General features: G+C 39.9%; 1 protein-coding gene across 1 annotated transcript; it reads right to left on the minus strand.

Annotated features, from left to right (window-relative positions):
- Positions 1 to 1,569: 1,569 nt before the first annotated feature.
- On the minus strand, positions 1,570 to 52,761 carry TMEM87B (transmembrane protein 87B). The gene is made up of 19 exons (XM_061211253.1): positions 52,481 to 52,761; positions 49,523 to 49,583; positions 45,876 to 45,967; positions 43,932 to 44,066; positions 42,912 to 42,965; positions 41,409 to 41,499; positions 39,519 to 39,580; positions 39,096 to 39,279; positions 36,099 to 36,198; positions 32,080 to 32,173; positions 30,094 to 30,167; positions 24,936 to 25,042; positions 24,792 to 24,850; positions 23,426 to 23,529; positions 22,042 to 22,115; positions 13,843 to 13,916; positions 11,680 to 11,732; positions 6,056 to 6,086; positions 1,570 to 4,918 (listed from the first exon to the last, which is right to left on the minus strand). Exons 1-19 carry the CDS (start codon positions 52,637 to 52,639, stop codon positions 4,859 to 4,861), a joined length of 1,668 nt encoding a protein of 555 aa, XP_061067236.1. The 5' UTR covers positions 52,640 to 52,761; the 3' UTR covers positions 1,570 to 4,858.
- Between the last annotated feature and the right edge of the window lie 7,419 nt (positions 52,762 to 60,180).

Below are 60,180 nucleotides of genomic sequence, written 5' to 3' on the forward strand. Positions count from 1 at the left end.
GGGTAAGTTATTTAACCACCCTGTCTCAGTTTCTTATCTATAAACTGGCTACACCTCCCTCATCGTCTACTATGAGACCACAATGGTTAACAAAGCCTGGCACTCTCCAGCACTCCCAACACTCCCTGAATTGTCATCACAGTCACGACAACAGACCCTGCTTTTCCTCTGGGACTACCCATCCTGACCACTCCCCAAGGCTGGGAGAATTCCCATGAAGAAAATCCTCCACGTCCCATCTACTTGGGGCCAGATGGATTTTATTGATTAATGGAGTCAGCTGTGATCTGAGAACACACTTGTTTCTAAAGTTTCTGACATCATACAGCCTAGTTATGGCCCTTTTAACATATTTATTTCTCAATATGTTGACCTTAGAAAATTGGAAAAACATAGAAAGGTTTGGAAGTCTCCCCTAGGCCAGTGCCCCCAAATAACCTGTGGCGGAAGCCTTCATTGTCCACCAAAATCCATCCTCTCCTTTCAGTTAGAATAGCAGGCAGGGATACGGCTCGCATCATTTCCCAGTCCAGTTGGCAGTTTGGTGTGGCCACGTGACTGAGTTTTGCTAATGGAATAGGCTAAGAGGTGATGGGCACCACTTCCAGGTCTAGCCCCGCAAAATCCCCAGGCTGGAGCAACTCTCCCCTTCTGCTGGCTGGATGCAGATGACAGGCCCCAGGAGGCGGTGGGCCCACAAGATGAAAATAAACCTTGGGCCCCTGAGGACTGTGTGAGGAGGGTTGCCCTGCTCACCTCTACACCTATCCTAGCACAGTTTCAAGGTCAAGAAATAAATTTTGTCTTCACCTACTGAAATGTGATTGAATTATTATTTATTATTAATTACAGCCTAGCTGAACCTGAACATTCATCCTGAGTGCCACTGTGATGTGTTTTCACTCAGTCCTTTCCCTACTTTGTGTTTACATAGATGAGTTCACATATGTGACTTTGTATTATATTTCTTACAAGTACGTTTCTATGTTATCATATATTCTTCATAATTTAATGGTTGCAGAGTATTCCATAAAGTAGCTGGTAAACCATAATTCACTTAACCATTCTGTTGATATTTAGTTTGCTTCTTGTTTTTTCTCTACTTTAAATAATGCTATAATAAACATTTTTGTGCAGAAGCCTGATTCTATATTTTGAATCATTTTTAAAAACGTCACCAGAACTGGTATTATTCAAAGGTTATGAACTGGTGTTATTCAAAGGTTATGAAAAGGCTGAACTTCTTTTCACAAAGACTGAATCAGTTACGTTACCATCACTAATGATGTGCTCATTCCATCAGACATTAAAAGCAAAAGGATTTTTACAAATACTTAACAGCATAAACATATCAACTTGATTTTTAAAAATTTCCCCTTTTATTTTGCATTTCTTTGATCACTACTGAGATTGAACACTTCATGTTTGTTAATTAGTTGTACCTCGTCTTTTGAGAATTTTGTTTATGTCCTGCCATCTATTGGAGTCTACATTTCCTGTAGATTTAAATAATCTTAGCACTCATAAATCCTATCAAGAATGGATCATCCAAAATTTCAGAAAGCATTTTATTGTCAGAACAAATATTAAGGCACAAAAATACATCAGTTTTTTCAAACAAAAATCTTTGAAATAGTTTTGTCCTATATTCAGAGCAGCTTCTTCCAAATTATACAATAATTTAACCTTTTAAATAAAAATATATAACTTCTTAAGCCCCTTTCTTCCCAAATACATGTTTTCCTAGTTCTAAAGAAGTTTCTTATTGAGCTCCTGTGTTATAAATGTACATTTCCTTAAATCTAGTTTTGTCACTTATATACATTCGCTATGTAATTTAGTACTGTAACCAACATGTTTACACTTCTTTCTTTTAAGGCATGGTGTTTTGTATTGCTTATCGCATGCTGTTGATCATACAAAGACACAAGTACCAAAACTAGGGACTTATAAATCTAGCATAATACGTCTCATAAACCAGTCCTGTATGGCCTAGTGCAATAGACTCAAATCCCTTTTGAAAAAAGGATATAAAAATCAACCTTTTATACTTTCATGTACACGTATGTCCTTTATACTTTCAGTCTTCACATTACAGTATTTATACTTTCATGTACACGTATGTCCTTTATACTTTCAGTCTTCACATTACAGTATTTATACTTTCATGTACACGTATGTCCTTTATACTTTCAGTCTTCACATTACAGTAGTGCAAATATAATATACTGCAGTAGAGGGGGAAAGTCAGTACTCTCTACAGGATATGTGAAAGATTTTAAATATTATTTTCTTTACAGGAAAAGTAAAAAGTATGGGAGCATCTTATCTCTTGGGCTTAAAAAATTCACATATTCACCTATTTTTCCTTACTTTTTGAAATAAACTAACTTAAAACTCCACTAAAGCAGATACTAATACTAATCTAACTCAAATCATGATAATTCCCTTTTAAGCAGATTTCATACATCACATAAACCTAACATGAATTGCATAATAAAAACACTTAAGCATTTTGCCTAGGAACACATAAAACTGGACTCTTATTTTCAGATCCCTGCATTAATAGGGAAACCCATCTTGATGGCATCCTAAGAATAAAGTGATGTGATAGCCTCAAAGACCCTGATGCCCAGTTTCTGGAAACTTTGTGCAGAAGCGGGGATGACGAGTTGTACGGTGGCTCTGAGTGTGACTTCTCCCTGGGGTCCTTCATCAGAACTACGGCTACAGCCCCAGGGAGCCCCTCCTGCGCACACGAGGGGGCCAAGAAGGCCCTCTGTAGGAATACTCGATTCAGCTCACGAGTCACCAACAAACACAACTGCCACTGAAGGTGACAGACACAGTATACGCCCCTTGAAAAACATTTCTGATGAGGTTATCAGGAGAAAATACTGCTTTCTGTGATGAGGAGAAAAGTCTGCATTTCGGTGTGCACCTGAGCCATACCGGCAGCATCATTTTTCTTGCCAGCTGCAGACAGAAGTGTTTTTATAAACACTATCAAGGTTATATGAGAAGCATTTTCCCTTATTACTACTCAGTTACCATCAACTCCCCACTCGCACTCCACGACATCTGCAGCTGGAAACCCAGGATTCTACATTTCAAAATTCAACTAGAGCCCTATGAGTTGGGGATCAATCTGCTTCAAAATCTGGGGACTGGTATTAGATACAAATGTTAGGAACAAGAAGGCACTGGTCGCCTCCAGCTCTGAAACAACTGGGCTGAGGGTAGAATACACCAAAACCAGAATGGACATAAATGCTGGGAAAGATGGTAGGTGGGAGCCCATTATTGTGGCAGAAACAGAAACAAGGAAGGGAACCCACATTGTTAGATGTTCTTTTCTTGGGAAGGATGTCCCAAACCTTTCTCAGTACAACATGGTCAATATTCACTCTTGAAAATAAATTTGCAAGTATCTTTCAAGAGGCATTACTACTAGAGAGGTTTTTACTAACTCCTATGAAATGAGTAAATGAGAAACCAATTCAAAACGCAGGCTTTTGAAAGAAATAATTTTGTTTTGTGGCTTCACAATGAAAAAAATCAATGAAAGGTTATGATTTAAGTGCTTGTACTGGTTAAGACTTTAATGCTTAATCAAAAACTCTGAAGTCATCCTCAACTCACAAGGTTAGAACTCCTTCAAAGAAAGACATATAGGATTCTAACTTTAATTCCTATTCTAAATGTTCACTAGGCTGTATCTTTGGTCAGGAGAGCAGCAAAACATTCACCATTTCCGTCATACTATATTCAACTGCTTTTCAAGTTTAGAACGTTCTGCATTAAAAAAAAATTTTTTTTTAAATTTTTAAAATTTCAAATTACACATTACATATGTAATGTAACAAAATAATGTATAAAACATGGTTTAAGGTTAAAAAATTAGTTACAAGGTTAATAGTGATGTACTATGCAGTTAAATATATATTTTATTATGAAACCAAATATGCTAGGATTACATAGAAGGTTCTAGTTTCCTCAAGGTTCACTGGTAATGAGCCTCTCAGCTTGCCAGGGAGGAAGTGCTCTGGTGGAGCCATGTGGCCAGGGGACCCCATCTGCCCCAGGCATTCAGCAGCAGCACACAGATATCTGGCCTGAGGGAGGGGACAGTGGCAGAGCAGATCTTTGGAAGTGACCTCTCTCCATGTACTGTGCTCCCCTGAGCTCAGACAGAGAAGACCAATGCTATGATTTGATGTGCGTGGTGATAATTACACACAAGGGCTTTGTGCAGATGTGCATACACACAGGTACACACACACACACACACACACACACACAGCAAACCTAACCATATAAACATCCTTATGTTCCAACGTTAACCAAGTTTTACTTCTTATCAAATTGCTTCAGCATGAAAATCAAAGAGAATTATTACTGCATCTAGTAACTATAAACCCAAGAGATGGAGACACTGCTTTACCACACCTCAGAAGAATCACATCACCTGAATCAAACAAAGGTCAGTGGAAGAACAGTAGGAGTGTTGATGTAAAAAAGTTGTTTTAAATTGTCATATTTCCCAGGAAAAAAAAAGAGAACCCAAATCCACACGCCTGCCACCCATCAGCTAAGGGCATTTGAGCACCTATCTTTATTATAATACTTCTCTCAGGTCATTGCCAAGTCTAGGCAATTTAATGGACATTAAACTGGCATTCAAGAGTCAGCTTAATAAGGGTCGCAGAACCCTCCCACCATCTGAATTCTTAATTTTAGTACATAGATTTCCAAGATCATGCAATAAAAACTTATTGTACTATATCAAAACAAAGTTCTCTTTTAGTCTTGAGGAAGTCCTTCACTGTTATGTAGGCTTCATTTATGTGGGTTCCAATCACATTATTTTTTCTGAAGAGAACATTTTTTCTGCCATTTCAGATCTGGTCATAATTTCCTTAAAAAAAAGGGAAGATATTCATCAAAATTTTGATGCTCCTTCCAGGTCCTAACACAATTCTCTATAGCGTCTCTACGAAGTAGTCACAATTTTGTGGGGTACACGCCACGATATACACAGAAATATTAGATACGGAAAATAAAAACCATATAATCCAGACTTCTAGTAATGGAGTATAATCAATTATCTGTTAAGTTCAGAAAACTTTAACATTTCTAATTCAGAATCACCAATGTGAGGCAGGGACAGAGCTAAAATGGATTTCTTAGGCATAGAGCTCATCTAGGGATTTGCCTGACTTTACCAGTTTAGGTATTTTGGAAATTACAAATCAATTATTTATCAAATGAATACTACAAATGCCCTTTTAAAAGTAATTCCATGGTATATCTTTCCGTAGAGTTATAAATCCTGGAGTTCAACGGTTTTGTAGCAAGGTGCGTACATACGGCAGCCTCCTCAAAACTTCCCATCCCACTACGGCCAAATCCCCACGCTGACGCCAGCCTTCTCCCTGACCTTTCAATGAACACAGCTGTAGCTTCTCTCATATTCTACAGCCACCACATAAATTACTCTTTAGCTACCACTCATTTCCCGCTACTCTTCCTCTGTATAAACTGGTGGACCCCACGTCCATCCTTTAATTCTTACAATTCAGACTTCATCCTGTCCTGGGCCACCCTGCAGCGTCCAGATGATCTATAACTAATCTTTTCCCCCAAAAAACCTTCCTAAATGCACATCATCTATTCATATTTCCCACTTAGTAAATGCAACTCAGTTAGAAACTCTATTTAATACCCCAGGAAAATATCTACAAATATAAGAGACTGATTTAGACAAACTACCATCTTGAAGTCTTCTAAACTCTTACATCTTAAGATGTTAGAAAATCATAGACTCAAAACCTCATAAAATAATTCTTCCCTCCTTTTACACCAATAAGCATTTATCCTGCTCCTGTTTTAAACGAGGATCCAGTTCTTTAAAACTTTACCCACAACTCAATGCAGTCTTTCAATCTGCTCAATTTGTAATCATTTTAAAAAGTAACTTTCAGAGCTTCTTTTGAAATACATTTCTACTTTGTGAAAATAATAGCTCCAAGATATAAGCAAAAATATATTTTACCTCATCTGAATCCACTAATACTGGAAGAGCTCTGAAATAAAAGAAAAAAAAAAGTTGACAATGTTATTAAAAGGCCAGTGTATCTACAAAGCTGAATATAAGCATATCCTATGGTCCACCAAGTCTCACTCCTGGAAGACAAAGTCAACAGAAATGAATACCTAGTGCTGCCAACAGACACGGAGAAGAATATTCATAGCAGTGTTGTTCTTAACAGGCTCAAAATAGGTAAACTGGAATACTATAGAGCCCCCAAAAGAGGTATGAACTATTGAGGGATCAAATTTTTAAAACTGGCACAAGTAATCTACAGTTACAGACATACAGCAGTAGCTTTGGGAGAGTGGGGTCATGATTTGGGAGGAAAACAAGAAGATGGTTTTTAGGGTATTAGTGATGTTCCAGTTTTTGATCTGGGTATCTGGGTGCAGGCTACATGAGTGTGCTTATATTAAAAATTTACTGAGCTGTATACTTATTTAGAATTTGTGCACTTTCCAGAATGGGTGCTATACTTCAAAAATTTCAGTTAAAAAATTAACTGAAATATGGAAATAATTATAACTTCAAAATGGAAGCAACAACAAAAATCAGCAATTCTAGAGGCTAATATGTTGGAAGAACATCAAGGACTAAACCATGATGAATGAATAATTCCAAATACAATGGGCATCCAATTATATCTTTGTTTTTTAAGCCCCTGGTTATTTTTTACTTTGAATAGTTGGACAAATACCTTGACTAGTGATGTGCTATCTAATTTGAAAACCCACATGTCATGTACTTTTGTGAGAACTTAAGAGGGATGAATAGGATTGACTGTAGTCATCATTTCACTACGTACATGTATATCAAATTATCATGTTGTACATCTTAAATAAACACAAATTTAATGAAAAGATACACCTATTTTTAAAAAGATGGATGAGTAAACATATTATGAAAGGTGGTATTTATGGTATCAAGTATTTGTTTAATCCTATGTCATTGTTACCATTGACTGGACATAAACCAGTGAAGGATACTGAAGAGAGAAAAAGTTATGCAACAGAACCTTTGCTCGGGAAAGATTATATGGATGAAAAGACAAATGTAGGGCTTCCCTGGTGGCGCAGTGGTTGAGAATCTGCCTGCCAATGCAGGGGACACGGGTTCAAGCCTTGGTCTGGGAAGATCCCACATGCCGCGGAGCGACTAGGCCCGTGAGCCACAACTACTGAGCCTGCGCATCTGGAGCTTGTGCTCCGCAACAAGAGAGGCCGCGACAGTGAGAGGCCCGCGCACCGCGATGAAGAGTGGCCCCCGCTCGCCGCAACTAGAGAAAGCCCTCGCACAGAAACGAAGACCCAACACAGCCAAAAATAAAAAAAAAAAGACAAATGTAGAGCTTTGATGTGCAATGGAGCACAGAGAGGGAGAGCCCAAAGGAAGGGTCTGCATGCCAAGGTCACAACATGAAAGTCACATCAACGCACAATCCAGAGGATGCTACTAACAGTGCAGCCCACGGTGGAGACAGAAGAAAGAGAAGTCGGGGCCTCGCTAGATGTGAGGAAGGAGCCAACTTATATGGCTTGGAATAATACTATTAAGGGAAATCCAGACTGCTTTAGGGAAAGCTGATCCAGAACCTTGGGGGCCCAGAAGACAGCCCATTGAGTGCTTAGCACCTCTTTTAGAGATAAACACTGCAATCTCCAAAATCGTTCCTTTTGTGAGGTAAATGACTATTTAAAACTTATTAAGATGGACTCAGTGCATTGAAGAGGAAGGAGAACTATGCTAAGCTGATCTTTTTGGTTTATCAGAGATACAGAAAAGCCATAATGAATACCATATGAATATCACATAACACACTAGATCATATGGTTATTCATGATCTGTTTAGATTGTCCTATGACTTGCAAAATTTTTGGTCCATTTCTATTGATGTATAAAAAAGTATTTACCTGTATATGAAGTCCAGTTTCTGAACTTGCCACATAAATTGCACATGAATTTTGGGTAGCATTGTGCTAAACTTCTTGTGTTAAAAGTTTTCAGAATGGACACACAGGTTCCTAAGAACCTAAAATGCTGGAAGCTATCTTGGATTATACAATTCTACTCATTTCACATAAATGGTTCATGAGAACATAAAAGAAGACATTTTGCTCTTTTATATTCCAGAGGAATTTTTGTAATCAGGCAGACATTCTACTTACAGAAAGAAATTGTAGAGAGTAATGACTCTCTAAGACATAAGGAGAACTGCCCAGGAGCCTTATTGCTTTCCACCAAGAAGTGGTGGCAGAGTATGGGGTTAGTCTACTTAGGTGATTTCCTTCTAAAGTACTCAGTAGTGAATTTCCAAATCTGGAAGATAACGGTTGCCACCTAATCTGAATCTCTCCACACACCCTTGCTCAAAATTCCATGAAGTCCCTAAGGATTGCAAACAAAACCACACACAACTCACAGTCTTCAGCATAACCAGGAGAACACAGCAAACCTGAAATTATATGTAAACAGAGAAATAAATGCCAATACCAACAAATTCCCTGTCACTGCAAGCTCATGAGTACTGAGTGTGGAGAAAGAGAGGTTTGAGAGCTTCTGTGAAAGAGTAGAGGGGAAGGAGGATTTAGACAAAGTATAGACAAACCTCTTCAAGAAAAATCAACACTAAGTTCCAAAATACTGACTATAGGCCAGTGACTTGGTAGTTCACAGTATCTGCTACAGGGAAGGGGCTTAAATTGAGTGGAACCAAAAGTAGCAGCCTTGAACAATCATGGTTTTCAGGGGAGAAGCAGATACATGGAGGAGTGGTACCCTCAGAGCTATGGCAGTACCATGAATAAAAAGAAGGAAGTAAAAGGGGAAAATTAAAGATCTTATAGAAATAAAAGAAAAATAAGACACCACCAACCTCCCTCTCTCCATACCTCCATCCCATCGACATTTTCCACACATAAAACTATAATTTATGCAACTGATGGAAGAAAGCACTCAAACTAAGAACTCTCACTACCAAATGCCTAGGAATAGGAAAAACAAACAAAACCAATTCCATATAATGGTGCAGGAAGAAAAAAAGAAGGAAAATGAAAATCAAAATGTTTTACAGTAGAAGAAAGCTACAGCTATAACACAACACTCCAAATTAGATGAAATAAGTTAAAAAGAATATTTGGTGACATTAAAAACTACAATAAGAAATTTTAAAACCAAGAGCAAAAATGGATAAAAACTAAAGAGGAAGAAATTCAAAGAGTCCATTAAACTCTGGAAAAAAAAAAAAAGACAAAATCATCCCAGCAATGAAGAAAAAAATTACAAGGCACCCAAGGCAGAACAAATTTAAATTAAAATTTATTATGTGGCAGGAAAACTACTAAGAAAATGAAAATGATATAAAGAAAGAAGTAAAAAGGATTACAGAGAAACTAGTAAAAAAAATGGAAGACAGCAGGTAAAGGTGGAAAGAAATCAGATGATTCCTCCCACAGAAACATTTATAAACCCTGGACAAAAATATTAAAAATAAGTAGTTAAAGGTACTGGAAAATGACCAAAGGGAGTGGGGATATGAATCCAAGTAGCTCAACAAATTCCAAGAATACTCAAAAAGGAAACCACACCTAGGCACATCATACACACACTGTGGAAAGCCAAATGTAAAGAAAAAAATCTGAGAAGCGGCAAAAAATAAATGACACGGTACACACATGAGAACAATACAACTAAAAACTGACTTCTCTTCAAAACAATAGAAACCAGAAGATATTGGAGGGATGTGTTGGAAGAGCTCAAACAAAAGTCAATCAAGAGGGCTTCCCTGGTGGCGCAGTGGTTGAGAATCTGCCTGCCAATGCAGGGGACACGGGTTCGAGCCCTGGTCTGGGAGGATCCCACATGCCGCGGAGCGACTGGGCCCGTGAGCCACAATTACTGAGCCTACGCATCTGGAGCCTGTGCTCCGCAACAGGAGAGGCCACGATAGTGAGAGGCCCGCGCACCACGATTAAGAGTGGCCCCCACTTGCCGCAACTAGAGAAAGCCCTTGCACAGAAACGAAGACCCAACACAACCATAAGTAAATAAAAAAAAAAAAAAAAAAAGTCAATCAAGATTTTTATATCCAGCAAAACCATCCTTTGAACAGGAGGGCAAACAAATACATTTCACATAAATAAAATTGAAAGAATTAGTTTCTAGCAGACCCATATTGTAAGAAACATTGAAGAAAGACCTACGGGAGAAGGTGATAACTCAGATATAAAGGAAGGAAAAAAGAAATAATAAATGCATGTAAAGGATATTTATACACCTATTTTCCTTTTATGACTATTAAAAGAAAAAAGTATAATAGTATACTATTAGTTTCATAATGTAAAGGCAGTTCTTACCTCACATGAATCTGATATGTGTGAATTTCAGTTACCACAGTTTAATTAAACAACACCAGTCCCTCAACAAGACAGTTCAAATTTCAGTTACTCAAAAGCACAATGAGATACCACTTCACAGCCACTAAGAGATCTAAAGTCAAAAAGGTGAACAACTACAAATGCTGGCAAGGATGTGGAGAAATCGGAAACCTCATACATTATTGATAGGATTATAAAATGGTTCAGCTCTTGGAAAACTGCTTGGCACTTCCTCAAGACGTTCAACATACAGTTACCATATGATCTAGCAATTCTAGGTATATACCCAAGAGAAAAGAAAAACCCAAGAGAAGGAGACAGTACTGAAGGCAGCCAAAAACAAAACAAAACAAAACCCACATAACATATGAAGGAACAGAGAAGAAGTACAGACTTCTTTCTAAAACTATGAAAGCTGGAAAACATTCAAGTGACAATCTTTGAAGTGCTGAAAGAAAAAACAGTCAACTAGGAATTCTATACCCCGCAAAAACAGCTTCCCAAACAGCCAAAACAAAGACTTTTTCAGACAAATAAAACCTGACAGACTTATTACCAACATACTTGCACGACCAGAAACATAAAGGAAATTCTTCAGGCAAATGTAACATCATACTAGACAGAAACTGTCTAAAAAGGAGGTAAATGGGAGCAGGGAAAGGAACAAACAACACATGAAAACATCATATTTGGCTATCCTGTTGTCTACTGTGGAAACAGCTATCTGGAATTCGTGTGTCATATAGGACACTGATAAAGAAGAACCTGAATAGCTCCAAGTTCCCAGAGGGGCTTCCTCTGCACTCTAGTTTTCCTATGCTCATGTTTTTCCTCCAAAAGCTTCCCCACCGTACGTGGCATCGTGGTTACACGTGTTTAAAAAAAAAAAGTTTGAACTCTTCCATATTATAAAGTTAAAACAAAATGATTCTGATCCTGATAAACTTACATAAGAAAATGTTGGAGTTGGTTATAGGGCAGGAGTATTAATAGAGTTGTTGTACAGTGAAAAAGGAAGGAGAAAGACAGACCAAGGCAGGGCTGTGTTTTCTTTGCATTTTGATATGAAGTTAATCAGTCATACACTAGTGATGGGGGCCTATAAAAACATACAGAGGTGAGAGTTTTGAAAAGCACATAACAAAGCATGAAAATTATCCCTTTATACTACAGCCTAAATTTTAGATTCAAACTTTAGCAGAGGATATTTACACATCTGTGAATGAAGAGGGAATATTTTCCTCCACCCACTTCAAATCTTCATCCTGTAGAAATAAATATTTACATATTAGCTTTTGCTTAATAACGCCTGAAAGCAGAATTTTTAAATAGAATGTATATATAATTTAAGCATTTAAATTCAAATGCATGACATTCTTTTAACTTCTACATAGCCTAAGAAGTTGACACTTATGCCACACGAAAATTATGCCAGTATTTTCTTAAACAGTCAAACGAACACTTGGATTTTGGATTTTTGTACTTCTTTGGTTTTGGTTAGATGCACAGGTGTTATTTTTTTGTCTTGAAAAACCACAGTAAAAATACAAAGAGTTGATTTATAAGATAGAAAACAGCATGGATATTGATTTGTATTAAATTTTTGCTTCCAGCATTCAGTATGCCTCCTAATCTGTTCACTTTATATCATGAGTTTATAATTTTTCAACAGAAAAAGATGATGGTACAGATATTTACAAAAGCCTATTTATTTCAGTCACTTGTGTTTAATGCTCATGTTTCTGTAGGAGAAAAGAAAAGCAGGTCAATTGGGGTATCTAAATTTTTTTTTCAACAGAAACTTACTTATAGTTATCTCACTGGGAGTAAGAAAAATAAAAGGTATATTGAATATTTTGGTTTATAATGTAAAATAAATCAAAATGGCTACATGGAATCCTCTGGTTCTAGCATTAATTATATCTTGCTTACTTAAAGAGAGAGAGAAAGCAACTGAGCCAGTACTAATAGGAACCCCAATTCTGAGTGAATCTTGGGTAGAAATGAGTCAATCAAGGAGAGACAAGGTCTCCGACCTCTGATCAAGAGCTGACTACATGGGACTTCCCTGGTGGCGCAGTGGTTAAGAATCTGCCTGCCAATGCAGGGGACACGGGTTCGAGCCCTGGTCCAGGAAGATCCCACATGCCGCAGAGCAACTAAGCCTGTGAGCCACAACTACAGAGCCTGTGCTCTAGGGCCTGTGAGCCACAACTACTGAGCCCACGTGCCACAACTACTGAAGCCCGCGCGCCTAGAGCCCGTGCTCTGCAAAAAGAGAAGCCACTGCAATGAGAAGCCCGTGCACCACAATGAAGAGTAGCCCCCGCTCAGCACAACTAGAGAAAGCCCGTGCGCAGCAACGAAGACCCAATGCAGCCAAAAATAATTTAATTAATTAATTAAAAAATAAAATAATTATCTAAAAAAAAAAGAGCTGACTACACAATTTAGAGAAATGAAAACATTTTCCCTTGCTATATGTGCAAATACTGAGCTTTAAAATAAACTGAAACATATCCCTAAAATAAGAGGAAAATCTCTTAGCAAGCTGAAAGTTTAATAGTTCTAACACCAGATAATTAAAACTGTGGAACTTTTTAAAGTTTAGTTAAATTACCATAAAACTACTCAAAGAACACATTTTAAAGAATTATTAATTACCAAAAATAAGGATTAGAGAATTTACCAAATCCAACAAATGAAACTGTTTCATACACCATCCATCCTGTCAGAACTTAGGTGCGTACATAAATTTTTACACCTTATTAACCACAACATATGTAACTGTAAGAAAGCCAAATATAAAACTGTATGATAGGCATTTCCATTTTGTTTAATTACTTTCATAATTACCACTTTTATGCACAAATAATATGCATAAAATATTTAAAAACTCATCTCTATCCAATATTTTACCGTTTTATTCAAGTTTACATGGTTTAAAAGTCCCTTTCCAACAGACAACAAATGTTATCTGAAATGGCTTCAAAAATCACATAAAAGTGCTGAAAAATTAACACAAACTTTCACTATAATGAAGCTTCTCAATCTTTAATGTGCATGCGAATCATCTATGGAATTCTGTTAAAAAGCAGATTTAGATTCGGTAGATCTGATGTAGGCCTGAAATTCTGTGTTTCTAACAAGTTCCCAGGTGAGGTTTGTGCCGCTGGTCCAATGACAGCACATGAAAAGTGAGGGTTTACAGCAGTACAGTTTTCAGACTTAACTAGCATCACTACTTGGTAACATTTATTTTCATACAGAAAAACCTAGCAAAAAGTGTTCTCCTGAAGGTCAATGAATGTGACACTCATATAGATTTCTAAAGTATTAAAGACTGAGACTCTATTAAATATATACTATACTCACAAAATTATCAGAAGTAGCAGGTTTAGCTGTTCCATTGGAAACCGTTTTTGAGACTCTTAATTTTATTCCTTCAGCTGTAATGAGAAACATTATAGAAATTCATAAAATTATAAAATAATAATATTTTCCTTTGTAGCTTCACATTTAATAACCCTATAAAGAGAGTTAATAGTGGAAGCTTTGGGCTGGGTGCTGGCTTTAATATACCATTTGGGAATGTAGGAGGGACAGAAAAAGTTAAAAATGTCATAACTGATTACAAAAACAACCAGGCTCTCAAGTTGCTAGTCTGAATTCCAGTTTTAGAGGAGTTTAAATAAACAAGCAAACATACATACATGCACACAGTAGATAGTTTCAGTACATTTTAAAGTTCATGGATTTAAAAAGCTACAGGATTTATGATATATTTAAGAATAAAACACACCTGTGGCCATGCTTTCACTTCTCTAATGTATAAATTTTTAGAATGTGTTTATGGTATAAATAAAATAGGGAAGAAAAAGATTTTCTTTGTATTTGACCAAGGCTCTTCTTTATGCCAGCAGGTTTAGCAGAGGAGAGGTTAAGCGCATGAGTCCTGAAACTAGATGGCCTCACTTGGAATTCTGGCTCTATCTATGTAACCTCGGGCTAAGCAATCAACTTTCTGTGACTCAATGTCCCTGCCTATAAAATGGAATAATAATAATGTCTACCTCAGAGAATTCTGATGAGCATTAAACAAATTAGCATATATAAGGTGCCTGAAACATAATGTCTGTGTCCAATAAGTATTCACTTCTGTTACTACAATAATTTGCAAAATGTGCTTCTCCATAAACTAGGACAGTTGGTACAATATGATGAGATCAAGTGCATAAGTGGATATAATGAATGAAAATGAGGTTGCTCAATTGAAAATGTTTCCATGGGGCATCTGAAATCTCAACATTTGGGATCCTTCTCTTAAAGGCGTAATACACTGATTTTTTTTTTAACTGAAGTATAATATATAAAATAAAATACACAAACTTTTAAGTGTACAGTCTGAAGAGATTTTTATCAACTCTTGTGTAACTACCATCCCAATCAAGACATTTAACATTTTTATCATCACAGAGGATTCCTTTTTTTCGTTTAGTATTTTATTTCTTTATTTCTTTATTTGGGTCTTAGTTGTGGTATACAAACTCTTAGCTGTGGCATGCATGTGGGATCTAGTTCCCTGACCAGGGATGGAACCCAGGCCCGCTGCATTGGGAGTGCAAAGTCTTAACCACTGTGCCACCAGGGAAGTCCCCACAGAGGGCCTTTAAATTCCTTTCTGGTCAATCCCCACCCCACCAGAAACAACTATTGCTTTGATTTACATAATCACCACAGTTTACTCCTGCCTGCTCTAGAACTTCATATATAAAACCATAAGGACTCAATATTCTTTTGGATTTGACCTCTTTCACTTAACATAAAGGTTTTGAGATTTATTCATGTTGTATAGTGTTGATTACTTTTGCTTCCCAAACAGTATTCCATTGTATACCACTATTATTTTATCCATCCATCTGTTGACAGACATTTGGGCTATTTCAGTTTTGGACTACTAAGGATCAAGCTGCTATAAAAGTGTACACAGTGTCTTTCTGTGGACATCTGCTTTCATTTTCATTTTTGGATAAATACTTTGGAGTGGAAAGGCTGGGCTATATGGTAGGTGTATGTTTAACTTTTAAAGAAACTGTCAAACTGCTTTCTTAAAACTTCTTAAGACTTCTTCCGTAATGTATGAGCGATCCAGCTGTTCTACATCCTCTTCAGCGTTTCATGCTGCCAGTCTTTTAAATTTTAACCATGCTACTGGATACATGGTAGCATTTCACTCTGGTTTTAATTTGCGTTTCCCTGATGACCAGTATTATCGAGCACCTTTTCACGTGCTTACTGGCCTTTCCTTTGTCTTCTTTGGTGAAGCATCTATTTAAGTATTCCATTTTTTTTTTTTTTTTTTTAACAAATTGAGTTATCTTTTATTGATTTGTAGGAATTCTTATATTCTGGATACAAGTCCTTTGTCAGATATATGTATTGAGAAGGTTTTATCCCAGTCTAGGGCTGGCCTTTTCACTTTCTTGCTTCTCTTGATGAACATAAGTTTTAAATTTTGGTGATGGCTAATTTACCAACCTTTTTATTTTATAGTAACTGCTTTTTGTGTCCTAAGAAACTGCCTAACCCAAGGTCATGAAGATATCTTCCTGTTTTCTGCTAGAAGAGTTATAGTTTAATCTTTTACATCTAGGTCTGTGATCTATCTTGAATTAATTATAGGTGATATACACGGCAGGAGTCTAGGTGATTTTCCCCCCATGTGTCTATCTAGTTGTTCCGCATTCTTTGTTGAAAATACTATCTTTTCCTCATATAAAGCCTTGCTGCGTCTGTCAAAAATCAATTGACAAATGAGGTTTCCAATTTGGAGCTAATTTAAATATTATATCTCTTTTAAAAACAAAAGCTTTAGAAACCTCCTATTACATTGGAATCAATTTGGTGCTACTAAGAGGACATTCTTTAAAGTGTTATTGCATTGATGAAATAATCTGAAGCAACAACAACAAAATCCACTGAACAGTATGTGCAGATTTATTTTTGGACTATTTTTTTTAAGTTGTCTGAAATTTCATTTCATTTTATTTTATTTATTTATTTTGGGGACTCTATTTTGATACACTGATGTATGTATCCTTATGCCAATACCACACTGTCTGGATTAGTATAACTTGAAATTTTCGTCTTGAAATTAGTGTAAGTCCATTAATTTTATTTTATTTAGATATAACTTCCACACCATAAAATGCACCATTTTGAAGTGTACAATTCAGTGGATTTTAGAACAGTCACAGAACTGTGCAATCATCATCACTGTTAATTTCAGAAGCTTTTCATCACCCCCCACCCCCCACCCCAAAATCCCATACCTATTAGCAGTTACTCCCAACTCACTCCTTCCACCAGCCCCTGGCAGCCACTAATCTCTTTTCTATCTACATGGATTTACCTTTCCTGGACTTTTCATATAAACGGAATCATATAACATACGATCTATTGTAATTGGCTTCTTTCACTTAGTATAGTGTTTCCAAGATCTATGTTGTAACTACAAGAATGTTTAGGTTCTTCCAGATCTTTTGTATTTCCATACATATTTTAAAATCAGCTTAACCATTTTTAAAAAAATCAGCCAGAATTACAATTGGGACTGTACTGGATCTACATATCAATTGAGGAAGTGATGGCTTAATAATATTGAGAGTTACAATTCATAAACATTTACTTATTCTATAATTTCTCTTGGCATTGTTTTGTATTCTTCAGTGCAGTTTTCCATTTTTTCCATTAAATTTATTCCTAAATATTTTTTGAAGCTCCTGTAAATAATATTTTAAATTTCATTTTTCAATTATTTCCAGTTATATAAAAAACAACTAATTTCTGTATTTGGACATATATCCTATGACTCTTGTTATATTATTCACTTATTAGTTCTACTGCATTTTTTCTTTTCTGTAGACCCCTTAGGATTTTCTACATACTTAACCTTGCTGAGGAATTCCCTGGCACTCTAGTGGTTAGGACTCCGTGCTTTCACTGCCGAGGGCGTGGGTTCAATCCCTGGTCGGGGAACTAACCCCACAAGCCGCGCGGCGCAGCCGAAACAAAACCAAACAAAACCTTGCTGTTTGTAAATAAAAACAGGTTTACTTCTTGCTTTCCACACTTTATGGCTTTTGTATTCTTTGGGTTGGTTTGTGTTTTGCCTTTCTGCACTGGCTAGGAACTGTTGTCTGATACTGAGTCAAAGTGGTGAGCAGATATCCGTGTACTTTGTTCCCAATCTTGGGAGGAAAGCATTCACTATTTCACCATTAAGTATGATTTTAGCTGTAGAGTTTTTTCATACTATTCTGTAATTTGTTTGCTAAGTGGGTTTCTTTTTTAAAAAATCATGAATAGGTGAATTCTGTGATATGTCTTTCCGTACCTACTGAGATAATTATGTCATTTTTCTTCCTCACTCTTTAGATGAATTACACCGATTGATTTTCAAATGTTGAAACAGCCTTGCAACCCTGGGATAAAGTCCACTTGACAATGATGGTCTTGCATTGTTCTTCTAGATTTTATTTACTAAAAATAAAATAAAATAAGAGTGGTATGTGTGATCTTAGTTCCCTGACCAGGGATCGAACCTGTGCCCCCTGCAGTGGAAGCATGGAGTCTTAACCACTGGACTGCCAGGGAAGTCCGTTTAAAGGAATTTTATGTCTCTACTCATGAGTGATATTGGTCTGTAACTTTCCTTTTTTTGTCTTTGTCAGATTTTGGTATCTGAGTTGTGCTGGCCTTATAAAACAAGTTGCGAAGTATTCCCACCTCCTCTATCTTCTTTTTTTAACATCTTTATTGGAGTATAATTACTTTACAATGGTGTGTCAGTTTCTGCTTTATAACAAAGTGAATCAGTTATACATATACATATGTCCCCATATGTCTTCCCTCTTGCGCCTCCCTCCCTCCCACCCTCCCTATCCCACCCCTCTAGGTGGTCACAAAGCACCGAGCTGATGTCCCTGTGCTACGTGGCTGCTTCCCACTAGCTATCTATTTTACGTTTGGTAGTGTATATATGTCCATGCCACTCTCTCACTGTGTCCCAGCTTACCCTTCCCCCTCCCTGTATCCTCAAGTCCATTCTCTAGTAGGTCTGTGTCTTTATTCCCGTCTTGCCCCTAGGTTCTTCATGACTTTTTTTTTTTTTTTTTTTTGATTCCATATATATGTGTTAGCATACGGTATTTGTTTTTCTCTTTCTGACTTACTTCACTCTCTATGACAGACTCTAGGTCCATCCACCTCACTACAAATAACTCAATTTTGTTTCTTTTTATGGCTGAGTAATATTCCATTGTATATATGTGCCACATCTTCTTTATCCACTCATCTGTTGATGGATACTTAGGTTGCTTCCATGTCCTGGCTATTGTAAATAGAGCTGCAATGAACATTTTGGTACATGACTCTTTCTGAATTACAGTTTTCTCAGGGTATATGCCCAGTAGTGGGATTGCTGGGTCGTATGGTAGTTCTATTTTTAGTTTTTTAAGGAACCTCCATACTGTTCTCCATAGTGGCTGTATCAATTTACATTCCCACCAGCAGTGCAAGAGGGTTCCCTTTTCTCCACACCCTCTCCAGCATTTATTGTTTGTAGATTTTTTGATGATGGCCATTCTGACCGGTGTGAGATGATATCTCATTGTAGTTTTGATTTGCATTTCTCTAATGATTAATGATGTTGAGCATTCTTTCATGTGTTTGTATATCTGTATAGCAATCTGTATATCTTCTTTGAAGAAATGTCTATTTAGGTCTTCTGCCCATTTTTAGATTGGCTTGTTTGTTTTTTTGATATTGAGCTGCATGAGCTGCTTGTAAATTTTGGAGATTAATCCTTTGTCAGTTGCTTCATTTGTAAATATTTTCTCCCATTCTGTCACCTCCTCTATATTCTAAAGAGTTGTGTAAGGTTAGAATATTTCTTCCTTAAGTATTTGAAAGCATTCACTAGTGAAGCCAGCCATTTGGGTCTGGCACTTTATGGGAAGATTTTGAATTTCAAACCCAATTTCTTTAATAAATATATGGCTATTCCAATTAGTGGCATAGGGTTAGAATTAAGATTAGGGTAGTTTCTTAAGTGTATTTTTCAAGGAATTTGTTCATTTTATCCAAACGCCCAATTTGTTCATAATATCCCCTTACTTACCCTTTCTTACTGTAGTAATGTCCTCCCTATCTTTCCAATGTTGGAAATTTGCCTTGCTATATTTTATTTCTGGTTTAGATTACCTAGAGGTTAATCAATTTTTATTAATCTTTTCAAAGAAACTACTTTTGGCTTTGCTGATTTTCTCTATTTCCCCCTGTTTTCTATTTCATTGATGTAGACACAACTTTATTATATCCTTCCTTCTAATTACCCCAGGTTTAATTTGCCATTCTTTTTCTAGCTTCTCAAGATGGAAACATATTATCAATATGTTTTCTTGGTAATATAGACATTTAAAGCTATTCATTTTCCTCTAAGAATTGGTTTAGCTGCATCCTGTAAAATGTGACCTGTTATGCTTTTATTATCATTAGCATGAAATATTTTCTAATATTCCTTCAATCCACGAGTTACTTAGAAATTATTGCTTAATTTCTAAACATTTGATTATTTTGTAGATATCTTACTGCTATGCATCTAATTTAACCATTGTGATCATAAACATACTCTATATGATTACAATCCATTGAAATATATGGAGACATTTTTAATGGCCACACATATGGTCTATCTTATACAACATAGACTTGAAGAACATTTATTCTTTGGTTGCTAAATGCAATGTTCTATAAATATCAGTCAAGTCAATTAGGTCGATGGTTTTATTCAACTCTAACTGTAACATCTGGGCCACCTCTAGATTGCTCTTACTGATTTTTCCCTCAACTATGGATCACAGCTTCCAGTTTCATCCCATGTCTAGTAATTTATCATTGTATACTGGACATTGAGAATGGTGTCTTATAGACTGGATTCTCTTATCTTCCTCTGGGAAGCACTGTGTTTTGTTCTAGCAGGCAATTCAAATTATTGCTAGATCACTCTGATCTTTTGGGGATATGCTTTTAGATTTTATTAGGGTTTATTTCAGTTTAGCTTTAGTCCTAGGGTAAATTTCGTGGTCCTAGACTGTGGTCTTTACTTCTAAGGAGTGGCCCTTCTGGGGTTTTAATGGAAAGCCCAAGGGGTTTACCCAAGCACTTTTAACCTGTTGAGATTTGAATTTCAAACTCTGCAGTGGCAGCTGCTGAAATTTCTGTTCCGCTTCTTAGCCTAATAGCTATTGTTTTCCCCCTGGCCTCTTGGAGTCTCACTTTGCACATACCCAGTTCAGGTATCAGATAAGACTAGAGAGACTTTATAGACTTTCGAATTTCCCCCTTTGTGGCTCTCTCTTTTCTGGATTTCTTCCATCAATCTCCAGACGTTCTTACAGCCCCAAATTTCACTCTCCAATTCCTTGCATCAGTAAAATTACACCTATCTGCTTGTGCTCTAGCCACTGTACTGTCTCACTGACTGGGCATGAACTCTTCTTTCATGGTTCTCTTCTTTCAACAGTGAAATCTCCTCCAGTTTCTGCCTGCTTTTCTTTGCTCTCCAGTGCCTCCAATAGTTAATTAAAAAAAAAAAAAATCTGTCCAGAGTTTATTCTAGCTATCAGCAGGAAGATTAGCCCCAAACAATTCATTCCATCATTATTGGAGCCAGAACCAACACACTGAATTTTAATACCTCTGCTGTGAATAAGTTTTGCAGATCTCTTTTCTTAATAGAAAAGTCAGAAAAACATGAAAGAATTAGTTGTAGGTGATAATCTGATGAGAGGAGGTAAAAGGAAGTGTGGACACTGAAGACACATTGATTATGTTGCAAATTTTGCTGACTGGTTAGATTATAAAATTTTCACAGTAGAGAAACAAAAAAAATAGTGAAAAAGAATGTTACTAATAAGAGAAACCAAAGTAAGAGGAGGGAAGAATGGAATAAAGATAAAATTACTCTTTACATCTGAGTTACATACTTATGTTGCCTTAACAAATGCTTTAATTACAGTGCTTTGGTAAAATTAATAAAATGATAAGACGCTTATGTATAAATTAATAGAAAGATGAAAACTAAAGCACTAAAACCATAATTAGAAATGCTTTGGGCATGACCGGGAAATTACAGATGTGCACAATTTTCAAGAGCAAGAAGAGGTGATACAAAGAAATTTAGCAATCATCATTAAGAAGACGAATTATTATTTAGGAGCTAAGCACAATATATACCAAATCACTCTTGTGGAAAACAGTGCACCTACTTCAATACTTAGACTTTAAGAGCAAACATGTAACAAAAGCTCAAACTACTTTAGCAATCTTGAAAATTTCATTACTGACTTCTCTTCTGTGACTGTCTACCATAATAGAGGTTTCTGCAGACATAGTTTTAAAAATATTTTACAGGAAAAAAAGTGTATCTGACCTTGCATCACAGGTAGAGGTACAATATTTCTTTGTTACAATATATACAGTGGTCATTTAATAAGAAAATATGTCACTCACTTAAATTTTCAGATGTTACCATGAATTCTTCAATTTCATCATCAGAATCATCTATTAAGGGCATGAAGGCATATCTAAATCAAAAACAAGGAGTAGTTTTACTAGTGTGTTTAAACCTGTTCAACTTTCAGGTTACATCTAAAAGAGTCAGTACACACTTTAAAATACATATACACTTAAAAAGTTTCCCATAAATTGAAATGATAAAAATTTAATTATTTTACTCTCAAATCAGCAAAGGTTACTGTGAAGAAACTGTGAAACTGGGGTTCCCAAACCCGTTGGTAAAAGCATAAATGGATCAAATTTCTCTGGAAGCAACTTTGAAATATCGAATGCTCAGGGAAGGGAATTTTCTGCTGTACTTTTTTCTCCATGTCAGGTTTACCTCCCTGCCCACTATTTTTACTCATCCCCTAACGAAAAGAAATTGCTAACCTGATTGGTGAAAATAAAGCACACCAATCGAGCCACATTTACTAGGTCCAACAGCATTCAAAAAGCACTGCTGATTAAAAAAAAAAAAAAAAGCATTGCTGATAATAGCAAAAAAACTAGAAACTAAGTGTCTAATAATTAGGGACTGCTTATATAAATTATGCTACAATCATATGGAATGCCAGATAGCCATTAAAAGTAATATGGTAGGTCTATACAAGATGATAAGGAAAGACACATTTTAAACAAAGAAAGTGCAGAATAGTGTATATATGTATGTATGTATTATCATTGTTGTATAACTTTTTAATCTTTTTTTAATCAAAAAATTTTCTATTGAAGTATAGTTGATTTGCATGTTGTTGTATAATTTTAAAGAGAGAGAGAAACACATACACTAGTATATATTTTTTCATTTTTTCCTAGAAGGAAGAAACTTAACAGTGCTTTCCTTGGGGAAGAGGAATGAGGCAAGGGAAGCTGTGGGGCTTCCTGTCACATGTAGTCTAAAGTACAAGTTTCTGAATTTCGCATTCAAGCTCTTTACGATTTTGCTTCCACTTTTCCTTTCCAGCTTTATGTCCCGCCAATGTAAGAGTAGTAACCAAACCGCATGGCTTGTTGGCCTCCAAAGTATGCCATGTCTGTTCCCGCTACCCCTAGAAAACCTGCACTCTTTCCCAGGTCAGCCATTCACTGTCCTACTCCTTTCCTGAAGGTGTAACATAAATGCTGCCTTTTCATGGACACCTCTTCCACCTTCCTGCTGGGCTTATATATCTCTTATTTCACTGTCTTGCTTTTGTTACATTTGTCTCCCCACTTGACTGTATGTACACTCTTTAACAGCAAGGACTACCTCTCCAGTTTCTATAAATGCTGTTTTAACATTGTAGCAGATGATGAGCAAATCCTTGCCAAATTTGAACTTTCCTATGTTAGGTACCTCTGATTATTTGCTGATGGTCTCCACAAAAACATTATGACAATAAGGATAAGGGAAAAAAGGAAGCTCCAAAACGCATCATCAACCCAGCGTTCCATCCAATCCTATAATAAGGACAATTCAAACAGGAAAAGTTAATTTTCTGATAAACATACAGATTTCCCATTCAAATAGTATATAATGACAAGTACTAATGAAATCTTTCCAACCAGTAAGTCTTCCAAATGAATAAGCACACGTTTTTCCGAGAAACATAAAAACTAAGAAATGCTATCTCTATAAAATCATTATGCTTACTTCAGTAATATTAATGCTTACTTCAGCCTTATAACCAATACAATGAATAAAATCCTAACAAATTATATAGTATCATAAAAAGAATTAGAGGGACTTCCCTGTTGGCGCAGTGGTTAAGAATCCGCCTGCCAATGCAGGGGACACAGGTTCAAGCCCTGGTCCGGGAAGATCCCACATGCCGCGGAGCAACTAAGCCCATGCGCCACAACTACTGAGCCTGTGCTCTAGAGCCTGCGAACCACAACTACTGAGCCCATGTGCCACAACTACTGAAGCCCATGCACCTAGAGCCCATGCTCCGCAACAAGAGAAGCCACCGCAATGAGAAGCCCACGCACCGCAACGAAGAGTAGCCCCCACTCTCTGCAACTAGAGGAAGCCCGCACACAGCAACAAAGACCCAACACAGCCAAAAATAAATAAATAAATTAAAAAAAAAAAAGAATTAGAGTTTAAAAGGGCTTCAGAAGTCAATTAATTTATTTTCTAGACAAGAACAGTTTCTTCTCTCACTAAATTATCCCTACAGCAGCAGAAGTCCAGGGTTTTCAGAGGGCTCTTTATAATTATTTATATAGAACTAGAGACTATTTCCAAATCAAGAAACCCCCGAGAGGGCCTTTTATATTTTAAGTTTGAGAAATGTATCTTCTTCTACCTGGAGAATCCATGGAGGGTATCTCCTGAACGTTCATAATGAGTATACCATCCTAGACACATGTCAGGCTTAAGGTTTACAGTCCTAAGTACAAAACAACCCAATTACACTGTGTGCTGGAAGAAAAAGATTTCCTGTTACCTTAAATTATACAGGGGGAGGATTCCTTTTCAAAATATACCAAAAGAAGTTGAGAAAAGGGCATAGTTGGAAAAGGAGATTTAAGAGGAACTTTTTCAGACATTTAAAGAAGGCAAGTGTTTTTATAATTTTATACAAAATAATTCCAAGTAAACAGAAGATCTCCACTAAAATTATCTCTGTCTACAAACACAAAATTCTTCAAACTTACACAAAATAAAATAGAATAATTAAAAATGCAAAGTGTTTAAATAGGAAGGTTATACTTACTGACTGACATTTTGCAATTCTAAATGTCTTAGTTGTCCACACCATAAACACTAGAGATGCTGAAACACACCAAAAAAAGTCAACCTCTGAAAGAATATGCAATAGTAAAATAACGTATTTTAAAAGAAAAGTTAGATAGCTTACCCATTATGGCAAAGATCAGGGTATTTGTAAAGTGCCTGTACAAAGAAAATTTCACTGTGTTCTTTCTTAGCCTTAGAGTCTTCATCGTTTGTGCCAAACTTACAAAAATGTGAAAAAAGTTAAGGAAAAAATTTTAAATAGTAATATACAGTTAAGATAAAAAACAAAATAAGAATCTTCTGCTACATTTCCAAAATTAGTACTGCTATATATAATTCCTATAATTTAAAACTAATAAAAACACAGAAAATGTTGTCTTGTCCAATATTGTATAATCATGATACCAATTTCATCACAGATATTGTTTTACAATATACCACTGTCTGAACTAAGTAAACAAACTTCAAGGAAAAAAAAAACATAAGCAAGAAGACCTATGATGTGCTCCTTCAATGCCAAGTTCTTGAAACAGAGAACAGAGCAGGACACACACTAAATGGGGCCAAGTCCCCCTTAGGCCAGACACTCTTTACAGATCCCATCATGACATGCCATTTGGCTTGCGCTTTTCTGTTTGTTTCTTTCTTATTTTGTTGTTCCTGGTCTAGTCTCATTTTATCCTCCGAATGACCATAATTAAGAAGTTGCATCATCTGTCAATTCCATTTTATAAATTTAAACTGAAATATGTCAAGTAACACAAATCTGGACTTAGGTAAAGAGAGACTTTATTGAAGAGATTATTGCAATAGGGAGAATGTTCCGACTGTAAGATCCGAGAGAGTCCCAAAGGTCAGGCAGGGAAGGGCTTTGCTTTTATAGGGAGGAGTAAACAGGTCTCAAGAGCAGCAGGTGTGAGAAGTGGGTGGCCTGACGAGACAGTTGCTCAGAGAATGACTTTCCTTGAAGTCTGCAGGTTTTCAGGAGGGGCCATGAAGGAGGGCTGCGGGTGGATGAAAGCTCGGGGACCCGGGGGAAGGAGAAGGCTTAGTTTGGTCCAGTCTGGTATTTTGTCCAGATTGGTCAGTGGGTACATAGGTCTGTGTCTGGCCTTGTCATAAGTAAACATGGGGGCACCTGGGAGTCTCATCGAAGTCCTATGGGGAAAGGCGTCTGTTTGTATTGATAGTAAGCCTTTTCCCGGAACATGAAGGCTGTCTTAACCACGGCTGTTCCAGGAGCACAGGGTTCAGGTAAAGTATGACACTGTCAGGTACGAAGAAGCAGAAAGAGGCTTGTCCACGGGCTCCTCAGCAGTGCAGCCGTGCTCAAGCCAGAGCTCTGTAAACGGGAGCTGCTTCCTCTGCAGCACCTGCCAAGCCCCGTTCAGGGACCACACTCTGAGCACACATAACAGAGTTGAGCAAAGGAATGGAAGTGGCACAGTTTGCACTTAGGCCTCCTATTTAAATTCCAAATACTTCATTCATCAAAAACTTCACTTTAGTACTAAAACTACCAAAGCTGCTTTTCAATCTTTCTAAATGACCAATAAGTTGCAACAGAAGATCAATTTCTAAAGTAGCACAATTCAACCCATTAGGCCTACTGTCAGAATTTACAGAAATGCACATATGCTTTATTCAATAAACATGATCAAGACCAAATACTTCTGAAGCAGTAATGAAAGCACACAGGCCCCATCATCCTGACATGAGAATCACCTTGAACGTGCTGCTGCGCTAGGAAAAGGATATCCACCAGCACAAGCCAGAGTCAAGAAGAGACAGAGGGAGGCTGGCCAGAAGCACAAGATCAGAATCATTTGCCTGCAGCAAAACAGCAAAAAAATAAAACAAACAAGCAGGAGAAAAGAGGCAGAAGGCTGTGGCTTTTGGCGTTTTCAGGCTATTTTTTCTATTAATGTAGAATTAGATTCTTACAGGAGGGGCTAGATTAGGTTCATCAAAGGTGAAGGAAGCAGGGTCATTATCCCAGCACTCAATTCTATAAGGACGTAGTCCTGCTTCTTTGCTTGTCATTGGTAATCATTTAGGAAATCCACTACCTTTTTGTACAGAGAAAGCAGACTTTTCATCTCAGTAATGAAAATTACCAAACAGCAATCTAAAAGCAAACGTCAGAAATTCAGGTTGAAGCAGAAATGGATAATACTAAATTTCCTTTCTCTCACCATGAAATACTAACCAAGAGAACTTTAATTTCTGGATTTCTTTATGACTTTTACCTCAAACATGTTTATTAAAAACATTATTAATTAAGCAAGCTGAATCTTTCCCTTTATTTTCCTTATCTACCCATCCCAATCTGGCTCATTATGTGTTGGACCAAAGCCAGTGCTGTCCATAAAGGTGGTAAGTTACCCTCATTCAAATCCAGATGGAATTAGAGCGTTTACAGCCACTTTCCTCTGGAATTTTCTGCCAAGTTGCATTACTATGTATTTTCCCCAATGCACCAATGAACCACCTTGTAGATGATTAAGAACAAGAATACTCTGAAATACATATCTGTAAATTACCAGGAGAAAAGATAATATAGATTTTTAAAATGTAAAGTTTACAAGGCTCTAAGCATCTACAAGTTTAGAAATAAGACAACTCCAAAATGAACAGATGTCTTAAGCTCATTTTCTAAACCCACAAGGACAGAAGAGAAGACATGAAGATTAGAGACAGTAACGCTGAGCCCAGTAGCTAGTTCACCTCCCCTGCAATTCTGCCTGTCCGGGTCCCAGGATGTTCGCATTGCCTGCCCCTTATCCTCAAGTCAGGTGAGAATCCCTAACCAGCGATGAAGCTGGGGCTTCGGCAGAGCTGGCTCCACGCTGGGGATGAGTACTCAGAGCTGGGACCCTGCTCACCTGCAGAACTGAGCAATGGACTTCACCTTTTTAACAACTGAATGACTCTACATGTTTGGTTTTTTTTAGTGTAGAGAACATGAAAAATTACACTAGAGTAAGACATTTTTACGACTCGGAAAAGATCAGATTTATGTTACTATAATTTTATTCAGTAAACTTGGATTCTCAACTGGTAGCTCTCAACAGAAGTAGAATCCAGTTTTTAAGCAAGTTGGTCGAAACAACTCTTTAAATCAGGTATTATCCCTTTACTAGACACCCCTCGGACACTAGGGGCTACCTGGACATAACTTAGGAGGTCTGTAAATGCCTCACTGTAGGAAAAACTCCTCGTGTGAATGAAGTGTGTGTTTATAGATAATCTGTGAAGAGGCTCCACAGCTTTCATCAGATTTGCAAAGGCATCTCTGCTGCCAGAACCCAAACAAGGCTAAGAACCACTGCTTTCGAGAATAAAAATAAAAAGATTTTTGTTTTGTTCTGAACTTGGAAGCATATCGAGAATTCACAAACAGGGAATTTAAAGACTAGATAAGACCGGGTTTAGGAAAACAACCCACAAGGAGCTCAGAAAATCCTACTAACAGTGTTACATCTGTTAGCGCACCTTCAGAAAGGGACAGCTTCCTGTAGAGAAGGGACACAGGCAATTTTAAGCCCTCCGGCCCTCCCTGTGAGAGACAAAGATGAGAAGATGCCTCTTTCCATGTGGAAAGAAACACAAGGCAAACAAAAGCACATTTAATGTTAAAAGCTAAAAGACAATTATCAAAGACAACAGAAACAAAAAGAACTGTGTAAAAATAAAAGCTTATGAGTTTCAAAGAGGACATAAATGTCAACGAAACAGATAAAAATAATGTTCTGGATCCGCAGAACCCTGCATTCTGCTCTGACCAGGTCGTAGTTTCTCTAGAATCTCTCTCATTTCCACGAATGCACTTTAGAGGGTCCTGCCTTGGAGAGGAAAACAGTGGAATTGCCCAGACTCCACTGGAGTCACTCAATCAGTGAGGAGGAGCCTCAAGGATCGGTTAACACTGTCTTTGAAACTTCTCCTGCTGTGCTATGACCTCTGGCCCACCACCTCCACCGAACCCGCTCTCCTGCTGTCCGCCGTGACCCCTGGAATGCACCAGGCAGACAGGTGCGCCTCGGGAACTCGTCTCTCTGCAGTGCTAGACACTGCTGAGCACCCCTCCTTACCAAAGCTTTCCTAGCCTCCACCCCAGGACGACTTCCTGATTCTCCCACCTCCCTTCGCCCTGGACTTCCTTCCATGCATGTTTCCGCCCCACGAGGCACTATCCTGGTTCCTTTCCACTTGCTGGTCTACCTGTTCTTCTTGGGTCGCTTCTGCGGCTGCGACCTTCTCCCACACAAAGCTGACTCCCACCTTCATCACCAGCTCTGACTCCTCTGGCTAAGTCAGGCTGGGACTTCCAACTCTCTTCTTCATACTACTATCCCGGGCAGCTCAACCCTCACCCACTGTGGTCCCGTATCCATGTTTACCACCCTGAGAATGGCAACACTGGCCCAGCCACCTACTTGAGACGTGCACGCCTTCCTGGGAGCCCTCTCTCCCTTTCCCCACCCATTTCTAGCCAGCCTGTCATCCAGAGTCCTTCTTCCATTTCCTCTGTCCCATTTCTGACCCTCACTACCCCTCCTTTGGCCCACTGCAAATGACTCCTTACTAGACTTCCCAGCTCTAGACTCTCCTTTCCCAGGCATTTTTAAAAATGCCATCCTTGAGTTGTTTCTTACAAGATTTCATCATGTCATTCACCTGTGCAGCCTCAACTCCTTGCTACTTTCCACCTTCTAAACTCTCGAGCATGTCATTCTATCCTTCCCTTCTGGTCCCACCTTCCATGATTCTCCTACACACGTTACCTACAGGCAAGCTACTCTGAGACATCGTGCCACTGTCCCTATATTTTCATGCTTCCAACTATTTGGTCCCCTTAAATGTTCCCAGAATGCTTTCCCCTCAGTTCTTTTCCTAGTAAACCCCCATTTGTCCACCCAGTCTCAATTAAAATGTCACCATCTCCCTGAAATCTTTCCTGATTTTCACCCTGGAATAAATTTCTCTTTCCTCTGTTTGCATAGCACCTCTCTAAAATGGCAATTACTATTGCTATGTTGCTCCTAGTTATGTATTTGTCTTCCTTACCAGATCGCTCAATATATGCATTTAAGTTTGCTGAACTAATAGAAAAAATAAGGATATTTTTTGTTCAAGGAATCGTTACTTTTTCACCTTCAACTAAATTTCTATATTGAGGTAACAATAATGCATAAGTATATTTCTTTCTATTATTATTACAAACTAAAAATAATCTGATTTTAATGATACAACAATTTCAGGACACAGTAAAGGATATGAACCATACAAAAATGGAGTCAATAACAGCTAAAATAATGTCAGCAAATACAACAGCTAAATGGTTAGAATCCTGAAAAATAAAAATAGGGAAAAAATATGAATGTAAAAGTTTCATTGTATTATAATAATTATCATCTGATGTAGAAAAACAATTTATCTCGTATCATCGTTTCATAAAAGGCCACATAAAAGATGTTATTGCCTAACAGAATTGTGTTTGAGCACATGGAAGTTATCTGTTTTGGTGTCAACAAATGTTTGTCATCAACTTGTCCCGTGATAACATAAAAGTGTACGATAAAGTGGCAAATAAAACACAGCGCGTCCCACCCGACTCAGGTCAACCATTTCAATCTCTGCCCTCTCCGCACCAAACCTGCAGCCATGGCTCCTAAAGAAATGGTCTCCTCTTCATCCCCACGCATGTGAAAGGACATGAAAAAAGTAAAATAAGGAAGAGGAACTGTGTGGAAGGGTATAAACAAACCATAGGTTGGATGCGTCTCAAGAGCTGACAGAGAATCATATTTAAAACGGTCACGTCTAAGATGCTGACTGTGTAAAATTTTAAAGAAATACAATGCAATCTATCCGTGGGATGTTTATCCTTTCCATTTTCTTTCTAGCAAAGATGAGTTTTCTGTGAATTATACATGTAAATGCAAAGTTCTTCATTATTATGTAAAAGTAAAAATAAATGCACCTTTCAAGGAGCAGGTGTATCTAACCCAGAATGCAGATGTGTCAAAGACACCAGAAGAAGAGTGACGCTTTTAACATTACTGGACAAATGTCCTGCTTTAAGGGTCAGATCAACCTACATGAAGTAGACGTTATGTGGCAATATACAGATTATTCACTCTGTACACAGTGATCTGATTTAAACATCTAATCCAAAAGACGTTTTGACTAAAAATTACAAGGTTCTCTGAATCAAGTAAAAATATAATAAGCTTCTTAATCACTCGGTCGTCAGCCATATTATCAAGGAAAACCGAGAGCTAGAAATGCAGGGGTCTTCACAAATACAAATATTCGCTCTTCTCTAGAGTAAAGCATTGCTGCCCATGTTGCTAGAGCCGTTTCTCCCCAGAACGCGACCTCCTCCTGGTTCTTCCAAGCGTGGAGTCTGCTGAATCCCCCAAATTCTGAGCCCACAAGAGTCAGGGAAAACTTACAACCAAAGGAGACTTTAAAAAGCGATGACGTGTAATATCTGTATGCACACAAGGTAAAATGAACTTTCTCTTCACTTACACGTTTAAACCAAGGGTTAAGGAAGAAATGAATGTGCTCAGACTACATAACGATAAAGATGGATGTTCTTCGTAAAGAACAACCACGAACATTTTTGAGATGGAGCTAATTCCTAGGATGACGTCACGTGGTGCCTTCATAACCACATCATTTTACAAAGTGCTCTGTTTAGCCTTATACGTTCAGGACGTATTAGAAAAGGGAAAGAGTCCACAGGGGGGAAAATAAACTCAAATTGGACCTTTATCACAAATTTCCTATCTTTAAAAATTCATCTTGGGGGCTTCCCTGGTGGCGCAGTGGTTGGGAATCTGCCTGCCAATGCAGGGGACACGGGTTCGAGCCCTGGTCTGGGAGGATCCCACGTGCCGCGGAGCAACTGGGCCCGTGAGCCACAACTACTGAGCCTGCGCGTCTGGAGCCTGTGCTCCGCAACAGGAGAGGCCACGATAGTGAGAGGCCCGCGCACCGCGATGAAGAGTGGCCCCCGCTCGCCGCAACTAGAGAAAGCCCTCGCACAGAAACGAAGACCCAACACAGCCAAAAATAAAAATAATAAATAAATAATAAATAAAAAATTTAAAAAAAAAAAGAAAAGAACAAACTTAAAACTAAGAATCATACAATAATTAATTTAAAAAAAAATTCATCTCAGGAGATAGAAAGTAAAATCATATTTCACAGCAACAACAAAAAAAGTGCAAGTGGAATGATGTAGTTTTTACCCCAATGACTCTTATCACGCTTTCAGTAGCCGCAAAGATAAAGTAAAGAATCCCCAGTCCGATGACCCGGTGCATGACTGTTCCTAGACGAGGCCTGGAACAAGCAGAAGCAAACAGAAAAAAGAAAAAGAAAAAGCAAGGTAAGTAAAACGTATCTGACTACAGTAACTGGCCCCATTTCCAACACCAGGGATGTCACTATCCAATCACGTCAGTCCCTTCCCGCCTCGGAGGTACTTTGTTTTAGGAAACAGCATTATTTCCTGGGAAGAAGGCAGAAACAGGCTCAGGGAAATCTGGCCTCCTTCTCTAGGACTTGAAGCTGTACTGATGCCTATGAAGCAATATTTTTGAGGCCAGAGGATCTTGCTGCTGAAATCCAAGCAATATGATTAACATAACCCAGGTACTATGTCTATAGAATGGACGAGAAGAGTGATGAAACCTAGGAAGTAAGTGCCAACTTCTAAGTGTCACTGGCAGAAATAATCATTTAATTCTTTCACTAACAGAAACTGTAAAGTGTTCTGAGATGTGTTTTGTCAGCGATAATCCACTGATTCTATGACTTGGGCAGAGAAAGAGCAGGATGTCAGGAGACTGAATCCCACTGCCTTCCTCTCGCAATACTCCCAAACGACAGTCCGAACAGACTTCAGCTTTCATTCTTCGAATTGAAAAGAATTAAAATAACAGTTTTGATTCTTTGAAAGTATAAATGAGTTGAGAACATGCAAAGATGATGATTTTTGCAATTAGTCATTTGAAAATAGAACTGAAATTTCGAGAATTCCCTGGTGGTCCAATGGTTAGGACGTGGCGCTTTCACTGCCGTGGGCCCAGCTTCAATCCCTGGTCGGGGAACTAAGGTCCCTCAGGCCACACAGCTGTGGCCAAAAACAAAAAAAGAACTGAAATTTCATGACACTTGCAAGTCAGAATTTATTGTGAATACGTTTTAACTCAAAAACCCTCCTTTCAGAGTAATTAGAAGAAAAAACTGGTTTTGAAAAAAAAAATACTTACGATAGTCATTTTAAAACAAATCTAAGTAAAAACTGAACTAATATCCATAGCTCATATTTCAGACAATTTATCTAATTTAGTTAATCTAAATTCTGATTCACTATAGCCAGCTTTCTGGAACCCTGCAACAGCCAGAACTGTTACTGCGCTCGCTTTGTAAGGGTTGAACACAAGTTGACAGTGAAGGGATTCAGTCAAAAAGGGCTGAGCCCTCACCCACCAGCTCAATCTTCTATCCCTTTCTCAGCCACCACCCTCTGCACCCTGGCACCTGATGTTCATAACTACAGCTGTGAGCTGCCCCTGGGACCCAGAGGGTTTTGTGTTCTATATACTGTACTAAGACCAAAAAACAAAAGAGAGCAAAACAGATGAAAAGAAGGTTTCCTCGCTACAGTCTTGGTAACTGCACCAGTCCGGAGCTCAGAAGCACATGTGCGTGCATTAGTGCACGGTTACTCAGTGCATGCTGTGTGCCGCCCAGCGCACTGGGGCCTCGGGATACAGCAGGACACAAGACAGGGAAGTCACACACAAGTGGGGGGAAGAGACAACAAATGCTAAGAAACACATCAAAAGGGATGAGGGGCTAGAGCGACGGAGGATGGGCACTGATTAGGGTCCCAAAGGGCCATCCTCCCTGGGGGGTGATGGTGAGGCAGAGAACTAAAGGAAGTGAGGGAGCAAACCACGCCTGGGATCCGGGGGAGAAGCTGACAAGCAGAGGCCCTTCCTGCGCTGTGAGCCAAGTGTCTGCTGTGTTTAAGGAACAGTGAAAGCAAGAAAACCAGCAGGAGGGGGCAGAGTGTTGGGAAGGAGAGTGGCAGGAGATGAGGTCAGCCATCGGAGAAGCCACAAGATGGAATTTGGGCTTCACTGAGTGAAATGAGCAGAGAAGTAATGAAATTGGAGTTACATTTTAAGAGAATCATCTTGGCTGCTGCTGTGTTTGAAAAGACTGACAGGAGACCAGGGCAGAAGCAGGGAAACCAGTTTGGAGGCTACTGGAGTGTAGTCTTGGCAGGAGAAGATGGTGGCCTGGACCAGGGTGGTGGCTGTGGAGGGGCAGGATGGGCCCATTCTGGACACGTTCAGCAGTCAGAGCCACAGAACTGGATGAGAAAGCCTCGGGGATGCCAGTCACTAGAGCAGAGGTCTGGGGCCTGAGCCCAGGGCTCCCCAACACTGGAGCTCGGGAAGACGAGGGGGCTCCAGCACAGGAGACCCTGAAGGAGCCTCCACGACCGGGCACCTGCACGGGGGCTGAGCGGGGCCCTGCGATTTGGCAAGGAGAGGTCAAGGTGACCTTGACAAGAGCAGTCTCAGTGGAGGAATGGGGCCAAACCTCACAAGGACAGAAAATGAGGGAAGTGGAAGCAGCCAAGTACAGACAACACATCGGAAAAATGCTGCTGCACACAGGGGAAAAGCAATGAAGGAGAAGCAGAGGAGAGGGCCATCTGGGTTCAAGGGAGGGTTTGCTTCTGAAGATGACAGAAGTAACAGTGTGCTGACGGGAATGGACCACCGGAGAGGGAAATTGACGCTATCAGAGAAAATGGGACAGACTGCTGGAACAGCTTCTTTGACAGAGGAGGTAACAGGACCCAGGGCACCAGGGGAGGGCGGGGCTTAACCACACACAGGGATGGTCCACGCCTTACAGGAGCACAACACGCTGCGTGTGGTCCAGAGGTGGGGAGGATGACACAGACCTGACGGCCGCAATTCCCTTCTGATGGCTTCTAATTCTTCAGTGAGAAAAGAGCCAAGATCAGCTACGATGGATGAAGGTAGGGAGGTGTGAGGAGAGAGAAGGGGTAAATGGTCTTCCGTAGAGTAAAGAGTCAGAACACAAATGGCAAGGGGATGGAGAACTGCCAGCAGCACTCAGGGCGTCCTTCAATTTCAGGGTCATGAAGTGAACTGAGCCAGGCAGTGGGGTGGGGGGTGTTCTTCTCAGGCTGACTCTGCGGCCCCGGCTGAACCTGCGCAGATGGAGAGCTGGATTTATCAAGGCAGGTTGACAAAGGAAAAGGCGGAGGGCCTCAGGGGTGGCAGGGGTGATCAGTGCCCTGCCGGACCGTGGAAGGCGGTGGGATCAATAGGCCAGAGGCCACACCAGGGACCAAGACTGCCTACAGCTGACATATTAGAGAAAGTAAACAGGAAACGGGGGAGGCTGAAGAGTGGATTGCTTAAATGTGCCACCATGCAGAGGGTGCCGTTATACACAATAATAAATAAATAATAATCAAGTCTAGAAAATGGCCAGGGGACTCAGAAGTTGAGGGGAGGTGACAGGTAAGAGCGGCAGAGGTGAGGAGGTGAGGTCAGGTTTCTTAAAGGATCCTCAAACGGATACTGAAATCACAGGGAATCCTGACAATGAAGTGCTGAGGAGAAAGACAGTAAAGCAAGTGCTCGGAGCGGGGAGGGATGCGGGGAAACCCGGCAGCTGACAAGGCCTGCCATCAGAAGAGGGAGCTGTGGTCCAGTGTGAGGGCTTGAGTTTCTGGGAGTCAGAGGGTCTTAGGGAACAGGCTCTTCCAAGTTCATGCCCAGGGACTCAAAGGTAAGAGGGAGAAAAGATCTGCGTGAGAGGGTCCCGAAAGCGGGTGCTCAGGCGACTGGTTTCGGCCAGAAATTCTGCTGAACCTGGTGTTTAATCAGAGCGCTCTCTCTTACAATATCTCATACAGGAAACAGAAAACGGTCTGAACTTCGAGAATCATTTAAAATGTTCCATTATCCTTATAGGTGATCATTCATCTAACTCTAAAGTTACTGGAATTCAAATTCAGGATCTTTATTTGTAAAAAGAATAAAATAGCCAGTGCATGGAAATCTTTTAAAAACACGTCCTTGCAGGTATTTCCCTCTGGGGTTTGTGCTACGATACTGAGAGGTGTCGGGTTTCACAGGGGTCACAGCGGAGATGGATGGGATCACAGGATGGGGATGCGGTGTCTTTTCCGGGCCCCGGTACTTACTTCACAATGCCGTATCCCAAGCTCACGATGATCACCAGGAGGCGAGCCAGTGTCCTCTTAATCGCAGATATCAACTCCGCAAAGATCAGTAAACCTTGGGCTGAGGGGGACGAAGGAAAATCACTCGCTCTGGGTCCATCTGGACGCCTGCCGCCAAGAGTCTAAATGTGTACTGTGTACAGTTACGTCCTGACCTCAGACGAATTAGCCATGTTTAATTTAAAGGTCATCTAACCCAAGTGATGTTTGAAACCTCAATGAAGGGGATTCTGATCGGCTCTACTGGGTACAGCTTTCTCACGTCCACTGGAAATCTGTCTCCCCAGGCTCCCCTCTGTTCTTATTCTTCCCCTTGAGGCTGCAAAGAATTGGAGCCCTTTCCTGTCCTGTAAATATCTGAAAACCATAATGCCCTCAAGAGCTCTCTTTTCTCCAGGTTGCCCTCATCATTTACTCATTCACGCTCCTACCGTGCGGCTATCACAGTAAAAGACACACCATGTTCCCTGCCCTCGTGAAGCCTGTACTCTGGTCGGGACAAGTAAATGGACAGAACTCAGCAAATGCTGGAGGTAACGCTGTATCTCCCAGGATTGTGATGAAAGCGACCTAATCCACACGAGGCAGGAAAATCTTCTCATAGGAAGTGACATCTACACCAGGGTTTGAAGGCTGAGTAGGAGTTAACCGTTTGGAGGAGGGAAAGGGGAAAGCAAAGGAAATGGCACATGCAAAGGCATGGAGGGAAAAAGAGACAAAGCAAAATATGCTGCAAGAAGTGAAAGTTCGGCATGTCTGCAGCAGAGCGTGTAACGAGGGAGGTCAAGAAAAGAGGCTGGGGCAGAGGCGGGGCCCAATCACCTCAGTTTTAGGCCAGGCCATGAGTCAGGGCTTGTTACTAAGGGCAGTGGGAAGTCAATGATAGTAAACAAGGGAGTGAAAAAGGAACTAGTAAACTACAGCCCATAGGCCAAATCTGGCCCTACATCTGTTTTGTAAATAAAGTTTTATTGGAACACAGCCATGCCCATTTGTTGTCTGTGGCAGCTTTCATGCTCCAATGGCAGTAGTTGAGAAGTTGCAACACAGACTACATGGCTCGCAAAGCCAAAAATATTTACTGTGTAGACTTTGCAGGAAAAGCTTGCTGACCCTTGGAATAAAGTAGACAGCTTTATTTTATCAAGATTGCTCTACTTAATGGCTTGGAGAGGAATAGACTGTAGGTGAGGAAAACGCGCAGGAGTCTATTCCAGAATTTAGCCAAGAGATGATGAGAGTGCTGGCGGTAAAGATGGAGAGGAGAAAGCCATTCAGAAACTAGTTGTGAATCCACCTAATATTCTTGTTTTCAGTTCATGTTTCTCTGCCTTCTCCAGAAGAAACCACAAGAGACCTTGCCCAATACCTTGAAGAAGTGCAGATATACTAAATTTATTACATATGCCTAACTGCCAATCTAGAAGCACAAAACAAAGAAGTCAATCGACACAACCTATTCTTAATGTATCCTTGCTGGGTCCTAACAATCACTAAATCATCACTGCTTGATTTTTCTGAAGTCTATCCTTCCAGGACCAATGCTAAGCAAGACAGCCTGGGTTACAGAATTTACGCTTGGGAAAATCAGAAACAACATGAGCCCAGGCCCCGTCTGGCGCCTCTCCTTTCCACAGGACTCCTCAAAGACAAGGACAGCAGTCTGGGGTTTCTCTTCCAAGGGCCTTCTGGTGTCATCTCAGAGGGCTTGAAGGCCCTGAGGACGACAGATAGATAGTCTTTCCTTCTCTTCATGGATCTCAGGCTTTTGCTGCGCCTCACCCAAGTTCACGCCACCCTCTTCTAGACAGAGACCCCCACCACTGGCAGCAAAGGAGCCGATCCGTCTTCTCTGGCATTCAAGAATGCTTTAACCCCCGGTCATATGCAGCAGCTCTATCCTTCTTTCCTTCCTTATCTGGTTTAGGGCAGGCAGACACACATACACACGCACACACGTCACTAAAACTTCTTATAGGGTAATAATACCTCTAACATGCCTCCCTGGATGTTTGTCTTTTCTTTATTGTTTTGTACATGTCTTTTTAAACTTTTTATTTTGGGAAATTACAAACATTCTCCAACACAGAGAAAGCGATATAATGAACTCCCATGTACCCATCACTCAGCTTCCATAGTTATCAACATTATGCTAAATTTGTTTCATCTATTTTCCAACTCACCCTCTTTTTTTCCCAGAGTATTTTAAAATAAAGAGCAGACATAACTACACCATTTGAAAATCTGTACCACGATCATTTGTAACTGACCACTAAGAACCACATTCCTGAGGGCTTTCTATCCTTCTGAGCTATCTCCCTTTTGAAGGTTCAGCGATGGAATTAATTGTACCTTTACTTCTCTGGCCCTTTTGAACTCTATCTTCTAGAAGTCTGGGGCACCCATCTGAGGATGCCCCACTATATGCCCTGCCTGCTTCCCACATTCCACTGTGTAAGCTGGGATGGTATCTCCCACGGTCACATGAAGTTCTTTGCAAAAAGGCTGCAGTCACCATCCATCCCGGCACTACTAATTTTACTCCCTGTGGCCAAATTTTCTTTTCTTCTTTGGAGGGGAAAGGAGAAGAAAGAGGATGGGGAAAAAAAACAGAGAAATATGTTAAAAGGATTGGCAGCACCCGATGTCCCCAGTCCAGAACTTCGTGTTGTTTAAAGCCAGTCACGGGTAGCTGAACCTTAGGGAATAGGAATTTTCTTTTCCCCAGGAGGGAAGTAAGGGAAATCAGCAAGAAGAAAACAGAAAATGAAGACAATACACATGCTAGCCTGGATCAGAGTCCTACTCTGATATTCTCTTCTTGGCTTCCCTCCTCGTCATCTATATGGTTGTTCCCAAACCATTGTATGAAGGTGGGGCGGGGAATCCCCACAGCTCTGCTCACAAATGCTAGGAGACTCGGGTCATACCATATTCATGGACACAGTCACCACTTACTTGATAACCCAGTGCTGTTGATGTTTTGGTATTCAGCATAAAAAACTGCTTTTTCAAGCATTCCCAGGAAAATAACAGCTGCAATCCAGAACTGGATTCTTAATATATCTTTCCAATAGCAGGCAGACCACATCAGCCAGAGTATGCCATATAAGATATAAACGATACACATCACCATGTAGAACTGTGGGAGGAGAAGCAATTTTAGTCAGTTAAGCCTTTTGATCATTTGAAAATTGACATTTCTACACTCAAGTTTGCAATCCTTTATTTTCCAGTCACCATGGAACCAGAAATAGAGGGTATGTCAAAGTGTTAGCTACTAAGGAATTACCACCACTGAGCTCTTAAAATGTTTAAATGTTCCAATTAGGATACAAAACTCATCTTTAAAAAAAGGAAAAAATGATAAGAGATACTCACAATCATCAGAGGCCAATCTGATGCAGAGATATATCCATGAGGCCCCATCGTAGAAAGAGAAACTGGTGATAGCAGGGTGGGGATAAAGAAATTAAGGCATTAAAATTAACAACCAGTTTTCCTTAAGTTTTTCAATGTAAGCTTATTTTAAGACTCCAAGAATACAAACCAAGTTAACAAATGCTGAATTTTTACCTTTGATTATGTAACTGTATGAAGATATCTTTACGTATTTGTATACATGCTCTTGTAAAGTGTGGGTCAAGTCAGATCTCATGCAGACAGCAAAGTAGTCCTGGTCTGAGATTGGCCCTGGCTGAGTCCCTGACCTAGCTGAGGACTTTGTCTTTCTTAATGTAACTTGGATAAATTACTGAACTCCAGAGACTTCCCTGGTGGTCCAGCAGTTAAGACTCCGAGCTCCCAATGCAGGGGGCCCGGGTTCCATCCCTGGTCAGGGAACTAGATCCCGCATGCCGCAAGTAAGATCCCACACGCTGCAACTAAAGATCCCGCACGCGGTGACCCAGCGAGGCCAAATTAATTAATTAATTAATTAATTTTAAAAATTAAAAAAAAAAAAATTTACTGAACTCCAGAATCTAGTTTGGGTTGTTGCCCGAGAGCAATAACAGAGTGCCGAATACAGTGCAAGACTTGCAAGGCTTAGCAACTGCGCCAGTTACTAACCAGCAGAAGCTTAAAGCTGCCTGCTGGTGTCAGAGGAAAAGATGCCACACCTGGGAAGGAAGGGTGCACAGGCTGGGGAGCAGGATGGCAGCAAGGACCCTGCTCCCTGTGTGGCATGGTCTGGGCCCATTACAGCACTTCCGGGAGGAAGGCCTGCTTCACACTCTCCAGAGCAGCCCCTCCACCAGCTTCCCCGTGGAAGACCAGCTCTGGGCCTCCTCTGCAGCCATGCCTGACTCACCTCACTGCTTTCTCCCTCCTCTCTGGACTGGGTGCCCCTCAGAGACAGAGCCTGGCTTCACTTCTGTGTCCCAGTGGGTGAATCAGAGCAGTTTGCAAATCCCCAGGATCCTCACATGCTGCTTGGCTACTGTCAGCTGAGCAGATATCCAGTCTAGAAAATGACCGCTAAAGCAATTCCAGGACCCATGGAAGCATTCGCTCCCTTGAAAACCTCTTAGTGTGAGCCTGCTCTCACACTGGGCACCAGGAACTACGGTTTCACGAGGCAAAGAGCATCTACCTTACAGGCAGGCAGGGGAGCTCACAGACCACAGAAGCCACAGTTGCCAGACATGCTACTTCTACTCCTAGGCTACAAACAGATTCTTTTTCTTAAACTTTTTAAAGAACAAAAATTTTAAACCCCTGATGATGGCCATTTTCAAGAAACAGAATATAATCCACTTCAAGTACGATTAAGGTGTCGCCTATCCATTTCTACATGTTAAAAAAAATTTTTTTTAATCTGGAAGGATGGAGAATTTTGTATGCCTCTATGAAGTTTAAAACTTTTTAAATTAATCTTTTTTTCTAATTCACCCTTTTATTTATTTTATTTTATTTATTTTTTTCTTGGCCACGCTGTGCGGCTTGTGGGATCCTAGTTCTCTGACCAGGGATTGAATCCTGGCCCTCGGCAGCCGAAGCACAGAGTCCCAACCACTGGACCACCAGGGAACTCCCAAAATTTATCTTAAATTAATTTAAAATTTCCATTCCGTTAAAAAAATAAATATTAGAGTTAAGAGAAGCATAAAGTTCTAAGTACCCCAAATAAACAGATTATTCATTTTTGTGATTAACAGAAAATCATTTTTGAATAATGTGTTTTAACAGAGAATGCAGATTTGGGTTAATGACAAAAATACAGAATACAGTAAAAGCAGACAATAAAACATGCATACTGTTTAACTATACCATTCAAATTCCAGCTTGCATCTGTTTTTTCTGTTTTAATAGAAACAATAAAGATATGAAACCCATCTCTCTGTGTTTTGGCTACAACATCCTGAAACAGAAAAAAAAATCCTTCATGTTATTTTTCTAAATTGCTATATAAGATATAGCTAAACGACTGTCCACCACATTTTAAAATAACTTTTAAGAATTGAATTGGGTTACTTTAAAAAAAAACACACAGATAAAAGGAATGGTGGGCTGTGGAAGGATAGCGGGTAGTGGAAGGATTTCCTCCATTTGTTTTTTTTTAACCACCATCCTCCCAGACCCAAAGGGATGGAGGACGAAAAAAGCCTTTTCCACTTGCCAGTGTCTTCTACTTTTTATATTTCTACAGGTGTTCCCCCTAATGTTACCATTCTATGTTTTATTTAATACTACCTTTCAAATAGTTTTTCTAATATCCTAGTATAATCAAGCATTCAGTTATTTATTTATTTATTTATTTATTTTTACTTTTTGGCCACGCCCTGCGGCATGTGGAATCTTAGTTTCCTGACCAGGGATTGAACCCGCACCGCCTGCATTGGAAGCACGGAGTCTTAACCACTGGACCACCAGGGAAGTCCCAAGCTTTCAGTTTTTAAATGTGTGTTTTTTTAAATTGAACTGGGGGAGAAAGATGTCAGATAACATTGCTGGAAATGACTCAGATTCAGTGTACAGGCTAAAGTATTTAAATTCCTTAAGGCACTCTGTTGCTAGCAGTCTCACTGAGGCCTGAAACTGCCCACTGGCACTGCCTGTGAACCCTGCAGTGCCCCCATGTAGCTGGACCAAACTTTTCACACTCCTCCTTCCTGAGTATTTCCTATCCTTCCCTCTCATTTCCTACTCCTCCACCTGTGACAGTTTGTGCAAAGCAAAGAGTTGGTCCAGCCACTGCAGAGTGAATGCCCTTCCACTATCAGACTACTCTGTAAGATGGCTGGAGAAAACAGTATAAAAGCAGAAGAGTACCAGTCTAAAGGCAAACATCAAGCTCTTCTAAATCCACTTTCAGTCCCTACACTCAACTCCTTGTAATCCTCTCAACCTCTTAGTCTTCTGACTTTGAGTAATTTCCCCAAATTCCAAATTTCCCCTCCCCCTCGTGCTACATCATGGTTTCTATCTATTTCTTTACTTCCTTAATGATGATACAGATCAGCCCACTGCTGTGCTGTCTCAGGTATTTGGCAGTGGAATTTTATTTTTTAAAATAAAGAAAGACTACATAGAAGTTACCGTTAAATCACACCTTTAAAGAGATTTTTAAACAAAGACAGAACCAAGTATGTACAAAATTCACACAGACATTATGTAAGGAAATATACTGTTTTAAATAATGCTTCTTTTTTCTTTCCTAATTCTACTAACCCTACTTTAGATCACTCTCTGAGCATCTGTCCATCAACAGATTCTGTTCAGTCTTACTCTAACTTGTATGTATTTGATTTAAAGGCAAATAAAATGACTTACCGCTGACCCTTCCTGGTTTGAAACATTTCCGGTATTTGTTATTAGTTCTTTATTCTGGAAAAATAAAATAAAATAATTTCATTTTATATTGTTGCCTTTCCATAAGGAAAAATAGTTTTAACAATTAAGAAAAAAAATGTGTTATGAAAAAAGTAAAGATTAAAGCTGAACACCAGAGAACAAATCTCACTGTATCCCAAACATGCGTAACAAAATCCTACTTTTGAAAAATTACTTCCTTAATCAGGGCGGTGGTTACCGTTGGCAGGGAGGGTAGTAGGAACTCAAAGGGAGCTCGAGGTGCTCAAATGCCCTGTTCTTGATCGGGATTCACACGGGTGGGTTCAGGTTGTGAAAATTCATCAAGCCCTACACTTCTGATATGCAAGCTTTGCTGTAAATTTATGTATATTTATTATACCTTGACACAAATTTTTAAAACAACCCTTTAACATTTTTATTAAAGACATTTTCATTTCAGAATTTACAGGACAAAAAATCAGTTAAAATGACCCACAGCCTCACTACCCAGAGATGACTGCTGTTAACATTTTAGAATCTAGTCTTCTAGGCTAGGAGGAGAAAGTGCACAAAGGAGAGTGTTCAAGTGTGTTAAATGCTGGTAAGTCAAGTACACTGACAGACCTTCAGTAGGAGTAACAGACCTAGGGATCTAATGACATGGAGGTCATTGGTGACCTTGACTAGAGCTGTTCTGATGGGATGATGGGGGCAAAGCCCTGACTGGGGTGGGCAGAAGAGAGACGAGGGATGGAATGACAGCAAATCATGAAAGGATGATAAAAGGATCCTCTTTCAAGGATGCTGCTGCAAAAGGCACAAAGAAATGGAACAATGGTTCCACTTATTATGTACTGCCACACACACAAAAGAACTAAACCTAAAAATTGACAAATTAAGCACCTTCCTTTATCAAAATACTGATAAAACAGGAGTTGATACTTGCACTCACTGGGAGAAACATAAATTCTATTTCAACATGGCAAGACAGGTACTCACATTCAATGAGGGAAACACCTGTAAATCACTGTTGCAATCTAAGTTTTCATTTTTTGTTGTCCAACATTCGCTGTTCTTGAAATAATGACCACAAAAGTCTTCACTGACACTAAGTTCATGTTTTCGTGACAGCTCCTATGCAAAGTAAGATTCTACGTCATAATTTATTTCCACTTAATATCTAAATAATACCAAAAAGTTATTCAGCTTGGAACACTTGAAACATGCAATAGAACAAAATACCGAAAAGAAAAAGTTTTGAATATAATTTTCAGTACAATTGAGGTAAACATAACATTTTAGCCATTCTGATGTGCTCAGATAGAGTAATACATAATATAAGCATTCTCTCACAGTAAGAAAAGTGATTAAGATGTTACTACAAGGAAATGGTTCACAGAGAAATACAAAATACTTTGTCCTGGGGCTACTTCCATTTTACTCCAGGTATAAAAGATTTTACAGAGAAAGAAAGCAGCATTTAATTACAAGGAAAGATAAACCAAACACTTAGTAACATAAAGCAAAGATGGCAAACCCAACTGAGTGCAGGGGGAACACTCATTTACACATCAACGAACAATGAGGCTCCTAGATGGATGAATAAAACCACTCTCCTAATGGCAACTCCCAGGCATGAAGAAAAGGTTAAGAGGCTTCCATTGGCCAAATATGGGACAATTTGAGCAAAATACATAAATACAGTAATAGATTATAACCCACCCAACAAAGTTAAAATCAATGAGTCCATAATGATAATTGACTGACTGACAGACAGACGGATAAGAGAGAGGAAAAGAGCACATCCTCATAGTCGAATGCTAATAAATGTAGAAGAAAACATGGAATTAGAAAATCATTGTTTAGCAATCATCACAGTGGTAACTGTGCTTTGATTCAGGCAAGAATCAAAGAATGTTAAAACAAGGACTGATGAAAAAACAGGATATTTACATATAAATGCAAAAGTATTTCTTCACAAATTATTGTTAACAACAAGGAGAAAAGTAGTAGCTTTACAGTGGAGAAACCTGGCAGAAACTTCCTTAACTGATCAAAGTTAACATCACCAAAAATGGGATAAAACAGTATATTTTCTGGTATGCCTGCCAAAAATATAACCTGAATTGAATCACGAGGAAACGTGAGAAATATTCAAATTGAGGGACATTTTGTAAAAATAAAGGGCTTGTACACCTCAAATATATCAATGTCATATCATGAACCACCCTCAACACCTCCATCCCCCCAAAAAACCTGCAGAAATACAATGTGATCCTGGATTGGATCCTATACCAGAAAAAGAAACGAGAAAAAAAAAAAAAAAAAAGCTGCTAAAAAGGATGTTGTTGGGACACTGGCAAAGTTTGAATATGGTTTATTAGCTATTATATCAATTAGCATTGTATCACTGCTAAATTTCGTAAATCTGATCACTGTACTGTATAATCTAAGGGAATACCTTTGTTCTTAGGAAATACACACTGACCTAACCCGGTCTCTTTTTCCTCCTCTCACACTCTCCCCCTCCTTTTCCCTCCTCACCTCTTTCTGAGGTCTACTTATACTCACTAAATCTACTCATACTCACTGAAGTTCTAGGTTCCCTATGACTAATTTTTTGAATGAAGTGAAACTTTTTCATTTCTTCTTTAAATTGAGTTGGTTTTCATTTGTGCATGACCCACAGTCCCCTTTATCAATGGTTTCCACAACTCTGATTTAAATATTTACTAACATTTTTCATAAGATACAAGGAAACTAAAAGATCTGTATTCTCAGAAAGCATATACTTTGATATAATTAAGGCATTTATTGCCTAAGTCCCAAAATCTGTGGCACTTCTCTATTTCTGGCCTCCTCACTTGATAAGCTAATAAATCTTTAAACTCCTAATTTTTCCTTCATAGCTTTAGACACATTTAAAATTTGTGTTTTACTTACTTCCAGCTCAGAATATTCATTGTGACAGGTATGATGCTCCAAAAGCCACACTATGGTAAACTTCACAGGCCCAGAGCAACTGAATGACTTCACTGTTTAGAGAAAGAAAGTCTCATTTTAGAACAATTATATATATACTCTAATATAAACTTAAAGCTTCAAGAACACAATTTAAAATAGACTACTTTGGACTTCCCTGTGGCGCAGTGGTTAAGAATCTGCCTGCCAAGGCAGGGGACACGGGTTCAAGCCCTGGTCCGGGAAGATCCCACATGCCGTGGAGCAACTAAGCCCGTGCGCCACAACTACTGAGCCCATGTGCCACAACTACTGAAGCTCGCGCGCCTAGAGCCTGTGCTCTGCAACAAGAGAAGCCACTGCAATGAGAAGCCAGCGCACTGCAACAAAGAGTAGCCCCTGCTCGCCGTAACTAGAGAAAGCCTGCGTGTAGAAACGAAGACCCAATGCGGCCAAAAATAAATAAATGTTCCTTTAAAAAATAAATAAATAAAATAGACTACTTTAAGGAAACAATGAGTAAAGTATTACCTAATTTCTCCAAAAAGTCACTGCAAAATGAGACAGGTAAATTCCTTAAATTAAATTATTACAGTTAACCAAGGCTGAGGCTGGTAGAGTTTCTGGGGCAGAGTACCCAAGAGGTGGGAACTACACAGAGAAAGGGTCAATGAAATCTGCATACAGATCCTTGGTCTCTGGCTGCATAACAGCCTGCCCGTGCATAGGGACAAGCTGAAAAATTCTCAGAGTTCACATGGGGATGGGAACTAGCCAGAGTCTGCACTAGCCAGAGTGGAGAGGCCTCATTAAACACACCTAGCGTTTGGGAGAGACGCAGAAGAGTCACACCTTAGAAGTGGTGCTAAGTTAGTTCTAGAGTAAAGGCTACTCCTGATCCATCGTAAAAGAAATTAAAAACAAAATTGGAAAGGATCGAACTGACCCCAAAGAAACTTAACTGTCTGCCAGAACAAAGTTGTTCAAGGAATACAACATTCTAGTACTCAAGAATGTAAAATTCACGATATCCACTATCCAAACAAAAGTACTAGATCTACAAAGTGGGAAAAGTTGACTCATAATTATGACATGAATCAGTCAATTTGACAACGATGTGCACTGTTCTATGTGTCTATCACAGTTCCACAGTGTTAGGATTACCGTAGCTTCATGTTAAGTTCTGGAATCAGAGAGTAAAAGCCCCCCCACTTTGTTCTTTTTTAAAACTGTTTTGGCTATTCTAGGTCCTCTGTATTTGCATATAAGTTTCAGAAACAGCTAGCCAGTTTCTATATAAGTGTGCCTGGATTTTGATTGGGATTAATTGAATTTATAGGTCAATCTGGGGAGAATTGCCAGTATAATGTTAAGTTATAGATTTAGCATAGATGCCCTTTATCAGGTTGAGGACATTTCCTTCTATTTCTAGCTTTCTGAGAGTTTTCATCATGGATAGGTGCTGATTTTTTTCAAATGCTTTTTTGTATATTTGAGATGATTATATGATGTATTGCTTTTATTCTGTTAATATGGTGAATTACACTGAGAGATTTTCACCAGTGGCTCCACATGACTGCATCTTGAATGGAGTAGCTAAGAGGGGTCACCTTAGCTTTCCTTAGGGAAAGCAAGGCATCTGATCCACCAAACAGCATGGACACATACCCAAGGGACCAATGCTTAACTTCGTAGGCACTAAAATTTGGCTCTGGGACTTCCCTGGTAGCACAGTGGTTAAGAACCCGCCTGCCAATGCAGGGGACACGGTTTCGAGCCCTGGTCTGGGAAGATCCCACATGCTGTGGAGCAACTAAGCCCATGCGCCACAACTACGGAGCCTGTGCTCTAGAGCCCGCGCGCCACAACTACTGAGCCCATGTGCCACAACTACTGAAGCCCGCACGCCTAGAGCCCGTGCTCTGCAACAAGAGAAGCCACGGCAATGAGAAGCCCACGCATCGCAACGAAGAGTAGCCCTCGCTCGCCACAACTAGAGAAAGCCCGTGCGCAGCAACGAAGACCCAATGCAGCCATAAATAAATAAATAAATAAATAAATTTATTTTTTTTAAAAGTCATTCCTAACAAATATTTTTTAAAAATAATAATAATAAAATAAAATGTGGCTCTGGGAGAACTCAGAGACTCAGTTTCATCTTTCACACCACAGATGTAGATGTATAAACCAGAATGCCTAATTACTCAAACAGTAACTATAAAGTAGATGTATAATGATCAACTAACTCTCTTTCTTCAGCACACCTTCCTGAATGTCCATTGTGATGAGAAGGCTGCTTGGTGAATATGGCAGCAGAACAAGGACGCTCAGGTGGGCACTTCATCCACCCCCGCCAGCCACAATGTTAGAGCTAGTCATAGTTAAAGAAAGACCTCTCTCCCATCAGTGCTGGGACACTGCCAGCTTTTACCTGACTAAACCCTCATTTTTTTTGTTACGCTTTTGTTCCTAACTCCCTTCTGCTGCCTCATTTTTCTTTCTTTAGATATGTTAATACTAAATTGTGGTCTACTTTTAGGCTGATCTCGGACATTACATATTGATTTTTAAAAAAATCAAATTCTGTGTTTCAGTGGTCCATATAACTTTTTATTCCCCCATGTAATTTTTTTGTCTGCACCAGTGTTTTAAATCTTGTCTAGACAGTAAGACATGAATTTATTAAAGCATTGAGAGGCCAAAATTTTTTCCTCACCCACCTTGGGCTTCAATTTCCTCTTACCAAGCTCTTATCACCACTGATGATCTATATCACGAAGCTGCTTTGAACCGCCTTTGCTTTCTAGCTGATGGCTGGCCTACTTCCGTCAGCAAAGACCACACATGGCAGAATTCTCCAACAAATGATCAGAGGATGGTGTGAGAGATAAAAGGGCCACAGCTGTGGGTCCCACGAAGCCAATTTGCTCTACCCAACAAAAAAACTACTCCTTACCCCAAACTTTAACTCTGGCAACCAACTGACCTAGTCAAGTTACTGGAAACACCTAGAGGGGTTAGTGCACAGTAAATATGATCCACTGTAAACTCATTAAAAATACTGCAAACCTCAAGATCTATGACTTGGTAGTCATGACACACCAGTATTTACATAGACAACACAGTCCCTAGCAAATATTTTCACTTTCATAAGCTCCAAAATCCTAATTGTTAGTGTCTAATAATTTTTATTTCATACTGTGATCATGTGTATATTTAGAAAATTTTCAGAAACACAAAGGTTTCATCACAATCATGGCATTTCATATAACCATAAAAAGAATTTACTGAATTTTAAAAGGGATTCAGAGTCAAATTTCGGAGGTCAAATACTTTTTTGCTGAAGACTACTTTATTAGGTTTTAACTATAATTTTTAAAGAATGATTCACATTACATTTTCTGAGACAGGGTCAGAAAAATTCATTCTTGAAAATAACTATGACCCGACTGGAACAAAAGAAACCCTTAAAATGTTAGGATCACTTAAAAACATTTGCCTAGTTTAAAATATATAATATTACAATGTGTTATGTTAGTTTATATTAAATTAATGCATTAGTTTATATTACATGTTGCTCATTTATAATTTATTGTTATTTTACTGTTATATTAGTTTATTATACTTACCAGAAAACTTGATCTCAGTAGAGTTAAACATAGTTTTCCTAAATATTAAAGGTCCTGATTTCTATAATGAAAAACAAAGAAATACAGAAAGCTCTTGTTAAAAACATTTCTCTCTACTGTTTAAGAGTATAGTTTTATCCTGGAAAATACATAGTTCTAATCCTTTAACTTCTATGCCTGGAGTGATTATTCTTTAAAAACGTAAATCTGGGACTTCCCTGGCAGTCCAGTGGTTAAGACTCCGTGCTTCCGCTGCAGGGGGCACAGGTTCAATCCCTGGTCAGGGAACTAAGATCCCACATGCCCCGTGGCTCGGCCAAAAAAAAAAAAAAAAAGGCATTAAAAACGTAAATCTGATCACATCACTCACTGGCTTAGAACCTTGTCTCATGTAATCTACTCCCTGCAATGGATGTGAGGCTCCGGAAGGCTCCTGGGGCCAGCAACGCACGGCGGGTGAGGGCGGCTGCCACTGTATGATGACTGCTGCTCAGACAGAGAACCTGTCTGTGCATCTGCAGCTGCTCTCGTGGTATCAACATAAATGCACTTCTGATAAAACAACTCACCCTCTCCCTAAGTTATGGTTTACCGCTGTCTCTTTACAAGAGACCAAATCTCACTGCCGCTCACAGGGCCCCGCAAAACCAAGGCCTGCCCACCTCTCTTGCACCTTTCTCTCAGGTCCTCAAAAACATGACACTCCTTCCTGCCCTCAGGACCTTAGTAGTCAACCTGAAACTTACTTGAAATCCCCTCCCTGTCGCTCTCTTCATCTAGTTATTTCCTTCTTATCCCTGAAAACCCAGTTCAAATATCCCCTTCCTCAGGGGGTCTTCCACTGGGGCCCACACCAGGCCAGGCCCTCCCTTCCATGGTCTGTAAGACCCATTCCTCACAACCCGTACCACAACCAAAATGAAATCTTACACTAGTTAGTTATTTAATGTCTGCCCTCACCAAGAAAAAAAATCCTGTGAGAAGGGATTACGATAAACAAACATGTGGTTAGGAATTAAGGAAAAACACTGATAGGACAAGCAGCTCTTTCTTGATAACCTCTTCTCCCTCCTCAACAGTTTCAACATCAATAAAACCCTGGGCCCAGACCCCTCCTCTGAGCTGCACATCCACATACCCAATTGCCTAAAGGTCATGTCCACTGGGATGTCCAAGAGACGGTCCACACTCACCTGCCCCAATCCAGACACCTCCCCCCCTGCTCCTTACCAGCTCTCTTCCTGCGCTGTCTACTATGGTTGTAGGCGCTGCCACCCCCAGTCATGGCTCTTTCCAGTCTCTCACCTCCGTCACCCCATCTCCACGGCATGCCTACTTTATCTCACAGGCACTTCCCAGATTTAGCTCTTTCTCTCCATTTCTGCCACCACTGCCCTAATTCAGGCCTACGCTTCTGCAATAACTGGTACCTCCGCCTCCAGACCGGAGCCTGTAATTCATCCTTTGATAGCAGCCACAGTGATGAGCAGGTATGTCTAAAACCCTTCAATGGCACTTCCTCATTCACACCCCAAAGCTGCTAGTGGTGACCGGGGTGGGGCTAATCCAACCTATAAACGGGGTGTGTTGGGCCCACAAGGGGCCTTTAAACGTTTTTTTTTTTAATTAGTTGACATAATAAAAATATGGAATCTGACTTCACTTTAAAAAAAGAAAAGGAGACCTGGCAATTCTGTGCCTAGACCACCCTGTAGCATCCACCAGCTGGAGCCAGTCTGTATGCAGCCGATTCACTTCCAACTTATTCGGACTTAGTTTATGCTACTGCCCACTCACTACAGAAGCAGCATCAAATGGTAAGTGTGGTTCTCTGAGTTTTGCTTTTTACTGTTCAGAGAAATTTAACGATGAAGATACGCAGGCTCTATCACTGGCACACAAAATAGGGCACCAACCCAGAAGAATCCTGGAAGAAATGGTTGCACTGGGTCTTAAAGATTCAGAAAGATATGTACTCTCCTTCCTTTATGCAGCTTTTGTGCTATAGGAAGAACTTGTAGCCTCTGGTACTTTCTCTTTCCGGTTGAGGATATCAAAATATAAGTTTTGCCTTTAGAATTGGGACATCGTTTCCATACATGTGGAAAATACTCATCTCAAACGGAGCTGGATGAATCCTCTGAATCTAGAAAAGCAGGAGATAAGGCCTCTTCGATTTCCTGTCCCTCTTCAGCAAATCTTTCCAAAATTCTACCTCTGCATTCCTCCCACATCATCTCATGTAACTACTGGATGTCAAGTTCTCAAATGGCCTGCCCTGGAAAGGAAGTTTCCACACTCATGCCTCCAGACTAGCCTTGCAAACATCCCTTAATTACACATCCTGCCCCCGCCCCCCCCCCCCCACACACTCCCGGAGCTGTGATGTCAGGAACCCAAGAAGAGGGAAAGAGGGGTGGGGTGACTATTGCATGTTCCCTTCTCATTTAAAGAAAGAAAAAAAAAAAAAAAAGGCACAAGCGCTTTCTAAATTTATGCGGAAACTGAAGCCCTGGAAAATCCACTCTGTGGCCACACGGGTGTGGCCCTGTGGTTGCACCCGGGCACGAGGAGAGGTCAAATCCAAAGATGCCGCTAGGAGTGCCGAGGGGTTCAGGGCTCAGGTCTGAAAAAACGAGGACCTGATCTAGCCAGAGCATGTCGGAGCAGAGCGAGGGGCCAGGACTTCGGGAATGGTGATCCTCATGAACAGGGTTCAGAAGGGATAGCAATCCCCCAGCACACAAGCTTGACAGATCCTCCCCACAGCCCAGGTCGGGCCGGAGGAGGGGGCGCTCCCCGCGCCGAGCAGACAAAGAGCCCAGAGAAAGTTTCAGGGGACCCGGGACAGGCCCGGCCAGATCAACAAGCCCGGGACCGGCTCCTGGAGCCCAGAGAGCCCGGGGAGGACCTGCGGGCCCGGGCAGCACCTCGCCTGGGTCCCGACACTCCACTTACGTCATTGATCGTCGCTGCCCAGAGCCCGAGCTCGGGGACGGCGCCCACAGCCGCCGGGCCCCAGCACAGAAGGCAGAGGGCGACTCGCAGCAGCGGGCGCCTGGCGGGAAGGCGGCCGCGGGATGGAAGCCAGACCCCGGCCCAGCTGGTGGCGGCCATCTTGACACGGAAGCCGCACCTGGCGCTCCGTGGCGCCCGCCACGCCCCAGGCCCGCACCTGGTGCAGCTCCGCCCCGGGCGGGTTCGGGTCCGGGAAGTGTGGTTGGGGCATGGAGGCGGGGCTCAGGGCCGGCCGGGGCGTGGAGCTAGAGGTGGGGCCAGAGAGTGGAAAGGAAAGGGGGCGGGAGAGAGGGACGGGTCCGAGCGTAAAGGCGGGCCCAGGCAGGGAGGGGAGCCGGGAGAGGAGGCGAGGGGCGGGGCTCAGGGTTGGGCTGGAGTGTGGCGGCGGGGCCGGGCGGGCGTGGAGGAGATGGGCGGGGCTCAGAGTCAGGTCGGGGGTAGGAGGCGGGGCCGGAGGGGAGGCGGGGTCGGAGGGGAGGCGGGGCTCTAAATCAGGTCTGAGCTGGAAGCGGCTTCAGCCCGAGGCGGGAAGCTGAGGTCCCAGAATTCGCATGGCTCTGGTCGGATGCTTAGTGGAAAATATAGGATGGAGCTACTAGCTAAAGTTTTTCTCTGTGTATTTCAGTTTCTTGAATCCTCTGCATTTGTCCCCCAACCCCCTCAGCTCAGGGGAAACAAACTGTTCTCTAAATTCATGGTAAGTGCCTGGAAAGTGCTTTGAGGTCCCGTCCGTTGAACCCAAGGCATTGTATTGTGAGTATAATGTCTGTAGGATGGTTAATGATTTTTAGAACAAATAAAGTTGTCTGGTTACTTAAAGCTCAGAGGGGCAGAGCTTGGGTCTATCTTAACTGTGTACTTCGCCAGGCATTTTTGACTGTGAAACCTGAGTAAATGTCTTGCTGTCAAACAGAACTACAGTAGTTTATTTATTATTAAATGTAAATGTAAATAATGTCCAGAGGGAGAATCTAATCCTAGTTTAACATTGTCATTAACGTAAAATAGGATCGATTTATAGTCAAGAGGGTCTGGCCTTATCAGTAACCTTAGTCACTTATTTAGACAGTAATTATTGAGAGCCTACTGTGTAATAAAGATGGCACGTGCATTCCATACGTGCCTTTCCCAGCAAGCAGTTGTGATCATTTCTATGTGGGTGGAAATAATAGACTACGCCAAGACCTGGAGGAACAGAAAGACCTACCAGATGACTAGTTATTGGTGTGAGATGGACAGTGGCAAGACTGTGAATATTTAAACAGTAGCAGAACATTCAGGTCCTCCTAAGCACTTTAGTCTAAGACATCAGAGGGGCAATGATGGTTTTTAAGCAAGGAGGATGAAGTGACCAGATTATTTTGGTTAATCTCAGTCATATGAAAACTGTGTTAAGGCGGGCAATGAGATAATCAGTTAAGAATATTTCAATACTTTGTATGACCAGTTAAGAATAAATTACAGTAATTCAGAGATGGTGGCCTCAACCACAGAAGCTTCCATTAGAATAGAGATTTGGATGGATTCCAGAAATGTGGGAGATGGAGATTTTAAATTAAAAAACCTTGGTGATTGATTAGATATTGGAGATTAGGAAGGAGAGGAGTTGAGGCTGGAACCAAGGTATCTGGCTGGAACAAATGAGGTGTGGAACATCTGGAAGAGGAGAAAAGTTAGGCGATCCAGGACCAGATGGCTTCATAAAGGGGTAATTTATTTATGTCACTGTACATTGGGGAAAGAGGGATACCCAAACAATTCAAGGAGTGTTGGACACAGAGTCTGAGTTGGTATTGGCTCCCTATTAGAATGAGAGGCATAAGGGGCCAAGTAATAAATAGAGTCTGGGCCCATAGTTGGATCCACTGGGTCCACAGACCCACATGGTGGTAATTATCCTGGTTCCAGATTGTATAATTGGAATATACATAATGAGTAGCTGAAATGACCTTACACTGGTCGTTGGTGTCTAGAATAAGAGCTGTCTTAACGGGGAAGTCCAAGTAGAAGCCTCTGAATCTGCCCCGCTGGCCAAACCATATTGTCTTCTGGGGGGAATGGCAGAAATTAGTGCTACCTTTAAAAGATGCAATGGTGGTGGCTACCATCACATCTCCATTTAATGCCTCTTCCATTGTAGGTGCTCCGGTTAGTACAATATTATTTACGAAGGATACTTTGTGTCCTTTTCCATTGACCCACTCACATCCCTCTATTCCAGATTTCCTTGTCCCAAGTCTTCTGATCTTTTTCCTCCCAGATTCCTGACCAGCTGGCTAAGCCATTAACCACTGCCCATAAATCCATGTATGTTTCAACTTCAGACAACTTCCCTTTCCACAAAAAGTGAATAAACAGATGCATTGCCTAAAGCTCTGTCCCTGTGCCCCACCCTGGGGACACTGGAAGGATTTCTTCCTCACCTTTGTCTTTCAAGGCCACCCCTGAGTAAGACTAGAGTGCAGCTGCTATCCTTTTTCAACTTGCCCCTACATATGGAGCTGATCCATCTATGTACCAAGCTCAGGCTTTTAACCTCTCTATCAGCTGGTCATAAATAGGATCTTCCATGCAGCCCTGGGTGTGAACTGAGGGAGAAGCACTTTTGCAACTTTGCTTGATGTCAATGAGAGTAGATAAACAACATCTATTAACTACAAAGCCCTTGATGACAGAGAAATGATTGAAAAAGTTTTCTGAATTGGAAGAATTATTATTGTTAAAGTGCCCATTCCCCCAAAAGTGATCTACAGTTTCAGTGCAATCCCTATCAAAATTCTATTTTTTCACAGAAACAGAAAAATTCTAAAATTTGTATGGAAACACAAGAGACCCTCAAACAGCCAATGCAATCTTGAGAAAGAAGAACAAAGCTGGAGGCATCACACTTCCTGATTTTAAACTATATCACATACAAATGTACTTATTTACAAAACAGAAAAAGACCTACAGATATTGAAAACAAACTTACGGTTACCAAAGGGGAAACGTGGGGAGAGGGATAAATCAGGAGCTTGGGATTAACATACACACACTACTTTAATTAAGATAGATAACCAATGAGGACCTACTGTATAGCACAGGGAACTCTACTCACTAGTGTGTGATAACCTATATGAGAAAAGAATCTGAAAAAGAATGAATATATGTATATGAATAACTGAATCACTTTGCTGTACACCTGAAACTAATGCAACATTGTAACTCAACTATACTCCAATAAAAATTTTAAAAACTATATTACAAAGCTACAGTAAAAAAAAAAAAAACCCTCCCCCCCAAAAAAACAGTATGCTATTGGCATAAAACAGACACATAGATCAATGGAACAGAATAGAGACCCTGGAAATAAACCATTGCATAATGGTCAATTAATTTTCTACAGAGTCTCCAGGAATACACAATGGGGAAAGGACAGTCTCTTCAATAAGTGGTACTGGGAAAACTGGATATTTCTATGCAAAAGAATGGATCCTATCTTACACCATACACAAAAATCAATGCTAAATGGACTAAAGACTTGGTCATAAAGCTGAAACCATAAAACTCCTAGAAGAAAATGAAGGAGCTAAGTTCCTTTACATTAGTCTTGGTAACGATTTTTTGGATTTGGGACCAAAAGCAAAAATAAATAGTGGGACTACATCACACTAAAAGCTTCTGCACAGGAAAGGAAACCATCAACAAAATGAAAAGCAACCTATAGAATGAAACTACTTGCAAACCACACATCCAATAAGGAGTTAATATCCAAAATATACAAGAACACATACAACTCAACAGCAAAAAAACCAACAACAAATAGCCCAATTTAAAAAATGGGAAAAACACCTGAATAGACATTTCTCCAAAGAAGACACACAGATAGCCAACGGGCACATGAAAAATGCTGAACATAACTAATCGTCAGGGAAATGAAAGTTAAAACCACAATGAGGGGCTCCCTGGTGGCATAGTGGTTAAGAATCCACCTGCCAATACAGGGGACACGGGTTTGAGCCCTGGTCCGGGAAGATCCCACATGCCATGGAGCAACTAAGCCTGTGCACCACAAATACTGAACCTGCGCTCTAGAGCCCATGAGCCACAACTACTGAGCCAGTGTGCCACAACTACTGAAGCCTGTGCGCCTAGAGCCTGTGCTCTGCAACCAGAGAAGCCACCACAATGAGAAGCCTGTGCACCGCAACTAGAGAAAGCCCGTGCGCAGCAATGAAGACCCAACACAATCAAAAAAAAAAAATTACAATGAGATATCACCTCACACCTATTGAGATGTCTATTATCAGTAATAAATAATAATAATACATAAATGATTAAATAAATAGGAGAGAAAGAAAACCTCTTCCTTACAGTAGGACACCAACAAAAAATATAGAATGAATGATGGAGTTAGAAAATCGTCATTTGGTAACTGTCATACTTACATGTGACTCAGAAAGGATCATCAATTGGATTCTAAAATTAGTAAAAGTTTGTTGAGGAAGTATCTGCCACAAACTATATTAATTACAAAGGGGAAAATAGTAATTTTATAGTAGAGAAACCTGGCAGACACCACCTTAATGATCAAAGTTAATATCACAAGGAGTGGGACAAATTGACATGATATGTCTCATGCTGTGATGCCCTGAAAAGAAGCAGCATCACTTCTGTGGTATTCCTGCCAAAAATGCATCACCTGAATTGAATCGTGGGGAAACCTCAGATAAACTCAAATTGAGGAACATTCTACAAAGTAACTAGCTAGATTGAATTTCTAACAGTTGCTTTTCACAAGAAACTTGTATATCATATAAATATTTTTCTGTTGTGTCAAAATTTTATTGTTTACTAATGCTTCATACAGACCCCTTGTTATGCAACCATTAAAATTCAAGAGCACTAGGAAATAGAATTGTTTCTAGAACACTAGCCAATCCTCACCAGTAGGTGACACTAGCAGATTGAAGATATTTTATATAAAATACTGTCTACTCTAAATGGCTTTTTAATCCAGAGTTTTCATCTTCCAACTTCAATTGATGATGCTATATATACCTCTAATTTAAGCCATTAAAACCTTAATCAGTCAGCAAACATTGTGTGCCTTAGTGCTAGGTATCACACATTTGATTGCTGGTAATGGACTCAACAGGGATTTTACATTATTAAAGAACAAGTGCTTTTATGTGTTATTTATTTATTTTTCTTTACATCATCATTATTAAGCAAAATAATAACAACAGCATTTATTTTATTTTTTAAACATCTTTATTAGAGTATAATTGCTTTACAATGGTGTGTCAGTTTCTGCTTTATAACGAGGTGAATCAGTTATACATATACATATGTCCCCATATCTCTTCTCTCTTGCATCTCCCTCCCTCCCACCCTCCCTATCCCACCCCTCTAGGTGGTCACAAAGCACCGAGCTGATCTCCCTGTGCTACGTGGCTGCTTCCCACTAGCTATCTATTTTACGTTTGGTAGTGTATATATGTCCATGCCACTCTCTCACTTTGTCCCAGCTTACCTTTCCCCCTCCCCATGTCCTCAAGTCCATTCTCTACGTCTTCATCTTTATTCCTGTCCTGCCCCTAGGTTCTTCAGAACCATTTTTTTTTTAGATTCTGTATATATGTGTTAGCATACGGTATTTGTTTTTCTCTTTCTGACTTACTTCACTCTGTATGACAGACTCTAGGTCCATCCACCTCACTACAAATAACTCAATTTCGTTTCTTTTTATGGCTGAGTAATATTCCATTGTATATATGTGCCACATCTTCTTTATCCATTCATTTGTTGATGGACACTTAGGTTGCTTCCATGTCTTGGCTATTGTAAATAGAGCGGCAATGAACATTGTGGTACATATCATACTGTTTTGATGACGGTAGCTTTGTTTTTTGTTTTGGCTGCATTAGGTCTTTGTTGCTGCGCATAGGCTTTCTCTAGTTGTGGCGAGTGGGGGCTACTCTTCATTGCGGTGTGTGGGCTTCTCATTGCAGTGGCTTCTCTTGTTGTGGAGCATAGGCTCTAGTAGGCCTGTGTGCAGGTTTCAGTAGCTGCAGCATGTGGGCTTCAGTAGTTGTGGCTCGTGGGCTCCAGAGCGCAGGCTCAGTAGTTGTGGCGCACAGACTTTGTTGCTCCACAGCATGTGGGATCTTCCCGGACCAGGGATCTAACCTGTGTCCCCTGAATTGTCAGGTGGATTCTTAACCACTGCGCCACCAGGGAAGTCCCTGTATTATATTTTGAAATCAGAGAGCATGATACCTCCAGCTTTGTTCTTCTTTCTCAAGATTGTTTTGGTTATTTGTGGTGCTTTGTGATTCCAAGTGCCCATTCATAGATGAATGGATAAAGAAGATGTGGTATATATATATATGTATATATACATATATATATATATATATGTATATATATATATATATATATATATATATATATATATATATACATATATATATATGCATACAATGGAATATTAGCCATAAAAACTAATGAAATCTTGCCATTTGCAACAACATGGGTGGACCTAGAGGGTATTATGCTTAGTGAAATAAGTCAGACAGAGAAAGACAAATACTGTATGATTTCACTTATATGTGGAATCTAAAAAACAAATGAACAAACATAGCAAAACAGAAGCAAAGTCATAGATACAGAGAATAAACAGGTGGTTGCCAGAAGGGAGGGAGGTGGGGGGAGGAGAGAAATAGGTGAGGGAGATTAAGAGGTACAACCTTCCAGTTGCAAAATAAATAAGCCATGGATATGAAATGTACAGTGTGGGAAATATAGTGAATAATTATGTAATATCTTCGTATGGTGACACATGGTAACTAGACTTATCCTGGTGATCATTTTGAAATGTATAGAATTATCAAATCACAATGTTGTGTAACAGTAACTAACATAGTGTTGTAGGTCAATTATACTTCAAAAACAAACAAACTCATAGAAAAAGAGATTAGGTTTATGATTTCCAGAAGTAGAGGGTGGAGAGAGGGGGAACTGGATGAAGGCATTCAAAAGGTACAAACTTTCAGTTATAAGATAAATAAGTACTAGGGATGTAATGTTATACATGAAATGTGTTAAGTGAGTAAATCCCAAGAGTTCTCAACACAAGGAAAAAATTTCTTTCTATTTCTTTTATTTTGTATCTATATGAGATGATGGATGTTCACTAAACTTATTGTGGTGATCATTTCATGATGTGTGTAAGTCAAATCATGATGCTGTACACCTTAAACTTATACTGTGCTGTATGTCAATTATATCTTTATAAAACTGGAAGAAAAAAAATAAAAATTAGGTTGTCATTTTACTGTTGAGTTGTAAGAATTATTTATAAATTCTGGATAAAAGTTCCTTTTATCCAGACTAATGATCTCTGACTTTGGATTGGAATATTTAATCCGTTCACGTTTAGTGAACTACTCATCACTGGCTAAGCAAGAAACACTGGGAATGCCAGGCAGACTTGTAAACTTCCTGAACTTGGAATATATTATCCAAGCTACAGACAGATCCATAAACAAAATGTGGAGGCCTCATTGGCCCAAGATGTTTAAGTACAACGTCTGATCAATGATTGGCTTACTACTAAGCTCTGCTTGACTCAGGGATGACCCCTCAAAAGCCAGACT

This window comes from Eubalaena glacialis, chromosome 14 (genome assembly GCF_028564815.1).
Source record: "Eubalaena glacialis isolate mEubGla1 chromosome 14, mEubGla1.1.hap2.+ XY, whole genome shotgun sequence".
Lineage (NCBI taxonomy): Eukaryota > Metazoa > Chordata > Mammalia > Artiodactyla > Balaenidae > Eubalaena > Eubalaena glacialis.

Coding starts and splice junctions, on each gene's coding strand:
- TMEM87B (XM_061211253.1), bottom strand. CDS start 52,639: ATGGCCGCCACCAGCTGGGCCGGGGTCTGGCTTCCATCCCGCGGCCGC. Junction 44,067..45,875: donor ATGAATATTCTGAGCTGGAA/GTAAGTAAAACA, acceptor TACTTTGCATAG/GAGCTGTCACGAAAACATGA. Junction 4,919..6,055: donor TATTAGTGGATTCAGATGAG/GTAAAATATATT, acceptor CTTTTTTTTAAG/GAAATTATGACCAGATCTGA.